Source organism: Adiantum capillus-veneris, chromosome 4 (genome assembly GCF_014529385.1).
Source record: "Adiantum capillus-veneris isolate H3 chromosome 4, ASM1452938v2, whole genome shotgun sequence".
NCBI classification, from domain to species: Eukaryota; Viridiplantae; Streptophyta; class Polypodiopsida; order Polypodiales; family Pteridaceae; genus Adiantum; species Adiantum capillus-veneris.
The window spans coordinates 27722937-27792849 of NC_140934.1; the positions used below are offsets into that span (position 1 = coordinate 27722937).

Here is a 69913-nt window from a genome sequence, read left to right on the forward strand (position 1 = left end):
AGAACGTATAAAGCTGTTCTAAATTGGAGCACTAAGGTCTTGAAACTCATACTTAGACAACTCAAAGTACCATTTGCCTACATCAAATAGTGGAATGGAAGGCTGACTTATGAGCTTCAAAGTCAACAAAACCATGTCCCAACACAACATCTGTGTCAAATGCTCTCCATAAGATCTATCCTTATCACACATGCATGCAAGGAACCAAGCAATGTTGGGTACCAAAGGTTTAAATTTAGTCATAAACTAAGCAAATATTGGGTGCCCAAGGAACAATCATAAAACAAGCAGAGTACCTACAAACCTCAAGAACCAACAACTAGAAAACCAAGGAGCAAGAAAAAATGCAACCACCTCGGACCAAACGGGTGTGGAAGCCAATCTCTCAAAAGATTGATCAACTAGACAAAGATGGTTGTTTGCGAATGACTATCAAGAAACTTAGTCAATTGCTTCAAGATCCTCTATTTAAGAGATATAATAATCATGAAGCCTCGACATTAGATATCCTAGAGCAATCCGCTCAAGACCCTCCTCTTGCACCGCACACTATTTTGCAATGCATTGACAACACAAGCATGGTAGAGCCAATCAAGGCTATGCATAGACACAACTTCTCAACCCATGCACATCACTACTTGGACTACAAATTATCATCCCGTAGGATTCCAACTTGGGGGGGGGGGGGGGGGGGGGGGGGGGGGGGGGGGGGGGGGGGGGGGGCACATTCTGAATGCAAACCCAAATATATGAAAACTATCATAAAAAGGGCAATGTTTGAAGTGTTTATATATTAGCGTATGATTTTTTTGCAAAGTACAATGAAAATGCCCTTCTAAGTACAAAAATTGGGGAACATGTAATATGATAACCCCTAGGTGTGTGTACATGGTGTATATATCATCAAAAAATTTTAAAAAAATTGTAATTTTCCACTCTTTTGGTATGTTTCTGGCCAAAAAAGTGATCAAAATGGAACAATCCATAAAAATGCAAATATAAGTGTTTTTTTGGTAAGTGGTTGAAATGTGGATTTGAGACCCAAACACTTGCGTTTAGACTTTGTCTACCCGACCTATAATTTTGGTGAGGTTGGACTTTGTTTGCTAGGTGAATCATCAAGATTTCCTTGCCAATGCGGCGATTGGTTTTGTTGTCTGACATGCAGTTGAGTGTTGCATTGAGTAGATAGGGATTGAGTGTGTTTTTTGAGAGATCTACAACCTCTTGTTGCCTCCATGCACTAATCGTGTTGACTGCGTCCCATGGTATGGCATTTATGTATGTGATTCTTGCTATCTCTACAAAAAGATTGAGCAACCCCCAACTTACAGTAACCATGTATGGTGACAATAGCTACATGTGTCTAAGGCAATACGCAAGCCAAAAAAATCAACGACTATGAAGGAAATTAAATTTTGAAACCAAAGCAATATACTTGAGGTTGTTCTACGAGATGCAAGGGATGTTTCTCGTGCACTTTTGTGAAATACGCCTTTGACATACATCTTTTTTGTTGGGAAAGACACAAATGTTGTTTGTTCGAAAAGAGATCATAGTGTTAAACCGTAATAGTTAAGTGCACTAATCCCTAGCCAAACACTAAGGTCTAGGAGAAAAAGGAAACCTTTGATTTGTATCAAGCATGAATCAATCAATGAGAAAGTTCTTATGTCTGTTCATCTCTCTCTCTCACACACACATCATCTCCCTTACGCTCTCTTGCTAACCTTCGTCACCTTTCTCTCTCTTATTCAAGGGCAATGGGGCTTCTACGCATGGCGACCTTGATGGTGTTTCCTTATGGAGATGGGAATGACACAGAGTCACCTTGGGTGAGATGGTGAGGTGGTTACGATGGCAGTTGAATGTCTATGCAGATGAACATGATTGTGTTCAAGTTCTACAATGCTTACCTTCTTTTGATAGCTTAAGCAAGCAACAAAAGCTATTACACCACTCATGCTTCATTGGGTATTGAGCCCACGTAGCGACGCTTGTAATATAAAGAAAACCACTTGGATAAAATTGTTGTGTGTTCATATGTATGAAATTAATTTGATAATAGTTTTATTGTTCTCTGTGCCAACCACAAGGAACTAGACAAGTATAGAAATTTTTAGCCAAGAAAAACAACGAATTGTAGAAGATTTGGAAGCTCAACATGTACCATTCCTAGATGACTATCATCGATAGTCATCATCACTGGTGCGCCTTGGTGGATACTCATGTCTTCACTACTTAGCTGAGCTACATCGACTTGGTCTACCTTACGGAGTGATGACACACTTCTCCATCCAGCTCATTTTTTAGCGGATCACACTAAATAAGCACTTTGGTACACTGAATCTTGTAGTAGGTTTGCCTAACTCTCTGTAGGAATGTGGAAAAGTTAAAGCACAAACATCCAGAACTAATCCAACCATTCTTCAGTAACTAAAAATGAGAATTTTACAATGCATAAAAGGGAAAATACTACATAACAAAAAACTAGTACACTGGTCTTGTGTGTGTAGAGGGGTTTAAAAGATATCTCTTGAATGCACATGCTATAGGTATTTTTGAAAGGTGGACCCCCCAGGAAGAAAACCTTTGCAAAGTCTGTGTCTACTAGCAACAATCCTACCAGCAAAACCTACAGTATCCTCAATAAAACCTGTATCCATAGAAAGGACCTACAAAGCTATTTTCTTTGGCCCATGAGCATCAAATAGATGGTAGAACTGGCGCATCAAGATTTTTGCAAGGATCAGATGACTAGACAAATCATCATTTTGGAATATAAAGAGCACCAATAAAGATGAGGTGACTAAAAAGAATTTGATTATGGAAATCAATTTTGTGTGGATACATGTTGGAGAATGTAGTGTCTAGTAGGAATGGTGATTGGCATGTCTACATGAAGTTAGTGTCTGCTCAAGAATTGTATTTCTTTTTACAAGTGTAGTGAGAGGCGGGGGCGGGGGTCGGGGGGAGGGTATATCACAACTTGGTGGCATGGCATGATGGGACCGGATTGGAAGAAAGAAAAGGATGAGTATGAGCACAACTCGAAGAACTGACAAGAATCTCAAGTTGTTGATGTGATATATGTACAAACAATGTTGACATGATAGTATGGGACGATTTAGCTTTTTGGCTTCAATTATGAAAGAAGTTGAATTCTTTTAGGTTTTGGGAGTGCTAGTTTTCAATAGCAATTGATTTTCCTACTTTTAAAAACTTCTAAAGCACAAATGCCAAGGGACTATAAAATAGAGCCTTGGGGGAGCTTTAGCCACGTAGTTTTATGGACAATAGCTTCTCATGGCAACTATGTCTCTAAAAATCAATAATAAAAAATTACCGCTAAGATGAGCCTAGTTAGGGATCCATGTATCTAGGAGTGGAGCTCCACCACTCTGTCTCTCATCTCAACTGAGAAGTTCTCTTTACGTTCAAGTACTTAGAGTTGTATATTTGATCTAGTTATGCAAACTTTTGTTCTAGTTTTTATTTTCATCGGCACGTGGTTCTTCCTCGTTAAGAAATTGTTTGTACTCCCTCCATGATCTGCCTAGATGTTGATCGTGTATGGTCCATGGGTAATGCTTAACGTATAAGATCACTTGTATGTGATTGGGGAATAGTTGCACTTTGGTTGATGTATGGTGATCGTGTATGGTCCATGGGTAATGCTAAACACATAAGATCACTTGTATGTGATTAGGGAATATTTGCACTTATACATTGGCACTTGGATTATGTCCTACATTAGTGGTTAACTAATTGAGTGTCCTAATTGCAGGTTGGATGGAGATTTGAAGAGAAAAACTTCACAATCAAGAATCTCCCATCGAATGTGAAATTTGTGAAGGTAAGTGCTCGCTTTCTAAAGTTAAATACTTTGCATGCTTTTTAGCTAATTATACCATGCAAGCTAACTTTAGCTAAAAAAGATGACAAGAAGCTATTAAAAGAAGCCAAAAGCTTTAAAAAGAGAGGGTCGACCATACTTTGAGCTCCGGTTATTAGAATCGCGTGACCTTAGGAATCAAATGAAAGATCTCTTTGAGCTCTACGTATCTATGTATCACTCTTATGTTTTAACAATATCTTTAGCCACATCTTTGCTCACCAATTACTCTCGCCATTCTTGAAGAAGACGATGGAGAAGTTATTTGTCATGCATGAATAGTGCATGGAATGCTATAAGTAAAACTCTTCTAAATAGAAGCATCCACATGTTGTTGAGAGCTTTTTATGTTTTTTGATGCTCCTACAGAATGAAGAAGATGATGCTTCTTGAATGAGATGACTTTGTGAGCATATGTTTCTGATCAAAGAAGGCCATTATGTTGACACGATGAGAGGGCCACTTTATTGGCAAGATGATGTACCCTCGTTATATTTAGCTTCATGAGATTTTGCAATACAAAAAGCCCTATTGGGGGCAAGGGGGAGGGGGGGGGGGGGGGGGGGGGGGGGGGACAAATGGGGCATTTTGGCCCTTAATAATGTGTGTGTGTGTGTGTGTGTGTTTTGGCCCTTAATAATCTGTGTGTGTATGCGTGCGTGTGTGTGTGTGTGTTTATACTTATGGTGGTTACGTGATTACCTCGGTGTTTGGGTCTGATTATATTTTAAACATGATGTTATGAATTTCTTATTCAACTATGTGAGTGATGGTAGTGCTATTTCTTCCAAATTTTGTTACACCCTTATAAAGAATAAAGACATATCGCGGACAATGTATGGTTAGGAGTTAGTTTGAAGTTCTCTTTATGTTGAAAATTTGATCTAATTGTGCTAAAATCTATTCCAATTGTTATTTTTTTGTCGGCATGTAGTGCTCATTCTCGTTAAACAACGGCTCTTGTTTGTGAATTGTCTCTACTTTTTCCATGTGCTTTTCTACCTTCATCGCAATCCAGATCCACTCATTCAACTTCTTTAAGTGCAAGTGGTTTTTTCTAACACTTTAGTTGTCCATTTTGCTTCTTATGATCTCTCTAAAGGTAATGACCTAGCTAATGATTGATACATCATCTTTCTTATAAGATGGAGAGCGATGATGATATTTTCTTGTGTCTTAGTAACCAGAAAAAACAACTATGATCATGCTTATGATTTTATATACGGAAAGCAATGATACAATGCTAGAAAAACCTTCTTTTAACACACATTCTAGCTTTTCATACTAACCTCTCATACACATTCATATGAGTAATATGGGGCATAAGGTAACCTAACGTGAAATTCTTTATTAATGCATGGAAAACATCTTTTGTCATCTTCGCATTGGTTCCTCCGATAAAACTGGAGGACTGGCCTTGTTCACACATCCTTGCTAAAAAATAGTACTTGAAAAGAATATGCTTCATATTCTTGTCTTGACCACCCTAAATAATGACCAGTACACTCATTAACAAAGCACATTATTGTGCCCATATTACAAACAAAGCTTTCCACCACGACGAGGTTTCCTGCTGAAATAGGGCTAATGTGGATTGGACAGAATTGGGAAGCATCATCATTTAACCATGCTTGGAAGGAGAAGATCTTGGTCTTTTTTTTTTCTCTGTATGTGTAATAATGAAAGTTTGTGAGGTGATAAAATTTCTAAAAAGGGGCATCACACCCTGCACCAAAGAAAGGGTTTTTTTTCTCCCACTCAACTTTTTGTAAAATTGTATTAAAAGAAATTGATAAATTCATAGAGTTCTTTATTTAGAAAAAACACAAATCAAAGGGAATGATTAGACTCTGGCTAGTATTGCATATCCAAATAAAACATATTTTCTCTCCTCATAAATTCTATGGATGTTAGTTTTGTGATAAATCTGTAAACAATATGTATGTCTTGAACCTGAGGTTCATGGTAGAAAAATGGTCCTCACTTGACATAATTTTTGGCATGGATTGAATCTGGTTTTATGGAGTTGATGCTCACCTAGGTTGTAGGACCTTTTGAATAGGAAATGTCTATGGAAAGTTTGTATCTGAACATACTCGGTTGTCTACTATTGAAAGTAATTGTAATGATAAAGCATCAGTGGATAACATAGATTTTAAAAAGGAGGGGTTGTAAAATATGGTATGCTTAGCTCTATCAAAATATCCTTTAGATCCTCACAAATTGGCTTTATTGGATTGCGAATCAAAAAACTTGGAAGCTACCTTCTCTCAACTTGTTGTTGATGAGTCATGTGACTTTTTTTTTGTATTTTCATTATTGCACGTTGTTTAAGTTTGGGCATGCCTTGCTGTATATATTCACTTAATGACTCTTTGGTTCATGTGGACAAATGTGGTGCATGTTAACAAGTTTGTCTCCATAAGAAAGAGTTGACACTCTCCCTTGTTCAAGATTATGGAGTTTAAGACTAGTGAATATGAAGTATTTCAAGGACTAGTGAGACAAAGAGCACTTTTAGGAGATCAATTTCTATTCATTGTAGGGAAATTTAGACAATGTTAAGGGGTTATGATATGAATCTTCTTAAGAGCTCTCATACTCTTTCACTGTGTCTCTCTGTTGAGATGACTGATTCATGGGAGGCATGGGCCCTCTTTCTCTCTCTGGGGCATAGTGCCTCTTATGGATATCCTCTCTCTCTCTCTCTCTCTCTCTCTCTCTCTTCCCATCACCTGCTTTGCAAGCCTACAATGCTTATGAAGCCCTTTTCAAAATTTCATTGCCATGTCAAGATATGTGATAAAAAGGTAGTTTTAAACAAACTTCATTTGAAGCATGGAGTCAAGAGTAACTTACTTTTATGTGCTTCTAACTTGACCACCAACTTACTTTTAAAAGTTCACATTGGTGTGTCAATACCCTTGGAGAATAGCTTATTGTTTATGGGATCTCTTCAAAAATAAATATTCGGTATTCACATTTCTCATCTTGAACATCAACAATATTGTGAAAGGGACCATGGGTTGGTTACTTTTTTGACTCTATGAAGGTAATTACCCTACATGGTTGAAGATGCAATTTGGATAGTGTTTTGTAAGAGCTGAAGCATAACAATCCAATCCATCAATATGCTACAATGTCTAGGGGAGACCTTGCACCCGGTGCATACACTGTGAGTAGCCTAGTATGCACCCAATGGGAGGTGAATTATTTCTTGAAGATGGCACAATTGTAGCAAGAAAACGAGTTTCAAACAAAAAGTTTAGAACCTTTGAAATCATGTTTTGATGCAAGGAGTGCTTAATGAGGAGAGAGCAATATGCTTTATGCTATTTTCATCAAATGCATGCTATGGGACTCTCTTTAAATGTGATCACCTACGCTTGCATCTTGAAGGCATATGGCAAATGCAAGCACTTGAAAGGGTTAGGGCCACGAGGCTCTAGCATATTTCTAGCAAATGTAGTGACAATGCTCGACTCAAAATGCAATCATCTATGATTGCAGTTTGAAGGCATGTGGCATCATGCAAGACATTGAGTTGGAAAAAAAATTCATGGTGATTTTTTAGTTAGGGTGTGTTGAAAATAGACTCGAGGACTACTTTGCTTCGGCCTTATATGTATGCCAAAGTGTAGCACATGGTAAAATTTGATTACAAGTTGGCTCCTCTCTCTCTCTCTCTCTCTCATGCATTCTTTCCCTAACTCTACAAGAGTGTGACTAGTCCTACGGATGGTGTGTGTGTGTGTGTGTGAGAGGGACACACACACAAACACATACACACCATCCGTAGGACTGGTCACTCTTGTAGAGTTAGGAAAAGAATGCATGAGAGAGAGAGAGAGAGAGAGAGAGAGAGAGAGAGAGAGAGAGAGAGAGAGAGAGAAGAAAGAGGATTTTAACGTCGTAGGAAACTGTCAAAGAGAGAGAGAGAGAGAGAGAGAGAGAGAGAGAGAGAGAGATGATAATCAATTAATACATAATTATACAATGGGGGACTTAGATGCCCTTATATAAATGCCTGAAGACAAATATTCAACTAGGAACACATTAGGACATTCACTTGAGATGCTTTAACAAAAATATTGGGAACAAATTGCCCTACCAAGAATCATGTCAAATAAGTAAAATAAATGCCTAAAGACAAATATTCAACTAGGAACACATTGGGACATTCACTTGAGATGCTTTAACAAAAATATTGGGAACATAATTTAGCAGAAGTATATCAAATATACAACACTTCAAATATTGAACTTAAAGATAACTTCACACTTGAAATGAGACACGAGTGGCAAAATTCCACTCCTAGATGCAGTGACCCCTAACTAGGAGCCCCTTGTAGTACTTCTTTATTATTGTTCTCCATAGACACAACTTCCAACATGAGCTCGTTCCTAAACCTACATTACCAAGGCTCTCTATTATAGGCATTTGGCCTTCTTGCTTTACAAGTGCCTAAAAGCATGAATATAAAATTCAATTGCTTTCATAATTGAAGCCAAAAAGCTAACTTTGCATCCCATACTACCACACCAACATTGCCCCTATAGATGCCACATCAGCATGAATTGTCGCATGCATCGTGTTGCGTGAATCTCTATGTGTGTGTGTGTGTGCGCGCGTGCACCTACCAGCATGCCCAATCTCACGTCAACTAGTGTGCCATGATAAATTTGGCAGGGAACGATTCAATTCAATTTTTTGAAATTAAATCGCACTTCTCTCATGAACAAACCATTGTTAAACTAATCCCTTAGCCTACCCAAGAATTTCATCCTTACTAGAGTTCACTTTCTCCTCAATCATAAGCAACATTTTCCCATTGGATGGTTCAACTGAATGTCCTTTTCCAAGTGTGCATGACTAATGATCTCGCCTTACGTCTCTTCCCCAAAGGGAAGTCGAGAGCCATGGGGTTGACTTTAGTGCTCGACCATTCCCTACACCGTCAAGGTCCAGGGTCAGGGGTAGGCAATCATGACCCTCCATTGACTGTCCATAATCTATTTAACATAATATGGCGGAGGGGAGTGCCCTTTACACGTGTCAAAGTCTATGAGATGAAGGCTTAATGCCAAAAGTGAGAGAAGCTCATGTGCACGCGATAAAGAGGAGGAGCGAAAGTGTGAGAGAGAGAGAGAGAGAGAGGCCGCCTTCGGCGGCCGGCCATACTCGTTGACAATAATCTAGTCAGTGAACCGTAAGATGACTGACAGGTCAACACTGGGAAAAAACCAGAATTCAAAAACCATTGCAGGCTGCCACATCAACAGATGGCAAAACTTGAAAAACTCAACAAATTGTGCACTGACACATCAGCAACCAGAATTTCTTGATCATATGACATCAACCAATGATTGCCACATTAGCACCCAGAACCATCATCATATCCAGAAACTATTACTAAAAACTTACTGAATCACAATGTGACACATCAACACATAGAAAAAACCAACAGAAAAAAGAAATTTAGCACATCACCAGTTGCAATTAACCTAAAAAAAACATAATTAAACAGCTCCAAGATTTACAATGTACAAAATAAAAACCATTATATCACATATCAAAAAAAGCAGGTCCACAATACTGTATAAGCCACCAAGATCCATACATAGATCTAGTTTCTCTAAAGGGATCTCACATTCCAATAGCGACAACTTCCTCCAGCTGTCGAATATCTTTCTAGCCTAATTATCCTTTTGCATTGTGGACTTCTCACCAAGGTTCAAAGCCACCTCCTCAAATGTAGCATCAATGTTCAGAAAGCCTTCAGCAAGACAATCTTCTGGAGCCACACAAACTTGCCCCTCACACCCTACAAGCTGCATAGTATCCACAGACGGCATGGGTTGCACATTACCAGGAAAATCCTCTTGTTCTACCAACACTCCATCTGCACGCAGCAAAGCGAATGAAGGCACCCCACCTAAATACGCCATAGTTTATGTAGGACATGCATGAAAACAGCATAGCATAAGACAGATCTCACATTCCACAACTTCAAACCCTTGAGCACAGAAAAACACAGCAAAAAATTTACCATTCACCAAAAATCTACCAGTAGAAGATGCCTTGCTCCAATGCATACGATTCCACCACATCCAAGCAACCTTGATGTCGAAAGGTTGCACAACATAACAACCTTGATGTCAAGCCAGAAGGCTGTGCATCCAAATGCTTATGACTCCAGCACAGCCAAGCAACCTTGATGTCAAAAGGTTGCTCAATCAAGCAACCTTGATGTCAAGCCAGAAGGCTTCGCAGGAAAGAAGCGCCACCATACGCGAACTTCACACGAGCTCGGCCCCCTTCCCATGGAGCTTGACAGGCGGGAAAGGTCATTGATTGAACTTTCCTGGAATTCTTGCTCCACGTGGCTCCCAGCTCCCGCCGATCACCCACGAGTCGCACGAATTCCGAGGAAAGGTCAATCAATGACCTTTCCCTACCCCATCAAGGTCGGGGGGCGGCGGATTCTGGCGTCCATCGCCTGTACCTTTTTTAGCGGAATCAGCCATGCAACCTATGGATGGATGCCACCTCAGCTCTTGTAATTCAGGGTGCAGTAATGACCAGCCAATGTATTGCATGCACATCAGCATGGGGAATGCAACCTGGTGCTGACAACTCAGCGGCCATAATCTGAGCCATTGACGGGCGAGAAAGGTCATTGATTGACCTTTCCTGGAATTCATGCTCCACGTGGCTCCCAGCTCTTGACGATCGCCCACGAGTCGCACGAATTGCGAGGAAAGGTCAATCAATGACCTTTCCCTACCCCCTCAAAGGTCCAAAGCGAGGGGGGCTAGATAGCGACAGCGACGTGCGAGAAGATTCCGGGCATCGAAAGCAACCTATTGGCAAATTCTGTGCAGTGAAAGCGACATTGCAAATTATGTGCGTTGACGTGCCTGCCAATGATTGACATTGCAGATTACGCATGTTGTTGTGTTATTTATCCAACAGCTTGGGCAAAAAATTCTGTGTTTTAACCGCCAATAGATGGATGGCCAAGATGTGCCCCCTCCCCCACGATGTAGGGGCATTCCCCATATATGTGCAACAAGGCCAGGAGCCAGCACATATTACATGGAAATGGTTCAAGGACCATTCCCAGCCGAAAAGAGTCCACGAGGGCGGGGCAAAAGCTTCATTCCTCACCTTGACTTGGCAAAGCAAAGGGAGAGGAGGGTACTTGTCTACTTCTGTATGCTGACTTGTCAAGCAAACAAGGCCTTTGTTGCTTGACGACTGCTGATGTATCACATGCGGACAAATTGTATGCCTAAGAGCCTGGTCGCATGCAGTGTTATAACCCCGCTATTCAGCCAGTTGTTCAGAGAGAGAATGCACCCATTAACTCTCCGTCAAATCGCATAAAAAGGTGAACTTTTTTGTTTGCATTCCCTTGATATTGGTGTGATCGTGGTTTCATTGCAGTTATCACCTTCGATGGGATGTAGCCGCCGGGCAGCAGCCCCCTGCCACAGTAGCGACTCGCGAGCCCTTCTCTCACAAAGCCGTTGACCAGGATTCCCAAGTGTAATGATGGCTCGTAATGGACCATATTGGCCACCGGGAAACAGGGCAGCAGGTTTGCTTCGTAGCTGCACGCTACGAGGTCCTAAACAATTTCCGGCTGCTGACTTGGCAAACATCCGTGCTACTGTGGTGGAATTACTGTCAAGATTTGACAAGAAATGTACGGCCTAGATTTCCTGCCCCCCGACTAAGGACGTTGGCAAAGACTGCTTTTCCAAGAGAAATTACCGATTTTTTGACGTGGAAAAATCTCCGACTAGCATTCTCTAAAATGATACGTAGTAATCATGGTGATAATGCATTCTTATGGATTTTTTGCAAATGCTTTATAAGTGGAGAGGCTTACCTTAGGATTTGACAGACAACTCAAAATGTCAAAAGACAGGCATGTAAAAAGTATGCCCTTCTCGATAGAAGGAAAAAATTTAACATTGCCCGTCCACTGACAGAAGAGTAAAAAATGTCCCCTTACATAGCACAGAAAACTTTTTTCATAGCAAAACTCACAATTGTGAGTGAATTATATTTATCAACCCAAATAATTACAAGGTCTTGTCATGCTCATGTTGAGCCATGGCGTCATCCAGGGACCATAATTACATCAGCTATCAGGGCAGCCATCCCACCCAACTCGCCCCCTTATCCTTGATACATAGGGTCCCTTGTCATGTTCTTCTGAGATCTTATAATTACCGATAGCCAAGATTTTCCCCCGTCCTAGGCATGCCCTCTGCTGTCAACAAGGCACAAGTAGTCCTAGACCAATCCTCCGAGTGTTGCTTGCGTCTGAGTGTCCATATTAGCACTTTGATTTCTTGTATAATTTCTGCGAAGCTTGCCATCTCCAGACCTCCTTCAAACACACGGCGGTTCCTTGTCTGCCATACATTATGTAAGAAGACGTACCTAACGATTTGAGTGCTGATGAGGATGGCAGGACCACCTGAATTCTTCCCTCCAAGGAAAAGATCAGTCTTGTAAATACCAATTTTCCATGTTCTTTGGACCCACTTACATATTTTCCCTGCGAGGCCTTTGATAGTTGGGCAATCCATGAAGAGGTGAGCTAGATCGTCACTAGCCAACCTGCACCCCAAGCATCAATCTGACCCAATCCCTCTTTCCTGAATCTTTACCCCCGTCGGTAGAGCACCCCAAATTACCTTCCACATAGCACAAAAAACTTAAAGAACAAGCATTTTCAACAATACCAAATACTTGTTCATGACAAAGGCCAACAAAGAGTCGTAGCAACATTCATTTGTACAAATACAAATTGAACGTCAAGACATCCATTTTCCATACAAGAAACAAGTAGACTCTATTGGAGAAACTAATCAATTCTTACACTATCCGAAGCTGAAGCTTAATAGGGGGCAGACTAAGAGCTTGAGAAGAGTCCGAAGGTTGCTCGCAAGTCTCTGCTCATGAGTCTTCGTGTTGTCACAAGACCTTCCAACTCTCTCATGCGTTGACGTAGCAAATCCCACATTTCTTTCCCCTCTTTTGTTGCAGCAGGAGGCACCCACATAGAGAGGCTGAGAGAAAGAGTTACACTCGCGGTGCTCGTGCCACGGCTTTGGAGTCTGGCTTGTTCAAAATTTTGAGTGAGCACTAAGTCACCCATTTCCCATTAGGTTAAGTTAGAACTTAGCAGTGGCCACTGGCCCATTTCCCATTGAAATTTAGGAAATTACCAAATTATGAATGGCTTAACCACACACCCTGATCCCCCTCAACTACTTTTAAGTCCTGTTAATATGTAAAATGCGAATGTGAATGCAAATGTCTCCACTCCTACCTTTGGTGGGCCTTGAACTCATTTCAAGTCCAGGAAGGGCTTTCCTAAGGTTGCCCTTCTGATGACAGGAAAGTGGGATTAGTATCCTTCCATGAGGATGGGCATATTTTGCCTTCTCCCTTCAAAACACCGGTGTTGCGTCAAAGTGGCCTTCATACGAAGGGCTCGAGAGTCAAAGAAGGGAAGAAGGGCGTCAAATCCTAACACTGCTTACCATGTGAAGAGTTTCAATTATGAAATTACCCTGGTTTAAACAACCCATGAGAGAGAGAGAGAGAGAGAGAGAGAGAGAGAGAATGAAATGAAATAATATATTAATGTCTACAAAAGGCCAAAATGACCTATGAGACCAAACTGATTACAATGGTGAGTCTAGTACCAAATCTGGGTACAAACAAAGAAACTACAATCTAGAAACTGAGATAGGAGTGCTACCGACTCCTATGGGTGGCTGGTAAGCTGAGCAATGGTATAATGCCACAAAGGTACAAAATGGGGATAAGTGTCACCATGATACAATATAGCAGTAGCATGAAGTCTATCTTGATCGACACTCTGGGTGTCGTGCTAGAATCCTGTGGATCCTCTACACAATCTCCGTCGGTGTTGCTTGGCTCCCCTCCTCAGTCGTGGTCGTCTCGATCTTCCCAACTCTATAGCTCGATCAATGAGAGTACCACTGGTGTGTGTATGGGTGGGAACCGAACTCTGTGGTGGTGGTGGCTCTGTGGTACTCGAACTGAAGAAATCTGAGATGCGTCTTTGGGACTGTCTCTGTCTATGCACTCTCAATAGAGAGTCTCTATGTCTCTATATCTCGAGTAGAAATAATCCGAGACATCTCTGATCCTGATATCTCAAGACTCTATCTTACGAGTCAAAACCATCTCTGAATAAGCAGTGAAAGCGTCCCTGTATCTCATAGTAGACTTTGCAGTGACATATGTAGTGAAGCTCTGTCTTTGCTCTGCATGGCATAACTGGCATATCCTATTGTCTGTTGGTATGCCTTTGAATCTACCCGTTTCAATCCCAAGCTGGTGTGAAGATGTGTGTATCTGGCCTATGGCACATCTTAACCCATGAGATAGGTGTGTGTCCATGTAGATGGGCCATGTGACAAATCCGTTTGTCTTGAGTTGGAGAAGATGCTCTCTATAGAAAGCCCTCTTCGTACCCAACTCCCGTGATGGCTCTATCCATGTCCTCCTGGTATCAAGCTGGATAAGATCCTACCGAATGAGTCTAGTAATCTCCATCCGTGTAAGAGCCAAAGATGGTGCATCAAGAGAATACTGGAAAGAGGGCAGCCTGTCCATGCTGAAACCATGCCTCTGAAACCATGAGCTCATCTGTGCATACCAACATGATGTATCTCCTTATAATGCCACCTGTCTGGACGAGTCAAGAGCAAGCCTAGCATATTTGTCCCTGGTGGTGTCCCATAAGCTGTGTACAAATGATACTGATCTGGTAGCTCCGCTCGTATGATGTCATGTGGAACTGAAGCCTTGGCTCTAATAACCTAGAAATCATAGATACCAAGGGCCTCTCCATATTACTCCATCCACCATTGTCAACAGATGGTCCCCAAACCTGAACCCCGTAGTGCATAACTGAAGCGACCAAAGTGTTGAAGAGCCAGAGCTTTGTTCGAGATTCCTGGAACTGAACCTGTGAACAAATCCTCTCTAAACCGCCTAGGGCTGCATAGGCACGAGTCAATCTAGTGTCTGCTGCCACTCTCAGTGTGAACCTCGGTCCACTAAAGACCACCCCAAGATATGTGTATGCATCAGTGTACTCCATACTGTCCTGACCATATGTGAATGTAGGTGACGATCTCCTGACCCACTGTGGCGTGGTATTAAATACCATGACCTTGGTTTTACCAAGGTTAACAGACAATCCATTATCCCCTGCAAAACTATGCAATGCGTCCAAATGTCTCTGCATACCCTCTGGTGAGTCTCATATCAACACGATATCGTCAACATACAATAAAAGAAGGATCCATGTCCCTGCAAGCTGAGCACCTCTATCTCCTCCTCTGTCAATATAATCAGAGACCTCATCAACATACATACCAAATAAAGTAGAGGACAATGGGCATCCCGAGAGAAATGAAATGAAATGATATATTAACGTCTTCAAAAGGCCAAAGTGACCTATGAGACCATTAGGTACAAAGTGGTGAATCAAATACAATGCCTGAAGTACAAGTACAAAAAAGTATTGAATATAAAATGTGAAAATGAAAATGAAGTGTGAAATGTGAAATGTGAAATGTAGAATAGGCCCTCAATGACACTATGGGTGTCGTGCTAGAATGCCTCTGATTCTCGGCTGGAGTCTCCGTTGATGGAGTGTGCTCCTGTGTCTCGGTCGTGGTCGTCTCAATCTCCCGAGCTCAATCGCCTTGTCAATGAGGGTGCCTCTGGTATGAATGTGGGTATAACTCTGTGTTGGTGGTTGGTCTCCTGACTCCCTCGATCCAAAGAAATTTGTGATCTGTCTTTGTGATTGTTGTTCTCCATGTCTCCTCAGTAGACTATCTCTATGTCGATGTAGCTCAAGTAGATATAAGCCAAGGTATGTCTGATCTTGATACCTCATGACTCTATCTAGGGGTCCAAAACCCTCCCTGAATAAGCAATGGAAGCGCCCTCGTATCTCATAATACACAGTGCAGTGGCATATGTAGTGTAGCTTTGTCTCTCTCTATCGCATAGTTGGCATATCCTATCCTCCGGTGGTATCCCTCTGAATCTACCTGTCTCAATCTCCAGCTGGTGTGAGGATGTGCGAATCTGACCAATAGCACATCGCAAACCATGAGACAAATGAGTGTCCATGTAGCTCGGATGAATCACAAACCCATCTCCCGAAAGTTGGAGAAGATGCTCTTTGTAGAAAGCCATCTTCGTGCCCAACTCCTGCATCGGCTCTACCCATGTCCTCCTGGTGTCCAACTGTATAAGATCGTGACGAATGAGTCTAGTGATCTCCGTCCGTGTGACTAGCAGTGAGGGTGCATCCAGGGAATACTAAAAAGAAGGCAGTCTATCCATGCTGAGACCGTGCCTCTGAAACCATGAGGTCATCTGCGCATACCAACATGATGCGTCTCCCTGCATCGCTAACTGTCTAGAGGACTCAAGAGCCAATCTAGTATATCTGCTTCTATGTGTATCCCATAGACTGTGCATAAAGGACACTCATCTGGTAAGAGCCTCAATCTCTATAGGAGGGGCGGCTACCTCCGCTTGAATAATCGCATGTTGTACGGAGGCCTTGGCTCTAATCATCCAGGATATCCAAGGGTCTCTCCATGCTCCTCCAACTGTCATGATTCACAGATGGTCCCCAAACCTGGACCCCATAAAGCATAGCTGAAGCAACCAAAATATCAAAGAGCCATAGCTTTGTTCGTGGTTCTTGAAACTCAACCTGCGAACACATCCTCTCTAGCCCTCCCAATGCCGCATAGGCTCTGGACAGTCTAGTCTCTGCTGCTCTCCTCAGAGTAAACCTCGGTCCCGTGAATACCACCCCCAGGTATGTATATGCATCTGTGTACTCCACAGTGTCCTGACCATATACGAGTGTAGGTGCCGATCTCTTGACCCGCTATGGTGTGGTGTTAAACACCATAACCTTGGTTTTACCAAGGTTTACAGACAATCCACTATCCTCTGCAAAGCTGTGTAGTGCATCCAACTGTCTCTGCATGCCCTCTGGTGACTCTGATATCAACACAATATCATTAGCATATAATAACAAAGGGATCCATGTCCCTGCTAGCTGAGCGCCTCTGTCGCCCTCTCTGTCAATGTAGTTAGAAACCTCATCTACATACATACCAAATAGTGTAGGGGACAAAGGACACCCCTGTTTCACTCCAATAGTGGAATGAACAATGTCAGAAATCCCCTCAAGAGTGCGTACATGGCCAGTCACTGAGCCGTATAAAGCCATGATCCCCCATATGATCTCTGTGGGTACTCCCAACTTCAGTAGCCTGCGCATCAATCTGGCCCTCGGCACTGTGTCAAATGCTTTGCGGAAGTCCACAAAGCAACAATACATCCGTCTCCCATGTGCCTGACCCTCCTCAATAATGGCTCTGAGTGTAAGAATATAGTCCAAAGTGGAAAAACCCCTCCTGAATCCAGCCTGTCCTGCTGCTCGTATGCCCTCATTTTCTACCCATTTACTCAGTTGATGTTCAAGAATGGATGCATACAACCGTGCCAATGTGTGCCCTATCATAATAGTACACTGGGGGGGGGGGGGCGAGAGAGAGAGAGAGAGAGAGAGAGAGAGAGAGAGAGAGAGAGAGAGAGAGAGAGAGAGAGAGAGAGAGAGAGAGAGAGAGAGAGAGAGAGAGAGAGAGAGAGAGAGAGAGAGAGAGAGAGAGAGAGAGAGAGAAATGAAATGAAATGAAATGTTATATTAACGTCTTCAAAAGGCCATAGTGACCTATGAGACCAGAAAGTTACAAGGTGGTGGATCTGATACAAAGTCAGAGTAACCAAATAACCTAACAACAGTACAAAACAAAGATATATATAATGGGATTCTAGATTGGTCTATGTGAGCTAAGCCGAAAACTAAGCAAAAAAAGGGGGGCGGCTAGTTGGGATAGTTGAATCACAAAAGATCTAGCATCGGTCGTTGGCGAATCTCATCAATTTCCTCCATGGTTAGTAGTCTGACCGAGCGTCGTGCATGCCTGGCCAGTGTGCTTTGAATCTTTTGACGTAGCCTCCGTCGATGTTGTGTAGTCCTGCGCAGTCGTGGGCGCCTGGATTTCCCCAGTTCAATCGCTCGGTCAATCAGTGTGCCTCTGGTGTGAGACGGGGGGAGCTCTGTTGTTGGAGTGGATCTTGCGGATGTCCCGTGTCTGCTCTGAAGAAGTCTGTAATCCGTCTTTGAGACTGGTTAGCCTCGCCATTCATCAGGCTCTCTCTGTGTTTGCGTAGCTCGAGCAAGAACAACTTTGATCTTCGTATCCCATTATCTTGAGAGTGGTCCAAAACCCTCTCTGAACAAGCAATGGAAGCGGCCTCATATCTCGTAGTAGACGGGGCAGTGGCATGTATAATGCAGCTCTGTCTCAAGTTCCATGTCACACAAGGGGCATGTCCTGGCCTCTGATAGTACTCCGCTGTATCTCCCAGTTTCAATCCGCAGCTGGTGAGACGATGTGCGCAACTGGCCAATAGCACATCGTATCCCATGAGACAGGTGGGTATCCATGTATCTGGATCTCATCACAAAACCATCTTCCGTAAGCTGGAGAAGGTGGTCTCTGTAGAAAGCCATCTTCGTGCCCAGTTCTTGTGCTGGTTGTATCCATGTCCTCCTGGTGGCTAGCTGGGTCAGGTCTTGGCGGATGAGCTTGGTGATCTCCGACTGTGTAAGAATGAGAGATGGTGCATCCAATGAGTACTGGAATGGTGGTAGCCTGTCTATGCTGAACCCATGCGCCTGAAACCATGATGTCATCTCCCCATACCAGCATGTTGTATCTCCTTGTATGGCTAACTGTCGAGAGGACTCAAGTGCTATGCGGGCATATCTGTCTCTGGGAAGTTCCCATGTGCGGTTTATGAAGGAGACTTATCTGGTGAGCGCCTCTACCACTAGTGGGGGGGCCGCTAGCTCTGCTCGGATAATGGCCCGTGGTACTGATGCCTTGGCTCTAATGAGCTGCGAGATCATAGAGATGAAAGGTTTCTCCATGTTCCCCCATCCGTCTGAGCGACCCGGCCTCCCGTGGTGATCCAGTGAAGGTCCCCATATCTCAGCCCCATAGAGCAATGCTGAAGCCACCAGGGTATCAAAGAGCCAGAGCTTCGTCCGGGGCTCTCCTGAAACTGAACCTGCGAACACATCCTCTCCAATCTACCTAATGCTGCGTGGGCTCTAGTAAGTCTAGTCTCTGCTGCTCTTCTGAGTGAGAATGCAGGTCCGCTAAAAACCACTCCAAGGTAAGTGTAAGCGTCTGTGTACTCCACAGTCTCCTGGCCGTATGTGAATGTAGGTGCTGACCTCCAGATCCACTGTGGAGTGGTATTAAACACCATAACCTTGGTTTTACCCAGGTTGACAGACAAACCACTTTCGTGGGCAAACGTATGCAAAGCATCCAATTGACGTTGCATTCCTTCTGGGGATTCGGAGATCAACACTATGTCATCAGCATATAAAAAAAGTGGAATCCATGTCCCTGCCAACTGAGCACCTTTATCCCCATCGCTGTCAATGTAGTCAGAAACCTCATCCACATACATACCGAAAAGAGTAGGAGAGAGCGGGCATCCCTACTTCACCCCAATAGTGGAGTGAACCGGTGTAGAAAGTCCCTCCAGGGTGCCTACTACTGATCTGTACAATGCCATGATCCCCCAAATGAGTTCTGTGGGTACTCCCATTTCCTGTAGTCTGCGCATCAGTCTAGCTCTGGGTACCGTGTCGAAAGCTTTGTGGAAGTCCACAAAGCTACAATAGATCCGTCTCCCATGAGATCTGCCTTCTTCGATGATGGCCCTGAGTGTTAGGATATGGTCAAGATTAGAGAATCCTCTCCTGAATCCTGCCTGCCCAGTTGCACGTATCCCTTCCCTCTCTGCCCATCTACTCAGCTGTTGCTCCAATATGGATGCATACAACCGTGCCAGTGTGTGCCCAATCATAATAGTGCGATAATTCCCAGGCTCCATGGGGTCTCCTGATTTGAAGATAGGTACGATCGTAGATAGGCTCCAAGAGTCTGGTAGGCCCTCACACATGGCCCGGTTAAACATAACTGCTAGAAGCTCTGCTAGTAGGTCTTTGGCATGCATGAAATGCTCAACGACTAGGCCATCATGATCATATGCTCTCCCAGTCTTCATCCTGTCAATAGCTTTCTTCACCATCTCAGCGGTGAAAAAGACACATGCGTGTGGGCATGGATCGGGGGGGTTGGGAAGGGCCGGCTGTCCAGGTACTGTGTAGAAAGATGATGCATATTGCCCCCAGGTCTCTATGGAGGAAATAGCAGGGGGGGGGGGGGGGGGGGGGGGGGGGGGGGACTGCTCATGAAAGAGCCGCCACGCCTCACGTGAGTCCTGACTCAAGAATAGCTGATATAGATCCTGCTCGAGTCGAGCCAAAAAAGCCCTCTTCTTCCGCCGCACCAGGCGTCGGAAGTCAATCTGTGACTGTCTGTGAGTGACGTCCCCCAACAACACCTCCCTCTGAAGTCTGGCTCTAGTCTGGCGGCACTCCTCATCGTACCAGCTGTTCTGAGGCATGCTCCCTGGTCGGCGGCTATGCTCAAGCTGGGTGTGTGGGTATGCTTCTGCTGCTGCCTCATGTAATGTCTGTGTTAGTATAGTAGTTAGCTCTTCCAGAGGTCGCCCTATGTCCTCAGTGCATAGGCGTCTGTAGATTCCGTCCATGTATACAGAATCCATCTCCCGTGTGGATGTGTAGAGAGTAGGGGCTGCTACTCGTGGCCTGTGTGCTACCCTGAACTGGAAGGAGATGGTCATCGACACCAGAGCATGATCCACTGCCACCCCGATCGGTCTGGGCTCAACTGTGAGATCCTGAATACTAGAGATGAGATTCGGTTGTGCCATGACATAGTCTACAGTGCTGGCTCCATGTCTGTGTGGAAAGCATGTAAAACCTCCCGAAGCAGGAAATCTTTGTAGGCCGTTCAAGATGGCCAATCCATGTGCAGTGCCCATGTCTATCAGGTGTCGCCCATACTCAGTACATTCCACATCGTGTGATAGTCTGGAAAGGCCCGTCTCTACCACATCTAGCTCTCTTAGCATCTCCTCTGAAGTATCATAAAACACTGCCTGGTGATGGGCAGTCCTGGCATTGAAGTCCCCTAGGATGATAATGTCACCGTCCCTAGAGAATTCCCATATGTCATCATCTAAAATAGAGAAAGGGGACTGTCCTCTGGGTGATGCATAAACTGATGTACTCGGGGGAAAGTAGCAAATAGCTAGATAGAGGTATCTGCCTGTCTCTGCTTTCAGTCTCACCCACATGTACCTAGCCTGCTTGTCCCTGCGGGCTATATGTATCAATGGCTGCAGATCCTCTAAATAACACTGCCACTCCCCCCGAGCCCCACCCTCTGTGCTCTGAGCGTGTCTCCTGTCTGTAGGCTGTCTCCCACCTATATCCACTGATGTGAGGCATGGATTGCCCTGGGGCCTGGTGTGTCTCAGAGTAAAAGATGATGTCTCTTCCAGTAAAGCTATCCTCAAAGGCACCCACATCAAGACGCATAGATCCATTGCAATTCCAAGCAGCTACTTTGAGTGTGGTCCCATAAGTCTCGCACCGTCATGTGGAGCGTCGTTCTAGTATTACCACTTTTTCGTCTCGATAAAAAGCGATCTTGCCTTTTTCCCTTGCCGCTCTAATCTTTGGCATTACTTCCTGCATATGAGCGATCTGCGAGAGGGTGAGATCATCCCCGAGAAAGATGCCAATCTCGTTAAGAGTTGGTCTTTTCTTCAAGAATGACTTCTTTGCTTCCATGGAGGGAAAACGGAGGATGAGTGCTGTTTCTCCACTGCTTCCATTTTTCTTTATGTTGTCCACTCTCCATGCCCTTGTGTGCGTCGGCTCATGAATCCCCATCAAGGCTGTGAGTTCTTTTACTTCTTCGTCCACATTGCTTTTGTCTTTAAGACCGCAGATTCTCACATGTAAAGCGCGCACCCTTCTCCTCTGCTCCTCCTCTAGTGTCTGATTAATGATGTTGTTGGGTGTGGGCGTGGGCGTTATCTCCTTGCCTTTCCCTTTCTTGGCCACCTTGATCCATTTCTCGGCTTCGTCCGCCTTCTGTTGAGTTTTGGTAAGAACATCCACCCAAGAGGTCGTCATTTCTTTATGCTGCTCTTCTCCTTCTTTGATGGCCCGTACTTGCTCCTTGATCGTGTTGATTTCTTTGATTACTGAGGGTTGCAGTTCGCCCTCTTCCAGTGTGTTTCTTGCTCGTGCTTCGGCGAGCTCTTTCTTGAGTGACGCGATCTCTTCCTCTTGGGTCGTCACTCGGCCTTCCAGCGTGCTTATCTTGCTCTCTTGGATCAGCACGCGTCCTTCGAGTATGTTTATTGTGCCCCAGAGGTTACCGTTCATCTTGGTCATGATTTCCGTCATCTCCTCTTTGCATTTTTGAATCGCATCCTCTAGAGGGTCGGCTTTATCGTTCATCTTCCTCATGCTTGATTGTCGTCCGCAAGGGAGTTAGGTGTACGTGTGCACCCACCCTAGCAACGGGTGCGGCGGCTGGGAGTCACTGGATGTACGTGTGCACCCACACTGACGGCGATCGCGACGAGTGGTGGAGCGTGAGGCGGCGTGGCCAGGTGCCCTCAATGGAAAAAACGTGATAAGAGTGCGGGTGCGAGAGAGAGAGAGAGAGAGAGAGAGAGAGAGAGAGAGAGAGGAGAGAGAGAGAGAGAGGGGGGGGGGGGGGGGGGGGGGCCGGCGGGCGGGAACAGCGCGTGGGGTAGGGGAGAGAGAGAGAGAGAGAGAGAGAGAGAGAGGGGGGGGGGGGGGGGGGCGGCGGGCGGGAAGAGCGCATGGGGTAGGGGGGAGAGAGAGAGAGAGAGAGAGAGAGAGAGAGAAGAGAGGGAGAGAGAGAGAGAGAGAGAGAGAGAGAGAGAGGGGCAGTACAGTAGATAGACTTAAAAAGACTTAAATTTAACAAGCGATAGACTTGAACGATAGACTTAACAAAAATGGGGGGTTAAAAGGTTAGTGCATTAAGAAAATTAACAGCGCGATAGATAGAGAGAGAGAGAGAGAGAGAGAGAGAGAGAGAGAGAGAGAGAGAGAGAGAGAGAGAGAGAGAGAGATCGCGATAGACATACGCGAGAGAGAGAGAGAGAGAGAGAGAGAGAGAGAGAGAGAGAGAGAGAGAGAGAGAGAGAGAGAGAGAGAGAGAGAGAGAGAGAGAGAGAGAGAGAGAGAGAGAGAGAGACATCGCGATAGTCATACGCGAGAGAGAGAGAGAGAGAGAGAGAGAGAGAGAGAGAGAGAGAGAGAGAGAGAGAGAGAAATGAAATGATATATTAACGTCTTCAAAAGGCCGAAATGACCTATGAGACCATCAGATACAAAGTGGTGAATCTATTACAATGTCTGAAGTACAAGTACAAAAAGTACTGAAAGTAAAAATGAAAAACTGAAATGAAATGTGAAATGTGAGATGTGAAAATGTAGAATAGGCCCTCAATGACAACCTGGGTGTCGAGCTAGAATGCCTCTGATCCTCTGCTGGAGTCTCCGTCGATGTAGTGTGCTCCTGTGTCTCGGTCGTGGTCGTCTCGATCTCCCGAGCTCAATCGCCCTGTCAATGAGGGTGCCTCTGGTATGAATGCGGGTACAACCCTGTGCTGGTGGTTGGTCTCTTGGCTCCCTCGATCCAAAGAAATCTGTGATCTGTCTCTGCGACTGTCGTACTCCATGTCTCCCCAACAGACTGTCTCTATGTCGGTGTAGCTAAAGTAGATATAAGCCAAGGCATCTCTGGTCCTGATACCTCATGACTCTATCTAGGGGTCCAAAACCCTCCCTGAATAAGCAATGGAAGCGCCCTCGTATCTCATAATACACAATGCAGTGGCATATGTAGTGTAGCTCTGTCTCTGGCTCTCTACCGCATAGTTGACATATCCTAGCCTCTGGTGGTATCCCTCTGAATCTACCCGTCTCAATCTCCAGCTGGTGTGAGGATGTGCGAATCTGACCAATAGCACATCGCAGACCATGAGATAAATGAGTGTCCATGTAGTTCGGACGAGTCACAAACCCATCCCCTGAAAGTTGGAGAAGGTGCTCTTTGTAGAAAGCCATCTTCGTGCCCAACTCCTGTATCGGCTCTACCCATGTCCTCCTGGTGTCCAACTGTATAAGATCCTGACGAATGAGTCTAGTGATCTCCGTCCGAGAGAGAGAGGGAGAGAGAGAGAGATACCGTGATAGACAAACGCGCAGGGGACGGACGCGGGGGTAGCATGCGAGCAGAGGGCGGGAGTGCAGGGGGCAACGCGGGTGAGTAGAGGACGGGAGCAGGGGGCGGGGGTGCAGGGACAGCTCGCGAGCAAGGGGAGGGGCGGATGCTGGGGAGCAGAGGGCGGTGGTGCAAGGTCAGCGCGCGGGCGGGGGGCAGGTGCAGGGGCAACGGCAGCGGGAGAGCAGGGAGCGGGGAGACATCGCGAGAGAGAGAGAGAGAGAGAGAGAGAGAGAGAGAGAGAGAGAGAGAGAGAGAGAGAGAGAGAGAGAGAGAGAGAGTTCTATTATCGTCCTGGGAGGTCAAATATGACCTATGGGACCAAATGAACATGTCACGTGGTGTGAGTGGAGTTCATAAGTGACTCTCGATGCTCAAAAATGGCTGAAATGAGCGTCGCAATAGAGAGTCCACATCGTGGTTGGGAGAGGAAGGTATGTAGGGAGAGATCATGGCTGAATATATGGGGAAAAGAGGACCTAATGTGGTCAAAAGCTGAGCACTCAAGTAGTGTGTGGTACTTACTCTCTCGCACTTGACAAGGGCATAAGGTGCAAAGTCGATGACGCTCCTCGCCAGTGCCCCAACGTCCTGTCTCGCAGCGTAGAGAATGGGAGCTAAGACGAATGGAGGCAATGGTGCGGATCGCACTCAACGGGATGGGCTCAAGGATGTAGGAATGGGTTCGGTTACCTCGTTCCGAGAAGAAGAGAGATTTGTAGTTTGGGGCAACGTGTGTGGTGTAATGGCTGAAGCGAGAACCTCCAGATTTCTCCCAAGCCGTGATACATTGGCGTTGTAAGAAGGCCTCATTAACTTGGGAGTCGATCGACGCATCCTTGACCAAGTGACATGCATCCCATCTTCCAAACCATTTCTTGATATCAAGCATCCACCCCGAACTTAGTATTTTGCTCTTGCATGTCTTTTGAACCATTTGACTTGCTTCATATGCGATTCTAGGAAGTCGATGCAAAGGGCTACGTTGTGTCTTACGCATGTACTCCACAACCCTCTGCATGCCCAAGACCTCAATGGGAAGCAATCCGGACTCAAGAAGTAAGAGCATGTAGGGTGTTTGTGTCTTGACTTGGAGAAAGTTGGTGAGAAAACGCTTTTGGACATTCTCAAACTCTTTCCAAGTAGACTTCCCGATGCTTCCACCCCACACCTCCACTCCATAAAGAAGCACCAGTGTCACCAATGTGTCAAAGAGGTACTTTTTGAGAGCCCAACACTTGATCTCTCCTGCATTGCACATGTTCTCAAATGCATAATAGGTCCTCTTTCCGGCTTCCAAGCGACGCATTGCACAATCCTTCCATTTATGATTGGATGGAACCTCAAGGCCAAGGTACTTGAAGTGATCTACCACTTCAAGTTTCTCATTGTTATATACAATGCATGGATTTTCATCATTGAGGGTCTTTACAAGCATAACCTTGGTTTTGGATCCATTCACGATCAGCCCGCTATGTAGGCAAAAGCGTTCCAAGACACTCATAAGCTTTTGTGCATCTTCTAAGGTATGTGCCAAGAGCACTACATCATCGGCATAAAGCAAAAGCATGATCACCGCATTTCCAATCTTAACCTCTTCTATGCCTTCTTGCTGCATAAAGTCAAGAACCATGCATTCCAATTCATCAATGAGTAGCCCAAAGAGGGTTGGGGAAAGTGGGCATCCTTGTTTGACACCAATAGTGCTTGCAAAAAATTCTGAAATTCCATCTCCCATACGTAATCGACATATCACTTTTTGGTAGATGCGAAAGACTGCATGCATAAATTCTCTCGGCACTTGAAGGCTTTGCATACGTCTCCAAAGATTTCCTCGTGGTACCATGTCAAAAGCTTTCTTGAAATCCACAAAGCAACAATACAACTTTTTTCCTTTCAATCGAGACGCTTCCATAAGAACTCGAAGAGTGACAAGGTGATCAATAGTGCTATGATGCTTTCGAAAACCTGCTTGGCCAAGTGCACGTTTGCCATTCTTTTCAATCCATTCACTTATCTTCATCTCCATGATACATCCAAATAACTTTGCCATTAAAGAACCAACCATTATAGTGCGATAGTTGTTCACATTGTTTACATCTCCTCCTTTGTGCAAAGGTTTGATCCAATTTGCACTCCAATCATGAGGCATGCTATACTGAAGTGCAAGGTTAAACATATCGCATATCCAATATCGTGTTTTCTTGCTTGTCCATTTAATCATTTCAGCCTTGACACCTTGAAGGTCACCTGCCTTACGAGTAGCAAGTTTCTCAAGCGCGCGGTATACATCTTCAATGGTAAAGAAGGGAGACATAAACGGAAGGGAGCTACAACACTCCATCTTATCAACATTGGGTTGCTCATAGAGATTCTTACAATGCATATACATATCCTCAAGAGTCAAGTCACCAAAGCTCTCAACGCGCTTGCCTTTTAGATTTTGCCAAAACTTGCCACATGCATGTGCTTTCTCTTGTGCTAAAAGAAGTTGTTTTTCGACTTCCCACCTTCTCCTCTTCTTTTGAACAAGTGCTTTGTATGTGTGTGAACATTCCAAGTAAACTTCTTTGTTTTTGATTGCATCCAAACTTAGCAAGTGTTTTCGGGCTTGACTACATTCCATGTCAAACCATTTCTTCTTGGTGCTACCCTTCTTAGACCTTTTGCAAGACATGTGTTTCACCGAAAAGCATTCCTTCGCACAAGAGAAAATTACTTCTTTGAAAACTTTCCACTTGCATTCTAATGTTGGGCTCTCTTGATGCTCTATCATGCTTAACATTTGGTCCACCATATCGGCATAAATAAGTGCTCGTTTGAAGTCTAGACGTAGGTACAAATGATTCACATCATGATTGAAGGCTACATGCTCTGGCCGTTTACCACACTTGAGGTCAATACATAACATCCTATGATCCGATTCCGGATTCCATTCACCAAGTGTAAAGCTTTGTATGCATTCTAGAGTGGCTTCCGAGAACAACATATAGTCAATCACGCTAGCACCGTTGTGCTTTCTACATGTAAAGTCATTGGTGCCTTGCCATAGAGATACACCATTTGCAATGAGCATTCCGGTACTATTGCACATATGTAGAAGTGACTTTCCATAGTGATCCACTTCTTTTGCATCATTAGAACTTCGATTATACATGTATGAGTCATCCATTCTTCTTGAGACATGTGGCATGTCTACTTGTTGTGTGTCGTGTTGTAGCATATTTGTGCGAGCATTCATGTCTTCAAAAACAATGACTTCACCTTGATCCTTGTAATGAGCAATGTCTTCCTCTAGTTCAACAAAGGGCTGATCTCTATCCATATTCAAGCAAGCATAAAAGTTGGAGTCATAGTGAGGAATGTAGCAACCGGCCACAAACATGACTTGACCATTTGGTGGGCTGATTTTCAGCCATAAGTAGCGTTTATACTTATCTTCTTTGACAATGGAAACATCTTTCAAACCCTTTTTGGTCATACATGCTACGCCTCCTTGGCCTCTTCGTTGCTTTGCATTTTTGGCCCACATCAAAGAATGCACATCGTATTTGTCAAATCCAAGAATCCGTTGCGCATCCTGCTCCCATGTTTCGACAAGAAGTATCACATCGGAGTCATTGGTAAGCTCATCAATGCCAATTTCCGCATTCCATGGATACCCGTTACAATTCCAAAAGCTTATTCGCAAGCGTGAGTTGGTCTCATAGATCATGTGTCCCTATTTGTTGGGTGGACTTGCATCCTCCTTAAGTGGCTTTTCTTCTTGAGGTGATACCTTAACCTTCTTGCTTCTTTCCTCATATGCTTTGCGACGTACATTTTGTTGCATAATAGTGCGATCCTCATATACATTACAACCTGTTCCTTTGAGGTAGATCCAACCATTGTCAAGGATGATCTTTCTCTTTACCTCATCAGCCATGGTACATACAATAGGTCTTTCTCCCGAGCAGCGGGAGAGAGAGAGAGAGAGAGAGAGAGAGAGAGAGAGAGAGAGAAGCAGCGGGGGGGGGGGGGGGGGGGGGTAGGCGATAGAGTGAGGTGGGGGGTGAAAGTGAAAATTTAAAAAAAGGGGGGGGGGAGATGGGGTGGGTGGGTGATAGACTAAAACTAAACAGACAATAAATAAAAAGCTCAAAGGCTAAAATAATCAGCGATAGACAAAAAGGGGGGGACGCGCGATAGACAGGAGGGGGGATTAACCCGGGATAGACAAAAAGGGGGGGGCAGGGGGAACAGCGCGATAGACTGGGGGGGGGGGGGGGGGGAGGGGGGGGGGGGCAGGGCGATGGAGAGAGATGGAGCGGGAGCGCAGGGGGGCAGCGCGATGGAGAGAAGGGCAGGTAGCGCGCAGCAGCAGCAGAGAGAGAGAGAGAGAGAGAGAGAGAGAGAGAGAGAGAGAGAGAGAGAGAGAGAGAGAGGAGAGAGAGAGAGAGAGAGAGAATTTAAAACAGTAGGAACAAGATACAACGCGAAGTATAGGTGTTCATCCCTGCTGAATGGGTGATTTCTTCTATCATGCTTCTCAGCTGTGTCTACGCTTTTGTTGTGCAATTGAGGGGCAGTTTTGCATCTTGTGGCTGCACATTTGCCTTGCGTTCTATTTTTTCTATTCTTCTCTCCTTCCCCCTTGGAATGGTAGCTCTTTACCAACTGTTCTCAAATAATGTTCTCTTGGTATATTTCCTTGTCTTGTCATTGTTGTCCTTTTTTTGGAGATTCTCCTCGGACAATTTCTCGGCAGCTCAGTTTCTTGACTATGTCGCATTCTTGCTAGCTCAGGCATCTTCTGCCTCGGTAATTTCTTCTGCAGTTCTTTATGTGTACTCCTTATCGTCTCTCTCTTTGCTGCCTTCAGCAGCCCGGATGGTACATGTCATTGGGATACCCCCTTGGTACAATGAGTCTCTACTTTTTAGCTGCAAAGGGAATCCACTTCATCTCTATCTTCTTTAGGACACCAAGGCACCTTCTACTCTGTTCAAAAAAAGTTTTACCCATGTCGTCTTTCAAGCTTTTCTATCCAATTACACCGGGACACACATCGTTTCAACACGGGTAAAAGCCCGTCTTGGGCATTCCCCAAAAAGAATAGAAATACAGCTACCAAGTCAGCCTATATTGGCGCTTGCAGTCTCAAATGTGAGAACAAATCTCATGCCCGGCAGTCTTGTAACCAAGTCAGAGCTGTAAAGCCTCCTTGTTGCCAAAAAAGAAGCCCTCCCAAAGGAGTCCATCAGTTGTACATAAGACAAATGAATGAATATAAGTGACTTTTAAAGGCAATACGATGCCAATGTCCGGTGTTTCCACAGCATGGGCATAAATTTTCATCAAGGTAAATCCCTTTTCCTATCTACAAGCCTGCTCAAATCAGTGTTATAAGTACAGAGCAAATAGTTGGAGTTTTAAATAATGAATAAAGAGATATTTTACACTTAATGGCAGTAGCTGCAGGAAATTGTGTACAAGTGACAACGTGGCCCTAGCAGTCAGAGGCTGACTCAGAGCTTTGATGCATGAACAGGAACTTTGTTCCTCAAAGCAATGGCTGCCTTCGACGAGTTTTGTCGACCCACGTGTTGACAGATGTACTCTCCAGCGGCAATCACTTTCATGATATCAACATTCGTCTGCACCCCAAGGCCATCCAACATGTATATAACGTCCTCTGTTGCTACATTTCCAGTTGCACCCTTTGCATAAGGACATCCGCCCAGGCCCGCTACTGATGAATCCACCACATTGACGCCCATCTGAAAAAACAAACATGAATATGAAGAAGAGAGGAGACACATTGTGCTGGCACCAAGAACACCGCTCTGTACCTGAAGGGCCAAAAAGATGTTGGCCAATGCTTGCCCGTAAGTATCGTGAAAATGGACGGCAATATTCTTTGTGGGTACAACCTCCATTACAGCTTCCAACATAGAAAGCACGCTTCCTGCACATGTTGCTTCTTTCAAAAAAATGCATATTTGAAAGCTGCTCTCTGAAGTTTAACTTTCAATACCTGGAGTACCAGCACCTATTGTGTCCCCAAGAGATACCTCATAGCAGCCCATGTCCAAAAGCTTTTTTGCAACAAAAGCCACCTGCGATGGAGAGATGGGCCCTTCATCGGGGCATGCCACTGTACAAGATACATACCTTTAAGCAGAGAAAACCACATCAGTGTTTGTATGCACATGCATGAAAAAAAATGATGGTGTGAGATCTATGTGACCAGCCTTAAATTAGCAAAATGTGATATGGAAAGCAAAGCGGGCCTTCATAATATGTCTGCAGCCCGTATCTTTGTTCACAGTGTGGTGATAATTCTAGTGCATCAGAGACATCTGTGTAGACATCAGCGTGGCCTTGGTTGTGACGACTAGATAGATCCAGCACCGTGAGATATCTCAGTCCAGAACGGACAAAGGTGTAAATGTGATTTATGATTCTTATTCCAAATCCGATGTGGAATAGGATATGTGCTAGTGCATGCTTTGTGAGTGCACTGTCTTCTGTGAATGGTCATTGGCATGTCTGCATGGAGCCAGTGTCAACTTATCATGCTTTAATAGTTTTACAGGGGGTAACGAATCGCAAGCAGATCATGGGCTGATGATGGCATGCAAGCAGTGCTGATGTGGCAGTCACACAAAACAGTTGTAACCACGCAATTCACCAAACACACAAAGAATGCCGCAAGGGGCACTTGTTGAGGGGCCAATCTCTCTGAGTGGGGATCTCTGCCCCCCTTGACCAAAGTTGTATTTTCAGTTCAGTTTGTTGCTTTTCATTCAAGTGGGGTGTTGTTTCATTATTTTACCACCCTATCAAGTAACTCGCCGTTCACAAATCTTGATTCAAAAGAGGCAGATCGCATAGGACAGGTGTGGCCTACGAGACCAAACACGAGGACACATCATCAGAGATGAAGACATTTGCAATTGTGATAGGTCATTTTGGACACATCCATGGAGAAGGTTATGAAGTGCCCTCCATACATGGATTTATTCCTCCGACAGCTTACAGGTAGTGATATGCTAGGCCCACCTATCACCACAACATGGAGCTAATAAGTAAGATGGAGCTTACCTGGATATATAGATATTTCAGTAAGAAAGGGGTGACGAAGGTACAGATTAGCAATTCCAGCAAGAACTTGTAGCGATCCTTAACAAAACTGCCCCTCTTAAATAGAATGTCTTGTATTGATATGTACATATTATTTTCAAGCTTCTGAAGCTTCTTATTTTGACATCAGCATATGAAATGGTGAAACATTGCAATTGCCACGCTCTATGATTCATTCACAAGTTTTTGTAAAATGTTATTACCCTCTCACTGGTATAGAGATCTTCTGAGCCGCAATCATAATGTCCTCGTATCGTCTTAGGCTATCTTCTATACTGCAGTTGATATTCTTTTTAGAGAAGGTCTCGGAAGCAGAAGCAAAGATAGCCATTTCCTTCGCACCACAAGTCATTGCAGCTTCAAAACCCTACATGCCATCAGAAAAAGGGAGCTCATTACAAAAGAGTTTGAACAATGTTATCTGAGAAACGTTATGATTATGTTTTAAAAACATCTACTACTCCGCACTTTCAAATTTGGAACAAGAACGGGAAATTGAGCCCCTTCAAAACACCGGACTGTGGCCATGACGTCCTTGGCATCAGCAAGCTGTGTCCAAACAAGCATAATCAAAATTTCAAAAGCAGTCAATATCATAACTTATAAGGGCCTGAGAAATTAATTTCTCAATCAGAATAATCACGAGTGAGGACAAGCCACCACACCTAGAATAAACATGACAATGGTAAATCTGACAAGATTAATGGAAATGCATGCGCGCACACACACAAATGGACAGCATTTCAATCAGAGGAGAAGACAATAAAGGGTTATCCAGCTAGTCAATGCAGCACACTCGAAGAGAAGAATGAGACAAGCAAGAAAGCTCAATGTTCATCCTTTTTGCATTGGCATAAACACTAAGGCATCGAGCCCAAGTTGATATATGAGGATGAAACTCTACCATTGAAGATGTTTGGCAGAGGTAACAGCCATTCTTTGCCTACCCCCTAGTAAATTTATACTTGTAGATCTAGAGCTCCATCCCTTCATCATCACACTCTCTCCCGCCCATGTTTACACCACCGTCACCTCGTAGCTTGTAAGTAGCACTTTTATTTCATTTTGTACCTTTGTCGTTATCTTAGAGACCCGGAGGATGTCACACCAGCTGCGGATCGAGACTGGGAGATACAGCGGAGTACCAGCAGAGGCCAGGACATGCCCCCTGTGTGACATCGAGCCTGAGACAGAGTTGCACTACACATGCCACTGCCTCGTCTACTACGAGATACGAGGCCGCTTCCATTGCTTGTTCAGAGAGGGCTTTGGACCATTCTCCAGAGTCATGCGGTACGAGGATCAGAGATGCTTGGGTTTGTTTTTGCTCGAGCTACGCAGACACAGAGAGAGCCTGATGAGAGGAGAGACTAGCCAGTCTCAAAGACAGATCACAGATTTCTTTAGAGCTGCCACTGGACACCCGGAGGAGTTACTACCACAGCAAAGCTCGTCGCCTCAAACCAGAGGCACATTGATCGACCGAGCGACTGAGCTGGGGAGATCCAGACGCCCACGACTGCGGAGGACTACACAGCATCGACGGAGGCTGCATCAGAGGATTCGGATCACTTTGGCTCGACATGCACGACGCCCGGTCAGACTACTGACCATGGAGGAGATTGATGAGATCCGCCAGTGACTGATGCTGGATCTCTTGTGATCTAGCTATCCCAGCTAGCTGCTTAGCTGCTTAGTTCACACCTAGCAGTTTAGGATTCCATAGTATTTTATTTAGTCATTTGTCATTTCATTTTTGTCATCTTGTTACTCTAACTTTGTATCAGATCCACCACATTGTAACTTTCTGGTCTCATAGGTCACTTTGGCCTTTTGAAGACGTTAATATAACATTTCATTTCATTCATTCCAACAGAGGATCAGAGGCATTCTAGCACGACACCCAGATTGTCATTGAGGGCCTATTCTACATTTTCACATTTCACACTTCATTTTCAGTTTTCATTTTTACTTTCAGTACTTTTTGTACTTGTACTTCAGACATTGTATTAGATTCACCACTTTGTATCTAATGGTCTCATAGGTCATTTTGGCCTTTTGAAGACGTTAATATATCATTTCATTTCTCTCTCTCTCTCTCTCTCTCTCTCTCTCTCTCTCTCTCTCTCTCTCTGTGTGTCTGTGTGTGTGTGTGTGTGTGTGTGTGTGTGATAGCAGCCCCTTCCCGACCCCCCCGATCCATGCCCACACACATGTGCTTTTTTCACCGCTGAGATGGTGAAGAAGGCCATTGACAGGATGAGGATTGGGAGAGCATATGATCATCATGACTTAGTGGCTGAGCATTTCATGCATGCCAGAGATCTACTAGCAGAGCTTATAGAAGTTATGTTTAACCATGCCATGTGTGAGGGCTTGCCTGATACTTGGAGCCTATCTATGATCGTACCTATCTTCAAGTCAGCAGACCCTATGGAGCCTGGAAATTATTGCACTCTCATGATTGGACACACATTGGCACGGTTGTACGCATCCATTTTTGAGCAGCAGCTGAGTAGATGGGCAGAGAGGGAGGGAATGCGTGTTGTTGGGCAGGCAGGGTTCAGGAGAGGTTTTTCTACTCTTGACCATATCTTGACACTTAGGGCCATCATCAAGGAGGGCAGATCTCTTGTAGCTTTGTGGACTTCCGCAAAGCATTTGGCACAGTACCCAAAGCTAGATTGATGCGCAGATTACATGAGATGGGAGTACCCACAGAGTTCATTTGGGGGATCATGGCACTGTACAGATCAGTAGTAGGGCATGTACGCACCTCAGAGGGTCTATCTACACCGGTTCACTCCACTATTGGGGTGAAGCAAGGATGCCCGCTCTCTCCTACTCTATTTGGTATGTATGTGGATGAGGTTTCTGACTACATTGAGCGATGGTGATAGAGGTGCACCGCTGGCAGGGACATGGATTCTGCTATTGTTATATGCTGATGATATTGTGTTGATCTCCGAATCTCCAAAGGGGATGCAACGTCACTTGGATGCTTTGCATAGGCCAAATTTAATAAACATTAAAAACTCAGACAATAGCGTGGAATTCTGGGAAAGCAGTTGCGTAGTAAATTTTTGTGAGCTCTCTCTCTCACATGGAGCGCTAAAAATGGGATTAGCTTTAGCCAAGTATGACAATTTTTTTGATTTTTTTCAGTGCACCTCAAATCAGATGCAGTCCTGACTGTTTTCTACCTACCCTACTATTGAACTTGAAAAAAGAGTGCAGAATTCCTTACCAAATCTCGAATGCCTACTTAGGTGATACCCTTCCCAACTACTATCTAGTCTCAAGGACCCTTCATCTAGTCCATTCTACTAAACTAATGCACCCAAGGTCCTTACCGAGTATCTTTACTCTCAAGCACCTCTCAGCAGTAGTGAAAAAGTCAAAAAGTGTTTTACTCTAGTTGAAACTAGAGAAAGCAATGGAAATTTAAGTGAATGCTGTGGGTTGCCTTGTCCCCAGCAACTAATGCTTTTCCCGGCAACACTTCATCTCAGAATTCTGGTGAAAAGGGCAAAAAGAAGATGCATTGCCATTATTTGTAAAGCTAATGATCACTTGATCAAGCAATGTCCTAAGTTGTAGGCAAAAGAGGCTTAGAAGAAAGAGGTTGGTTCCACTACAAGTGCAACTATTGTAGAGTCTTTTGTGAAAGGAGATTGTGATGTTGATGTAGATGCAAAATGGGCTTTGAGTGCACAGTGCACTTATGATCCTGCTGCCCATGATGCATGTCTGTCAGTTGCTGCAGATGCTCATGTGTGGTACTTTGACAGTGGTGCTACAAACCACATTACCTCTCATCGTGACTTGTTTACCTCTCTCGAGGATGTCCCTCCTGCGAATTCAGTCACTTTGTGCCAACAATGTCTCTTATCTGGTCAACGGAGTTGAAAAGATTGTGTTGACTGCTGCGAATGACAATTCTTTCGCAATTGTTGATACACTTTATGTACCTGGGATCAAGAAGAACCTTCTGCCCTTGCTAGACTTGGTCTTGTTGTGAAATTTGTGGATGACAGATGTACAGTTCATGATCTTAGTTTTGGCAACCACTAACCTTAGTTGTTGGTTTCTTTCCCTTGATTTTTGGGACCCTCTTTTTGAAGTCACAAATGGACGGACATTGTGTGGCCAATGTGAAACGGCCTACGGCCAAGAGTTTCACCCACAGTCGGAAAGGGCAGGTCGCCACAAGATGGTCAAGCCAGTCGACACTAGAATCCGAGCAGTAAAAGGGTGTCTAGGCTCACTTCAAAGTCATTTAGGCCCATCAATTCAACATAGGGGCAAAACTCACATCCTTGATATAAAGCTTAAAGGGGAATCTGTCCCTATTGTATCTGCTTCGGCTATCACTTCTGTAATTAAGATCATCTTTCTACGTTCTTGATTTTTGCACGTGATGTTTCAAATAATTGTCAGTCAAATTTATATGTGTTAGATAAAGAAAGGTCGGCACTTTTGCCGAGAGTTTAATGATTGTTTTTCTAACTCATTACTGTCTCGATTGCCGCTAGAACAAGATTATGGGCACGGCTAGAGAAAGGGCTGATTCACCTAGTTATTCACCCTTTTGCTCCCTAGTGCTTCTAGTGCAGAAGAAGGATGGCTCTTAGCGCATGTGTATTGACTATCGTGTCCTGAATAAGAATACCATCAATAATAGGTTTCCTATCCCAAGAATTGATGATATTCTTGACCGACTAGAGGGTGTTGCAATTTTCAGCGGGATAGACCTTAAGCGTGGGTACCATCAGATTTGTATCACGCCAAAGGATGTGCACAAGACTGCGTTTAGGATGACATTTGGTCTATATGAGTTCTTAGTGATGGCGTTCAGTCTTACAAATGCTTCTGCTACGTTAAATAGGATGATGACTTGGATTTTCCGGCCACATCAAAAGTTTGTTGGCACATTCTTTGACGACATGATAGTCTACTTAAAGAATGAAGAGGAACATAGGCGTCACTTGACCACTGTCTTCGAAGAGCTACGCAGTCACAGGTTGCTTGTTAATCCTAAGAAAAGTGAGTTCTTCTTGGAAGAGATTCACTTTCTTGGCCACATAGTATCAAAGGATGGTGTCCGAATGAATCTTGCAAAGATTGAAGCAATCAGGACATGGCCAGATTTAAAGACTGTGCATGATGTCCGTAACTTCTTGGGCTTATGCTCTTACTACAGAAGGTTTATCAAAAACTTTGCCGAGATTGCTTCACACCTACATGCTTTGCAAAAGAAGAGGTCACGGTCAAGTGGACACAAAAGAGATTTCAACTTTTAATCTCTTAAAGAAAAAGATGACTTCAGATCCAGTAATTGTGTTACCAGATCTCAAGCAGCCATTTGTGGTCCAGTCTGATGCGTGTGGAAATAGTATTAGGGCAGTGTTAATGCAAGATAGTCTAGTAGTAGCTTACGAGAGAAGCATCTTGCAAGGGCCAGAAAGACGATGCAAATCTGAAAAAGAGCTACTGGCCATGGTTCATGCGCTTTCTAGCTGGAAGCACTACCTGTCAGGTGCTAATTTTGTTGTCCAAACAGACCATCAGACCTTGCGATACTTCTTGACATCTGAAAAGCATATGCGATGAGCAAACATTCTTTCTATGTTCCACTTTGAAATTCTGCATGTTGTGGCTCATGTGTTACCCAAAAAGCCACAAAATTCAGCTGTGTCAATTGCTTATCATCATGAGATGAAGGAAAAGTATGCTACTGATGAAGATTTTGCAAGGATCTTTGAACAGTTGCAAGATGGGCAACGCCATGAACATTATGTTAGGTGCAGCGGAATGAATGTTGTATTTTCTCAAGATTAGTGATCTTTATTGCTCAAGGTTCCTTTTAGTTCTTAGGGAAAGAGAGAGCTTTCTGTCTTGTAGAGTGTTGTGGTCACGAACAAAGTGAGTGGATGTTGTGCGTGCAAATGAATGAGACCGAGAGAAGGAGAGAGAAGAGATACAACACCAAGAGGTTGTAAAACCCTCCTCCGAAGGCCCCACTCTCGTCGGCGAGAGTGGTCTACTTGATTGCACAAATGCGTACAATGCAGATGCAATGGACAGATGCAAGTTGGACTATGCAGATGACGACGACGGTGATGATGACGGCGACTTGGGCTGAAATCTGAGATCTTCTAGATGCTGAATTTCTGGGACTGTTTCAAGGCTGAAAATGGACTGTTTTGGCTGAGTTTTGTTGGGCTAAACTTGGGGATCATCTGCAACTGAATGGGGTGGTTCTGCTATCGATTCATAGGCTGGAAACTGCTTTTCTATCCCTGCTGAGACTGCTGATCAAAAACGCTGATTGCTGAAATGAAAACGCTGAGATCTGCTGCATTTCTTGGCTGCGTTTTTAGGGCTGAAAGCACCTGCTGAAAACGCTGCAAACTGCTGAGGTTTTGCTGCTTTCCTAGCGTTAGTGTTGCTGGAAAAACGCTGGCTACATGCTCCCAAAAACGCTGGCTTGTGGGGGCTGATCTGTTGATGCAATATCGCCAGAAGGGGGAGACTTCACGGCGGTGGATGATGCTGTGGAAAACGCCAAGGGGACGGTGGAATGGCGATAAATCTGATGCTGACGGGGTACTGCTGAGAAGTTGCCTGTTGAGCGGGAAGCTCCTACTGCCTCTTCTGCCAGAAAGTGTGAACTTTGGTTTGCTTATATATTAACTTAGCAAAATTGCCCTACCTACTTTTGTAGGAAAGTCACTTAAAAAGAATAAGTGAAAATCCCAATAAATAGGAAAATAGGCTAAATGCACTGGAAAATTCCCCTAACTAATGCTAATGAATTCTGATGGGAACTCCGATGATCATGCTGTGTGCAACCGGAGGATATGCATCTATGCTAAGTGACTGGGCATGCACGGTCTACGAATAGACTCACAAAAGTGCCAGATCACTGCTAATCTAAACTTGACTTGATTGACTGAACCCTGTTGTGGGGTAGCTTGTCCACGAACACATAGGGTTGGGATGTGTCACATGACACATTACCTCCTCAAGGATGGTTTTATGATGATGCATAGCAGATTATGTGTCACTAGGCCATTGCGACATAAGGTTATGGTAGAAGCCATGTCCCACCGTATGCAAGGTATCGTGGTATAGATGTGACACTAAAAGCGGTCGAGACATTCTTTTATTGGCCCACTTTGAAGAGAGATTTGGATACCTTTGTGCGAGCATGCGTGATTTGCCAAAAGGTCAAGTTTGACACGCAAAAGACACTGGGGTTATTACAACCACTGCATATTCCAGATAAGCCATTAGAAAGCATTGCTATGGATTTAATCTTTGATCTTCCAAGAACGCCGACAAGGAATGATGGTATATCGACCATTATTTGTAGGTTCAGCAAGCAGATCCATTTTATTCGTGTCAGGAAGAAGATAAAATCTGACCAGATGGCACGATTATTTATGTACAATGCTTTCAAGTACCATGGTATGCCACAGTCTATGGTCAATGATCGTGATACTCCTATGACAAGCCTGTTTTGGAGAGGCTTGTTTGAAAACATGGGCACCACGCTCAAGTTTTCCTCCTCATTTCATCCACAAACTGATGGACAGTCCGAAGAGGTTCATTCTATTGTCTTAGATCTGTTGAAATGTTATGTGTCAGATAATAAGGGCAAGTGGGAACAGTATCTACCCATGCTTGAGTATGCGTACAACAATACAGTGCATTCGTCAACAGGCAAGGCACCTTTTGAGATTGTTGAGGGTAGAAGAAAGGTTCCTCCTATTTTGCACACAAAAGACAATTTTTGAGACAGATCGATATGTAGAAAACATGGATGAAATGTATAAGAAGATCAAGCTTGCCTTGGACAAAACTCAGGCAAAGCAGAAAAGGGCTGTTGATCGTTACAGTCGTGAATTGTTGTTTTCACCTGGCGACTGGGTACTTTTACGGTTTGAAAAGGCAAGGTTAAAGAAAATGAAGGGCAAGGAAAGGTTGTTTCCAAAGCTCAGCATGCGTTATTATGCGCCTTTTCAAGTACTTGATAAGATGAGCGATGTCGCATAAAGGCTGAAATTGCCTAACACTCGCAAGATTCATAATGCGTTTCACGTGAGTCTTCTAAGACCCTTTGTGGGTGATGTGCCAAAAGATATGCCAGATGAATATCAGCCAGAAGTTAAGGAACTTGATGGGATCTTGGTACCTGAGCAGATTTTGGCACATAAGGAAGAAAAGTTAAGGGACAAGTTGCAAGACGCTATTTGGTGAAGTTCAAGAACTATCCATCTATGGATGCAAAGTGGATGGAAGAGTGTGAACTTTTGGAGTCATCAAATGTATTGCATCTTTACCTTGAGGCCTTTGGGTTACAGTCTATGTATGCCCCAACTCAACGTGCTCAAAGGAGGGGTAATGATGGAGCTAGCACATCAAATGTACATACGGATTCAGTGCAATAGAAATAGACACTGCTCTACAAATGCTAAAGGTATCATGCTCACTTCTATCGTAGATAAAATGACAAAAGTATGAAGGTCTCATCAAGTCAATTGTATCTATGTTTCATGACCTTTCTTGCGGATAAATGTGGTGATAAAAGGGTGCTAATCACACTAAATCATCTATGGCATGTATATTTGGCATGCAATCAAGGACATTTCCGATTTCAAGAGGGGGGTATGTCACGAGGATGTGGCAACCACTGACCTTAGTTGTTGGTTTCTTTCCCTTGATTTTTGGGACTCTCTTTTTGAAGTCACAAATGGCCGGACATTGTGTGGCCAGTGTGAAACGCCGACGACCGAGAGTTTCACCTGTAGTCGGGAAGGGCAGGTCGCCACGAGATGGTCAGGCCAGTCGGCACTTGAATCCGAGCAATAAAAGGGTGTCTAGGCTTAGTTCAAAACCATTTAGGCCCCTCGCTACTAGGAATTAACTCAAAAGAGGCAAAGTGGACACTTGGCGGCTACAGAGCATTTTTCCAAGTCTGCTTGAAGAGAGGGCACCCATTTTGAGAGTAGAGGCTGATTTTGGCTCACAAGTGAACTACTTTGTGTGTGAGTAGTGGGTGGAGGTGATCGCAGCTTTAATGGAAAGCTTGCCTTCTCCCTTGTCTTACATAGCGCGATGATTCCGCTCTCCCCCACCTCTCTTCCCCTTTGAATACAGAATCGTAATGCCCCGCTCAAGGGTTTTCCATTTATATGTACAATTGTGTGGGTTCATGCGCGCCGAGGCAAAAGCCTCTTGTCCAGGTACTAGATTAGCTAATTGCTAATCCCCCATAGGTACAAGTGAATTCGGAGAGATTTCACGCGAGAAATCTCATCCGATTCAAAGGGCAAGTAGCCCTCCATTTTCAGCCCGGTAAAAGCGGGACAGCTCATAGGGACTCGCAGGTTTTCTCCCAAGTTTTATAAGAATAAAGAAATACCGACAGGGGCGCCAAGCTTTGGGGCCTACAGGGTGTCGTTGTCTGCTTGGGAGCACTCTAGCAACCAAGCCCGGTTTGTGTGAAGTGATAATTCTAGTCACACGTTTATTCGTGAAGTTTTCCTCTATGTCGTAAAGTCAAGTAAAGTTTATCAAGTCAAGATTCGGGTGAAAGCTAAAGTCTACCGCCCCGTAGGGCCGGTTTCAATACATCCTTCAGCTGCAAGAACAAGAAGCTAAGGTGGAAATGCAGAATAATACGAGTAGTATCCAGGAACAACTCATGGATAGCGCGGAGGTGTTATCGGTCGTGGCCATCGAATCCATGTCGTTGCTCTCCAAAAGCCATAAGGTTGAACTGTCCTCCTAAGAAATAGTGCCCACCAATCCTACCAACGACATGATTGACTTGGGATTTCTTCAACACACGATCAGTCTGCTTGCTTACCATGCTTTCTGTCTACAACACTTTCAAAAAAGGCCCTTCTTTTATTTCCTATTCTTCTCATGTTGCCCCTATTGCCTTATCGGCTCAAAGTTCATGTCTGTGATAGTTTACAAGTTGCAGAAGCTATCTTGCAACCTACTGTGTATGAGGCTCCTCATAAAGTCTATGCTCTGCCCTAATATCCGAAACCTGGTCAAAAGGTGGGTCCCATGATTCATATTTGACATAATTCTTACGCTCAAATTCCATGGCAGCTCAAAGCACAGTGCAGAGGTCAAGGAAGTAGCAAGCTTTTATACTATTATAACCACTTGGAACAAGTTGCAAGAATTTTGCAGACCATTTCTAACTTTCTTCTAGAACAAAGAATATGCATATGATCTACCAGAATGTGTAGCACCTTCTTGGTTTAATACCAGTGAAGGTAGAGAGAGAGAAGAAGATAGTGGGGCAGTATGCTCCCGCACAATAGAGGTCAATGGCCCTAAACTGCCCTGTCATCGCCCTAGATTGGGTACTGGCTTCATTACTTTTGTGGAACTGTGAGGAGGGACACTCAGCTGTCAGGAAGAGTGCCCCTCCTCTCTGTCAATGTGTCAATCCTCTCTTCCCTTGATTAAGGAAAACTAGTCATAAAAGTCTTAAGAGTACAATGAGTGTGTCATGAGGTATAACCAGATTCATGCTTTAAGATCAACTTAAAATGTTAAGGATTATTATTAAATACTTCATAATCGAGGGAAAAAGGTGTCCAAAATAAAAGTCATGATGATCATCCACAAGCCAGCATGTCAATCGTCTCCATGATGTGCAGTAATGACTGCACATTGCAACATGATTATCATCAGTGCCTGATAATTGGTGTAGAACTAAGCATAAATATACACTAGCACATGGATACCACAACATAAGATGGAGACTGTCAATATTCACAAGATGCTGAGACTATGTTACACAAGACACAAGTTGATAGGGCTTATGCGCCACTAAGAAATTCATGACAACACCCGCCTCAAAAGGAGCCACCAACTAAGTGGCACTACCGTTTTCTAGCGCAAGCAATACCAACGAGTAAAGTAAGCAACGGACTGAATATGAGGCTTGCAGCATCAGCGATGTTCATCGCATGCCAAGATGAGTTCCTTTTTAGGGCTTTAAGAGCAAGGTTATTCCAGGTTTCAATAGAGAGAACGCATCTCCTACTTAAAACCAAAAAGAGGGTAATTTTTGCTATAAATTTTACTTGGTGTTGCCAACCTAATTGCTATGAGGCCAATAATGACGTAGACACGGTTCCATGAACCAGGGTGTATGGAGTATGCACAGCAGAAGGGAAATAAATGCACAGGGGGCGAAGGAAAAATGTTATAGGTAGTTGTACCATGAAAATCGTTAACAAACAATACGGCAAAATGTCTTACATATGATTGCCAGCAATATAAAATTTACTAAAGAAAAAGTTTCACCAGCAAGCAAGTGGCAATAACAGGAAAACAATTAATGATACCATTTTCCCAGACAATGTACTAAATTACAGCACAAAAAAACAACTTAAGCTACCTGAGGAACCCATTTGGGTGAGACAAAGCTCGTGGCTTCTACAACCTTCAAACCTGCATCTGCTAGTCTCCTAATAAGCTCAATTTTCACTGGCGTAGGAACAGCAGATTTCTCATTTTGTAACCCATCTCTTGGTCCAACTTCCACAATTTTCACAAACTTCGGAATACCCTTAGCTACCTGTTTATGAAAACAGAGATTCAGAAAAACCTGACAATGCAGTACCCCAAGGAGGAGGGAGATAGTCATCTATAGAGCTCAAAATAATCACATCACCTTTTGCACTAAGTTCTTTAACCCCTCCCCTGCAACATCTTCAAGGCTGCCTTCTGCATGTTGAAAATCAAGCTGCGAGAGTCTCCGATTTCCTCCATGAGCCATTCTTAAACATGGTGTACTGAGAAAAGAGAAGATGATTTATAATAATCCAAGAAGATCGCAACATCAAACAAAAATGTTACTGAGCTGAAACCAATAAACACGAACTTGAATTTATTATAATGGAGATAAGAACATGCTCTGCCTGGATATTATAGAAAAGAAGAAAAAACTGCTGATAATTTACATACATAATATCACGATGGGATGGCAGCTTGACGGCCTTTCAAAAAACCATCATAAAACTAGCTTTTCAGCAAAAGTCTCTGATGCAACCTTGTAGACTGAGTGGGACGTCAAAAGTCGAGATAGGCCAGGCTATTTACATTTCCTTTCTCACAAAGAATCAAGATACTCCTGTTAGTAAAAAGAACTGGCCAAGAAGCTACAGAGAGCACCGCTCAGGATTAGCATACAACAGGGAGACTAGTCTTGACCGCGACTAAAACGTATAATGCAAGGAGGGTGTTATGTCCCGTTTACAAGAGAGGGGATCTAGCCTAGACGCCGTCGGGATGGGCGTCCAATGTCTGGGAGGACGTAGTGTGAACCTGGTCAGTGTGGCCGGCCATTATATAAAAGGGAGGCCAAGGCCTCATTTGTAGTTATCAACCCCCACTAGCATAGTGCCAGCGATTAGCCCATGAGGCTAGAAGTGCGCAAGGTCACCTCGAGGAGGTGAGGCCAGGTGGTATGGGGCGCTCGGTCTTATAGGTGCACGCCTACGACCTCGGACGCTGGCCCCAGCACAGGGGTGCTATCAGATGGTGGCTATGGTCAAGTGGTTCGTCCGACGTGTGTCTCTAGGCGGTCTTGTACTCGGAAGATCCTCTCTGCGTGTTCATTTTATGGTATCAGAGCCGGCTTGCAGGAAGGACCACGTGCACACTTCTGGATCGGTCCGAGCCCAATAGCCTTAATTTCACGTAATCTTTAGTGATTAATTGCTAGAATTGTTTATTTTTTCTTCTCGTAAGCATGTTTGCAGGTGCAAATTTATGCTATGTTGCTCATTTAATAAAAAATCAGTAAATTAGCAAGTGGAGGTGCTGAAAATCAGAGAATTTTTATTAAATTTGCTGATTTTCGATGAAACTCGGTGAATTTCTTATAAATTTGCTGATTTTTTATTAAAATTCAGCATACAATATGTTCTTCAATCTTTCTCTGTAACCTCCGCTTCCGATGTGCGAAGGATTTACCTCTCTGATAGCGCACAACACCGGGGTCTGCAGAAGAACGAAGAGGAAGGGAGATCGAAGAAAAAAGTAGTAGCGTTGGCTTTCCGGCGTGGCTTTTTTTTCTCTAATGTGGAGGCTGATGAGGTATGTAACTGGCTTGGGCACTCCAAGCGAGAAATCAATAGCAACACACGAACAGAAACTTCAAAATCACTGAACTATTATAGGAAGAGAGCGAGAGAGTCGACACGGCTTGGCGAAGTTCCGTGCCCTCAGGTATTGGCCCCAAAGACTGGCACCCCTTTCCGAATTTCTTTTTATATTAATCGTTGAGCAAAGTACAACTCCCACGGGTGCTTGCTCTCAGACTCTGCGTCCAGATGCTCTGAGAAGTGAGCCCCCTTAGGTCACTTATTAACATTACAAGGGATGCTAAAAGTAGAGCCCCAAAAGCATGAAACTCAAAAGCAATTGAGTCCCAAAAGAAACTGTTCCCAAATCTGCCAATAAAAAAGCACCAACGTAATTTACGAAAATCCGTATAGGCTGCCACGTCAGCACTATCAACGCAAATCTCGGAAATCCGTACAGGCTGCCACGTCATCAATGTCAGTGCAAATCTCGGAAATCCGTACAATCAGCCATGTTAATGTCCGTGCTATTCTGCCATGTCATCATCGTGCATGGGCATGCCACGTCATCAGTTTGTGACATACCCCCCTCTTAAAAGAACTCTAACCGCCCTCGATTACGCCTGCAAAACAGACAGAGGCCATAAACCAGGTTCAGTAGACACTGAGTCTAAGTACCGACGCACTAGACACGACACCTCTAGTACTTGTACAAAGACGACAGTCACATCACTGCACAGGACATCACATGACAAATCACAGAAAAAATCATTCCAAATCTCAAACCATGAGTGCCAGCAACGTATTTAGTAATCGCATCTAGATCCATCCTCGACCTCACTGATGCCCGATTAACTAATCCTTATTGCGATCATGTTTATAGAGATTTATGAGACCGAAATACTACAGTCATTTCGTCTTTCAGTTCCTGCACTCAAACAAGTCAAATAAGAGAGTACAAATCAATCATGTTCAATTTCGGGAATTCCGTTTCATAAAGTCATTCAGTAGAATATTGTCCACCCATCAATATTCCTGAAACCCAAAGGGGGCATGAGTGATCTTATTCAATCAAGGTAATTTGTTGACAAAGGAGCGGAGTGACCACTGCACCAGATTCAACCTTGCTGAGTTCGGGGTTCTATCGGAGTAGACGATGCTAAACCGAATGCTTCAAGGTAAAGTTCCAAAATCTGAGGAGTAACTGCTAGGTCCTCCTCCTCCATCCACTTCCCATCTAATGCCGGATAGTTCTTGAATTTAACCAAGGACCACCGAATCACTTTACCTTTCATCTTTCTTTCCTTGTGTACCAAAATCTGTTCAGGAACAAGTAAGTATTGTATAATTGTATTGTCAAGATTCCTTGATTCTCCTCGCTCTCTTCCACTTCGGGTTGGTCAGGCTCCCCATCAACTGGCACCTCACCTTTAGAGGCTTCAAGAGACTCACATGCAATGCATTGTGAATCTTCCAAGTATCGAGCAGCTTGAGTCGAAAGGAGACATCATATATCTTTTCTTTAATCTGGAAAGGGCCATAATACCTCATGCTAAGCTTTGGAAAAAAGCCGCTCCTTTCCCTTTCGTTTCCTTAGGCATGCCTTCTCGAAACGTAAGAGCACCCAATCATCTTCCTTTAATTTCAAGTCTCGACGATGTCAATCTGCTTCCTTCTTATGTCATTCTTGAGATTTCTCTAAAGCCTCCCGGACCTTGGCAAAAGCAGTGTCCAAGTCCCTCATGTACTGGTCAGCTTCAAAAAATCTTATCTTGGGTCTAGGGGAATGTTCTGATCTACCAGCTGATTCCCTTTTTCCTTTCTTTGCTTGTGCCCTGGGACTTGCGAGTAGCGTCTTTCGCTTCCCCTGTCCATTGGCACGTCAGAGTCAATCATCGGAACCCTAAGACGCACTATCATCTGATTCCTCATTTTGGACTCCTTTGATGAACTTGCATTTGGTTCCCTTAGTTCGTTGGAACCCTTTGATTCTTCAAAATCCGGTGATGAGTTGTTATTTGGTTCCGTTGATTCATTCTCTTCACTAGTAGACTCTTGCCTTTTTGAGATGGATACTATCCTACCCGTCGCATAAGTCAATGAGTCGCATGCATTCCAAATAGTTGCTTAGTCATGTCCCATAAGTCTCTGAATGGAGTCAGACTTTTGGTTTAAAGCATAATCTTGAATCTCTTTAACAAATCATAGCAAAACCGCTTAATCTGGTCATTCAAAAGAATCTTTCACAAGTATCCCAAAACCTCTGGCAGTAGTCATCTAATGTATCTTTCTCAATCATTTTCAAGTGATGCCAAGACGTGAGGACATCTCTTGCATATTCATCTAATATCCAAGTTGACGTGAAAAAAAAAGAATTTTAACCACGTCGCATGTGTTTCTTTGCGTAACAACAGAGTAAGATGCCGCTTTTCGCTTCCTGAAATGTTCTGAGAACCGCTCTTTAGAGAAGGCGACGTCAAACTGTTGTACAAACTCAAGGGCTCGATGGGTATCGTGGGCTCGATGGGTATCGTGGACTGACTCCCTTCCTTGAACTCCTTGATTTTCTTGTTGATTTGGTCATTGTCAAAAGAGGACGAGCTCTCCTCTTCTGAACTACAAGATGGCCTTACATGCTTTCTAGACTTTTTTTTTTCAAAAATCTGCTTCAAACAAATATTGTCTTTGGTGCTTAGAAATTTAGGACCCTTCTTAGCACCTTCGAATACTTCAAATGGCGCCTTCCGCGTGTGTTATTGTAGGCAAACTCCACCAAGGGCAAATACTTTTCCCATTAAGTCTTCTAATCCGAAATATAAGACTTCAACCAATCCAAAACCACTTAATTGACTATCTAACATTGCCCATCTGTCTGCGGGTGGAACGAGGACGAGCACTGCAACCACGTGCCAATGTTCTCCTTGATTGCCCTCCAAAACAACCTAGTAAACTGGGAATCTTTGTCCAAAACAATGGACTCAGGCATGCCATACATTCGAATAGTGTTGCTAAATGATCGAGCTTAACTGTCTTCTTTACTAGAATCAAGTGAGCCTGCTTGCTAAATTTGTCAATGAAAGTCCAAATGCCATCGTGCCCACTCTGTGTCTTCGGGAGATCAAAGATGAAATCCATTGCAATACTTTCCCAGGGGTAGGTGAGAATGGGTAAAGGCTGTGGTAATCCTTGTGCCTGATGCATGTCAAACAACTGCAAGCAAAGTCGTCCACATCCTTCTTGGGTCTCGGCCAAAAGAAATAACGCTCCACCGCCTTCAAGGTGGTGTCGATGCCGCAGTGACCCGTAAAAGGTAGACAAAGGCACCCTGTCAAAACCTTTTCTTTCAACGGCTGTGTAACACTGTTTTCTTCATCAAGTAGCCATCCCATATGGAATATCCTGGCACTATCTCTCCATTCTATATCCGAGTAAAAACAAAAATCGAAAAAAAAAAAAAAGGATCAATGGCGTATTGGTCAACCATATCCTCGAAGCTTCTATGATGGATCGCGGAAATAGCCAAGACGAGGGGCTTCCAAGACCATGCATCTGCCACTAAGTTTTTTTGTCCCTGAACATGGACAATCTGGAAGTGAAATTGTGACAAGATGTTAGCCCACCGCATCTGCTTTTCCGGAAGCTACTTCTGTGACGAGAAGTAGCGTAGACTCTGATGATCAGTAAAGACTGTGAAATCGGCTCCGAGTAGATAATGTCGCCACTGTGTAAGAGCATGGATCACTGCCAATAGCTCTTTCTCATAAATCTGTGCTACCAATTCTGGCCTTGAAAACATTCTGCTTTCATAAGCAATCACATGGCCTTCTTGCATCAAGACCGCTCCCGGACTACGACCACAAGCATCACAATATACTTCGAATGGCTTTTGCAGATCTGCCAAAGCCAACACTGGTCCAATAGTCACATTTTTTCTTAAGTGCCTGAACGGCAGTCACCTTTGTCGGTCCCCACGAGAAAGGGACTCCTTTCTGAGTCAATAAGTGCAAAGGCGAAGCTACCTCTGCAAGTTTCCGAATGAACCGCCGTAGTAAGAACACAAGCCCAAAAAGCTTGTAACTTCATGAACATTCTTCAAGTCACGCCAATCGCGGATAGTGTCTCTTTTGGCCGGATCCATCTGTACCCTTTCTCCTGAGACGATGTGTCTAAAGAAATGTATCTCAGGCAAGAAAAAAAACTTGCCATTTTTTACATTTATAAGCAATGTATGCTTCCTCAATGTCTAGAAATCCCACAAATGAATCGGTACTCTCTGAAAATCCAGAAAGTCGTCCTGAAAGTTGTCTTGTAGACGTCAAAGTTTTGTACTTTTGTTCATCTGATTCGGGTCGGGCCCCACACAATGTGGTACCAGTTCTGCTTTCATCATTCCTTTTCTTCTGCACTCGGCTGCTGCTTGTAACTCTTGAGTTTATCTTTTGGTTCATCTTCTTTTCAAGAGTTCTTGTCCATCTCTTTTTGCGAGTACAGGTTCTGCTTTTTTGCACTCGTCTGTCCTTTCGGCTTTCCTCCCGACCTGAGAGGAGAAGCAATGGCCACATGCCATCTCGAGTAAATCTTATCGATCGGGTAATTCTTCACGTGTTTCGCAAGTCTCGGGTCTATGGAGTACTTGATCAATCTTTTCACAGATGTGTCAACCTACAGTTGACGCTTGTACTCCGTTCTAGCAAAATTTTCCACCAAGAATCTATGCGTCGGATTTCAACTTTTTTTTTCTTTGCCTTCCACTGAGAGATGTTATCACTGTCAGATTCTCCACGAGAACACATGTGTAATCTGGGATTCTTTATGGCTTTATGTCCTGTAAGACAAAGCGATGAAGATGGGAGCTTGTCCGATGCGCGATGTATGAAGGGTGGGAGTAGCTAGTAAGTCCGGGGTGGGACACAAAGATTCTTTCAATCAGCCCAAAGCAGCTAGCGCTTTGCAGATTCAGCCCAGATCAGCTAGCATTTTTGCATTTCAGTTTTGCATACATTGGCGGTTGCAGATCCTTGTCGCAGTACTGCTGCAGATTGTAGATCTCTAGCAAGAGTACCTAGCATTTTCAATTTTCAGCCTTGACGTCCTCGTCCTCGTCGTCGACATCATCCGTCGTTGTCGACATCGTCATCGTCGTCGTCATCGACATCGACTTCGTCATCATCGTCAACGTCATCAAGAACCACAACATCTGTACCCATTAGCATCAGCATCTCAGCATACAGTCGTTGTATGAGCATTTATGCAAGAATAAAGAAAGTACTTGCTCTAGCAACAGAGCAATGGGGCCCTTGAGGGTTGAGACCCGATATCCCTGTATCGTCCCTTTTCTCTCTCTTGTCTCTGTCTCTTAGTTTTCAATTCAGTCTTACGAGTGAAGTAAAGTGTCCCTTGTGTTTGTGCGGAGTACTAGATCCGAGTTAAATCCATTAACACTTCCGCTGCACCTGACATTGGTATCAGAGCTCTATGCGTGCTTCGGCTTCGCAAACTCAAGGGAAGAACCTAAAGAAGAACCATCAAGAACCCAAGCAGAACCAAGAACCCAAAGAACCTCTCCCGGTTTTTTCCTGAAAGAATCTTCGAATCCCGTTCATCGACTTATTAGCTCCCATTTTCATTGCCATGTCTTTGAAGGAAGATCGACATTGGATACACGACAACCCAAATTTTGAGTATCACGATCTACTTGCCTCTTATGCAGATATGGAAGGAGTTGGAGACAAGATCCCTACCCTCTTCTGCATTTGCATATAGCGTGCATCCACTTCCGTCGACAAGAAACCCTTGGAATTACCTCCAAGCACCCTTACCTTTCAGCTTCACCCGCAATGTTTTCACGATAAGACTATTCAAGTGGTTGTACTTGCTCGCAAGAGGGCAGAGGCAGCATGAAGGCTGGTATTCTGCGGCAGTAATAAGGCTACCTAACAACTTGTACGGTAGGTGTTGACATCGCACCAGATCTACATTCGCAATATCCATCCATTTGGAGGAATCTTCATTGGTTATGCATCCACATGCATCAGAAGCAGTCAGCATCACAAGACAGATAGAAGTTCGGCAGTTGTGACTCACCTTTAACAGGGGGATGTCACGTGCGCACTTCACTTGCACTACGTGGACATGTTCTGCCACAGTCTAGCATGATCTAGTAGCTTAGGACTGAGCCTGGCACCTTTGAGAGTCTCTGGCAGGACGTACATGTCCAAGCCAGTCATAGTTGCATTACCTCTCTTGCACAAGGCATCATTTCATCATGTAGGCATTTTACCATGTGAACCACCTCTTATAGGTCAATTATTAACAAGTGACTGTTAGGTAAAGGCGGTGTGCCTAACCGTGCTTTGCTCGTGTCCGCCTGCCAATGTCCGACCGTCCACAAATATCTCCTTATTCTTTATACGTACAAAGAATAAGGAGCTCTCACTCATTTTCACATTGTGCTCATACGGTGAGATTTGGGAGCTCCACCCCACATCCTTATGTCGTGCTCCCTCTCTCCCTCTCTTCTCTCTCCATCTTCGCTGCACACATGTACACCTACGATCCATTCCTTCACAATTAACTGGCCGGCGGACACAGACAAAGCACACCACCTTTACCTAACATTCTCCCTCTAAAGGCTGTGTGCAGATAAGTGGCAAGAAGACTAGCCTACAACTAGTATATACAAGAGGTGAGAGAAGACGGCTCTCAACCTATACCCACTAGCTGACTCCAAACACGTGAGCATTGAGAGCATCTGTAACCGCTCTAGTGGAAATGTAACATGCATACCACTAGGGCTAGAGCCACGATGACACTCCTGATGCAGGTATCGAGTGACGACCTGCATGGCTCCACAATGCACAATGCCAGTGTCAGTCATCGTACAACTGACAACTCTCACTGTAAATGCACCAACCGCATAAGCAAGATCAAGTCTCGAGACCAAAAGGTCAGACATGAGAGACTCGAAAGCCAACGAAAAATGCACTGTGTGCCAACCTATCCCTATAAGCAACCTCAGTGCCATATGCATCCTCATTAAGAACCACCTCACTATGCATCACCATGTCAGCATCGTTTGGCAAAGGCATATCTGCTGAGAATGTCCGTTACATGCATACTCTCTAGCATCTGTCCTCATAGTAGCACCATGAATCTGCCTCTTTCGTTGTCTTATACGGCCTGAAGCAACGGCGCCTAATATGCCCATCGTGGCCGCAGTGCCAACATGTCAATCGCGATCGTGAGCGAGAACAGCCTCTAACCTAAAGCGTCTCCATATCCATGCCAAAACTATGGCAAACAATGCTCGAGATCACAAGACTCTCCCACCCGAGAGCAAACCACTGTCTCAAGCAAAGAAGATGAGCAAACGGTCAAGCTCACTAGCCTCTGCAATAGGCCTACATATCTGGCAAAATTTCGGCAGAGTCTCCTCTGTAACTGGAGCAAAAAACTCAACTGTAAATCGCAATGGAGACAACAACAAATGTCCAAATAACCAATCCGGGAATGTACTCATCCGGAATCACCTCACAAAGTCATACACAGAGGGCCAAACCACTCTAGCCAGAGTATCACTCAACGGCGCCACAAATGACATACATATGTGAGTGAAAAACTGCTGCCAAAATGTATCAATGAATGAACAATGTGCCAGAAAACCGTAGCATACACAACGTGTGTAAAAGTGAGAGTCAAAACTCAACCACTATCAAGAGTAACAAGAATTATCTTTGTAGAGTAACACAAGCTCCTGTATGGATGAAAAATATGGCTGCAAATCAACTCCAAAATAGCCCCAAATTCAGCTCTCAAATACCTAAAGAAATAGGTCACAATTGTGCCGCAAATTAACTTACAATTGAGCCATACATAGGCACCTGTAAAGAGGGAACGATAGCTTAAAAATTCAACTCACAAATGACCCTCAAATCTACCTGTAAACCTGTCAATGTGAGAGCTAAGCTCGATCACAAACTATGGCGAGAATCTGGGAAAATCCGATAGAGTTTTCTCAAAAAACTGAGCAAAAACTCAAGTACAATCTTTATTATAAACCATAACACTACTCAATGCCAATGAGTAGAAATGCCAAAACGTATTGTCTGTTTGTACGATCCTGCCCTCGTGGTCATGCCACTTCATCTGTCTGTGACAGATAGTGATGTCAATGTGATTTGTACATTCAGTGATTACTGTTTTTGTGCAAGTGCTAAATATGTGTCATCTAGTGCATCGGTACTAATGATGACGTAGCATGACCAACTGGACGGACTCCGGTCAGAGGCCTAGAGAAAGATGCAGATAAAGTTTTACCAACTTACAGAGCATGTCTGAAAGGTCTAAATTAAAAGGCCATAAGGTTTATAAGTTGTACCACCTTATGGTATCCTAGCCAAGGTACCTTATTAAAAATAAAGCAAGAACTCTAAATTGTGTGAGGATGCTGACGTGGCAACGCTGTACTTCCGCGTTTTTCGCCGACTACTGACATGGCATTGTACGGATTTCCATGATTTACACTAGCTGCCGCTCGCACCAACTCTTGGACCCAAGATGCTTTTGGACTTGCAGCTTTTCATGTAACTGCTTTTAGCACGCCATGGGCCTATAAATTAACTGTCATAGCCTCACTCTGAGCATGTGAAGCTCTGCTTTGCAAATCATCAATAATAAAGAAATACCGAAAGGGGCGCCAGTCTTTGGGACCAATCTCTTTGGGAGCGATACTTCGTCATGCCGTGTCGTCTCTCTCAGTTTTGTTCAATTTGTTCAATTGTTTTTAGTTTCTCTCACGTGTGTTGCATCAGATTCTCGACTTGGGATGCCATGCCCAAGTCTATTACAAATGTCCTGTCTCCTTCTACCTCAATGATCTCTCACCTCCACAAGTGTCTTGTTCATGTATGCGGCGTTGCAGGTGTTCTAGATCAAAGTCAAGGTGTCCACCGGATCACAAGCCAGTTCTTTGTCTTCATTGCATCTTCTGCTGCCTATTCTAACACAGACAACACAAAGCTCCAAGACCAAAACCTGAAAATTTTATATTATAAAGCACCCCCTACTTGTTTGTGTCAAAAAGTCGCACATATACAAGTTACAGCACATAAAACTCTTTACTAGCTAGTCCTAAAACTAGCCCGCTAGCTAGTATAGTCTAAGGGACTTACCTTGCATGTACATGTGGTTGATATAGCAAAATCAACAATAATAAATCCCGCACACCCTTTTGACACACGGTGTCATGTCTATATGTACAAATTGATAAAAAAACAGGGTATCCAAAATGGGCGCAGCAATGTGGACCACCGCTGTTGCATATTCATTCCCCTTCAAAAAAGAGGTAGTTTTTTTAATTTGCATACCATTCCATACAGATAGTCGGCTTGGCATAATGTTTAGGCATCCCTATAACTAGCTCTCACCCAAACACATGAAAACAAATGCAGAAGCCCTATAGCAAAAAATGGAACCATTCTACTACACCAACACTTGAGAGAACCCTAAGATTTTAGGGTGTTCACAACACCTAAGGTGAAAACCCCCCGTCATACAAAATAGGATTGCAACCCCAAAACGTGCAGCTTAAAGAAAGGTACGGTCTGCACGAAGTCTTGTGACACAACCATGAAGTAAATAACTCTCTCTCTCTCTCTCTCTCTCTTCACACCCTACTAAATGTGATATCCAGTTTGATTATGCACCAGGAGAGAGAGGAACAATAGCATCTAATGCTAAGAAGGGAACATGTACAGATCATTGCCAACCATCCTTGGGCACCAATCTGAATACGTAATCGTGATACCTCATCCCCAAGCACCTAAACTCCCACCTAGACCACCCGACAAACAGCAGAAAAAAGGAGATAGGAAAAAAACAGCCAAGCAGACAATACGTACCACATACCTCTGAGCCATGTAAGCAACTAAAGACGTACTGACCTGCCGTTGAAGAAGAGAGCCGCAGAGCCACGAACAAGCCCTGGCTTCTTCCACGATCTCGCAATAAGCATTTGCTCCTGCCAAATCAGCCCTTCAACTCGCTCACAAAGTTTCTCTAGACCTTTCGTAACACAGGTACGCTTTTTAAGGCGCTGAAACAGGACCTCGTCAGTTGTTCTTCTTTTGCTGCCACGTGGGAAAAATGCATCTTTAGAATATTTTCGAATTTCACAAATTTTAGCGTAACTCGTCCTCGTGCCCTTCAAACGGCTGTCAACCTTGCGTAGGAAGGGTTGACGGTGCAGGGTAAAAAAACCCACTTGAAGGGATCGAATTGAAGTTGCCTTTCAACTCCGAAAGAAGGTAATTTGTTCGATCCGTCATTAGAAGGTCTAGCCATCCAATTGCCCTTCAAAAACCTGCGTCAAAACGAACTATAGAACATTAGGGATATTTTGAGAATTTTTGAAATTTGAGGGGTATTTTGCTTATGGATAACTATTGAAGTTTGAAGTCTAGGCGACGGCCCACGAGCATTGGGGTTTGTCCATGGAATTGGTCGTTGGAGGTTTGAAAGCATATACAAGTTACAACTTAAAACCCCTAATTTCTAAAGGCCAACATTTCATTTTTGCACATTTTTACAAGTCATAAGTTTGCTCGTGAGTCCGTCTATACCTGCTCCTCTTCACTGTTCAGTCATCTTCTTCCTGTTGGGTGCTCTCGAGTCTTAGCTATGGATTCTGAGCTATTGGCGCTCACGAGCTCCGTCCGCTGCCAAGCCCATCGTTGTTGAATCCGAGGCGCAACCTGGTTACTCAACAACGGCTTGCTACGGCAGCTCCAGCCTCCCACTACCCAGCTCAAGACCTGTCTCTGCCGCCTGCATCTTGGTCCTTGGAGCCTTCTGCCGCTGCGCATGTTGCAGCCAAAGCGTCAAGACTCGTCATTCGTCTGTCTGTCCGACCTCCTGTTTCTTCATTGCATTGTGACTCGTGAGTATATGTATTTTCATTTTTTTGTCTATTTTTAGCTTCTCTAATTTGCAATGTACATTGTAAGTCGTGATTACTCTTTATCATTGTGACTCATAAGTCAAGACCATCGACAAGTTGTGGCCCTGTGGGAAATTGGGTATACTTCATCTTTGACTCTCTATATGTTTTCAACCTAAAGAAAATCAAGGCAAGTTGGAAATTCTCCTATTTATTAGGTCAAAATTTGAAGGGTTTGCCCGGTATTTACACTAAAACTTATGAAAATTTCTTGGTTCTCTTAAAGGCAAGTTCAAAATCTAATCAAGATTTTACAATAATAGTTAGTTAAAATACACTAGGTCCCGAAATTTTTTTAACATTGTTAAGTTAGGAGTAAAACTATAGCTACTTCAAAGTTGAGCGACCTCAAGGGTTAGTGCACATTGTAGGGCTTGCAAGTTGCCATAAACATTTTTCCTATCCAAAGAAAATAGAGACAAATAATAAACATAAAACTATTCCAGTTTTTAGATCGCAGTTTGAAGCATCTATCGGTAATTACATCAAATCTTGTTAGATTTTGTCAAAGTTTTCAAGGCAAGCTCAAAACCTAGCCGAGATTTTGCAAGTTAGTTATAATCTATAGAAATTAGAATGCCTTATTTTGATTTTCAATGTCCATTAAAGAGTTCAACTCTTCACTAAACAATGCGGACTATGTATATATAATATATGTTGATTTTTTGTTAAATAACGATTTCATCTACCATAGTGAAAGACGCATGGCTCTTAGTGAAAGATTCAATATTTATCTAGCTAAGTATAGAGTATGTATTATGTAGGACTAGGTGTTCAGTGAAAAAAGGACTTGGAGTTTAATACGCCTCAACCTTTTTTGTTTTGGCCACACTCACAATTTTGAGCGGCAGTGTTGTATTAACTTAATAAAGAATGTACATTAAGTCTCAAGTTGGGTGTGTGACATCCTATGTTTTTTTCAAAGACTCAAAGACCTTTTTTGCAAGTTTTCTTGAAGTAGCAAAAGTGGTCATATGGATTTACTGATTGTGTTATCTTGAGCTATCCATTCTTACTAAATTTTAAGTCGTGTCTCTTCTTACAATAAAAAGTGTTATAGATTTTAAAATTGTTGGTTTTTTTTCTATGTAGTTAAAAAATTTATAGTCTTAATTTTTCACATGGTCATATGGCTTGATCGGGTGTGTTATCTTGAGCTACAGTTTCTTGCCAAGACACGTCTAGCATACCTTGGGTCTATGCGTCACACATACACATTGTCTTTATTTTGTATATAATTGCAAATATAGTCTCAATATGTCACATGGTCATACGGGTTGACCGGGTGCGTCATCTTGAGCTATCGATTTTTACCTTCAATTCTTCTAGCTATCCATAAAGCTTGACCGGGTCTCTTGAGCTATCCATTCTTACCAAATGTTAAGTTATGCCTCTTTTTACAATAAAAGTGTTATAGATTTTGAGATTGTTAATTTCTTTTCTATGTAGTTACAAATTCTATAGTTTCAATTTCCCACATAGTCATATGGCTTGACCAGGTGTGTTATCTTGAGTTATAGTTTCTTGCCAAGACACGTCTAGCATACCTTGAATCTGTGTGTCACACATACACAATGTCTTTATTTTGTATATAATTACAAATATAGTCTCAATTGTCACATGGTCATATGGCTTGACTGGGTGTGCCATCTTGAGCTATCGATTTTTACCTTCAATTCTTCTACCTGTTAAAGTGATATATGGGTCACATTAGGTTAATGTAGAAGCGTTAATGTGATAGTTTAAAATAGACGCAAAAGTATCTACACATATGTAGGTTGACTTCTTATTTCTTTTTGTTTATAGGATAATAGTCAGTATGGCAGAGGGTAAAAAGAAGGCATTTCTTCTGTCTCTAAGGTCAACTCTCTGTAAGATGATGATTAGTGAATTACTGGATAAGCATGTGCAAAGTATTGTGCAAAATGAGACTCTCGTAGAAAAAATGCTTGAAAAAGAAATTGGAAGTGCGGTCTCCAAGGAAACCTTTGTTATAAGTAAAGACAAAGCTCCCAAGTCTGCTTATAGTATCATTGGTAACATGGAAAAGTGCGCCATGATTTATATGAAGCTCTTCCCGAAGGTGTTCAGTTGATAAAGCTCAAGGCTTGGGATTTGGCTTGGCGTTAAAAAAGAGAGAAGAGTAAGCGTGCTAAAGATATAGATACACAATATGTGTTAATTAAAAAGCTACGAAGAGAGCAAGTCAACCATGTCCAAGAGAAGACAGTGTCAGAGATAGAATGCCATGGACATCCAATAGCAAACTCTTTGCAGAGTTCTGCGAGAAACTCAGAGTGTACTTTGACACTTGGCATATCACCTATATTACAGACGTGGGTGTCGACTCCTTTGGTACATGATTCCAAGTAAGAATTGATAGTATTTCGTATCTTCCAAGTGAAAATATGTATGCAGCGAAGAAGTATCGAGGAATGCCTGGACAGAAATTGAAGTCCTTCAAGGATGAGGTCAGTTTTGATCTTCGACACAAGGGGATTGTACACAGTATTGCACATACATGCAATGAGCCTTTGATAGCCATTTTTCCTTACTTCAATGGAGGAAGCATTGGGAATATGATGCACAGTTTACCTTTTGAGAAAGGTACCTTTAGTCGAATTGTGAAGAAGGAAGAGAAAGATGTCACAGATTCAAGTAAAGGTAAGGTAACTAAACTGATTCAAGGAGAATTAACTTGAGTCATGGCCTTTGTGAACAATCTACCAAATATCATAACTGCCTTAGTACACACAATGGCCTATACCCATCAATTGGGTGTTATTCATTGTGACCTGCATCCTTTCAACGCTCTTGGTTGGATTTGCATTCCATAGTCAAGAGTGTTGGTGTAGGCTCTCAACTTCTCAACAAGCTTGGAGAAGGAGATGGAGTTCTTGCACTTTCACCAGTGAGAATGTGTGAAAAATGAGTCTGTGAGAGGGCATATACCTCCAAGCACACCCCTTGCTTTCTTTGGTCGACCCCTCCTTGTAGCTCAAGCTTGAAGCTCATTGGACCCCTCTAAGCCTAGCCAATCGTATACACAATGCATTTCAAGCAACATGGGTAGTCTTTGGACAAGTGTCCTTCTTACCCCTTTGAGAGAGAGCTTGAAAATATCTAGATATTTGATGAATTGAACTAGAAGCTCATTGGACCCCTCTTTAGCCCAGCCAATAGGATTCAAGCACACCATGTGGCTAAGCATAGGGAGAGCTTGACATGTGTCCATGTGCCCCTTGAGAAAGGGAGTGCCCTTTAGGTGAGTGGGAGTTTAAGTCAAAGATTCCCCTAACTTTGGGGCTTTTTTCAAGCACCTTACCTCCCCATGCATGGGAAGCATATCGAGCACCTTACTCATCAAGCACGACAAGTGATTTTACTACTTTTTGTACTTTATTGTGTAGAAGAGGCCTATGCATCTAGTTGCATTAAAAAAAACATAGTAAAAATGGTTTCTCCCTCATTCACATCACTCGATCTTAGCCTGTTTGTTGCCATCTTTGAATTTGGTTTTTCAGGCCAACCCAAGATTAAAGAATATGAGCCTTGTATTGCTCAACTAAACAAATTCTATGCACCAATCACACTTGAAAACAGATAAGGTTTGGAAGTGAGATCAATGCAAGGACATGTGACACTTAAAGTACATTCACTTTTTTTTCCGGAGGGGTGGCGAGCGGAAGGTGGTCACGCGAGGCTTAGTTATCACTAAGCCTAGATAGGCTCTGACGATGGCATGTACAGCAGCTAGGAGCGTCACAGGCAGTAACCTGTAGTGAGAGGGAGCGTGAGGAGAGAGAGAAAGAGAATTGAACGGCATTCAACCGGTTTAGTTTTAAAACTATATCGTTTTAGGCATAGAAGCAACTACAAAGCAGGTCACTGTAGGTGGAAAGATGCTTGTTGTAGGTGGAAAGCTGACAAGAGTCGGAGTATTTGTCGGCCGTTCTGATGGGAAACTAAGCCTCGCGTGACCATGGCCTTATTGTTCTAATATGTCTCTACGATTCTGAACATTGTTTAATAAGAATCAAACAAGATGCTGATCGTGGAAGAAGGCAAAGGAAAAGGAGGGGCTTGGGACCAGGTGGGGTCATGTGAGAGGGACGTCGCACCTGGAGAGAGAGAGAGAGAGAGAGGTAGTTCTTTTTTCATGTCGACAACTCGATGTGTAGTCTGAGAGCTCATGAGAGGCTTACAGGGTAGGTAAAGGACCTTTAGTGTCCTTTCCTCGCAATTAGTGCGACCACGTGGTGATCGGTGGGAGCCATGTGGGAGCATCCATTACGAGGGAAAGGACACTAAAGGTCCTTTCCCGACCGTCAAGGGTCCAGGGGAGGGGGGCCAAGTAGTGTGAACAAAATTTAGACCTAAGTGAGCATGTTGCACATGGCGGGGGTAGGTTTCCGTGGCGTGAAGCTTCTGCGCAAGGCGCGGGAAGGGGCGTTTTTCTAAGGTTGCACATCAGGGAGTGGCTCTCCTCCACGCCAGGCAGAGGTGGTTTCCTTCCTGTTGGAGCTAGATGAGGTAAGCTTTCTAAACTATGCGAACGATCTAGAGAATACAGATGATTGGCACCTCTCTCTCTCTCTCTCTCTCTCTCTCTCTCTCTCTCTCTCTCTCACACACACACACACACACACACACACACACACACACACACACACACACACGGGAATGGTCAGTGCACGACCATTCCCGGCCGTCAATGGTCATGGGAGAGAGGGGCTAGCACACTGCTTGCAGACCAGTACAGTCACAAAGTGCACAAGGTTCTGCGTGCTGATGTGATAGCTGGAGCGCCATCGTCACTTGGAAGATTGCACCTCATGAGATTCCACCTGTTGAGTTGGAGCTCCACCATTGATTGGAGACTCGGCAAATTCCACCAGTTGATGTGGCGTTCATCGTATGGCTGCAGATATGCTTTCTGCAAAATAAAATGTTGCAGATTGACGGTGAAGATGCTTTTCCCCCCATCTTGACGATGTAGGGAATGGTTGTGCACTGACCATTCCCGTTAATCATGGGCAATCGGCGAAGGCCGGGAGCCTTAATCACGGGAATGGTCTGTGCACGGCCATTCCTGGTCATCAATGGTTGTGGGAGAAAGGGGCAAGCACACTGCCTGCAGACCAGTACAATCAAGAAGCGCACAGGGTTTTGCATGCTGATGTGGCAGTTGCAGCGCCATCATCACTTGGAAGATTGCACCTCATGAGATTCCACCTGTTGAGTTGGAGCTCCGCCATTGATTGCAGACTGGGCAAATTCCACCAGCTGATGTGGCATTCATCGTATGGCTGCAGATCTGCATTCTGCAAAATAAAATGTTGTAGATTGACGACAAAGATGCTATGCCCCCCATCTTGACGATGTAGGGAATGGTCGTGCACTGACCATTCCCGTTAATCATGGGCAATCGGCGGAGGCAGGGAACCCTGATTACGGGAATGGTTTGTGCACGACCATTCCTGACCGTCAATGGTCGTGGGAGAGAGGGGCCAGCACACTGCCTGCAGACCAGTACAGTCACAAAGCGCACAGGGTTCTACGTGCTGATGTGGCAGATGCAGCGCCATCGTCACTTGGAACATTGCACCTCATGAGATTCCACCTGGTGAGTTGGAGCTCCGCCATTGATTGCAGACTGGGCAAATTCCACCAAGTGATGTGGCATTCATCGTATGGCTGCAGATATGCATTCTGCAAAATAAAATGTTGTAGATTGACGACAAAGATGCTCTGCCCCCCATCTTGACGATGTAGGGAATGGTCGTGCACTGACCATTCCCGTTAATCATGGGCAATCGGCGGAGGCAGGGAACCCTGATTACGGGAATGGTTTGTGCACGACCATTCCCGATCGTCAATGGTCGTGGGAGAGAGGGGCCAGCACACTGCCTACAGACCAGTACAGTCACAAAGCGCACAGGGTTCTACGTGCTGATGTGGCAGATGCAGCGCCATCGTCACTTGGAAGATTGCACCTCATGAGATTCCACCTGGTGAGTTGGAGCTCCGCCATTGATTGCAGACTGGGCAAATTCCACCAACTGATGTGGCGTTCATCGTATGGCTGCAGATATGCATTCTGCAAAATAAAATGTTGCTAGGTTAGCGTGATCATTATCGGCTTGTTTCAACGGAGGTTTTGTCGTTGGGACATCTTGCTCTATTGGCAGCTTGAATTGGCTGTTCGAACAAGGGAGTGCTTGTGGTAGGAGTTCTTTCTTGGTGGCATCCAGATGCTCTGGACTGGCAAGTAATGGAGGTGATGCCTCCCTCCATTTTGCGGTCTTATCTTGATGTGTTCTAGAGGGTAGCTCCTTGTTTTACTTGATGTATGAGATGTGGATGGGTGGCTTTCTTACAACCAATTATTCATTTTGGTAGCCCCGCACCCGACTAGTGACGGTCATTTAGTTGCGGATGTCTTGAAAATTGCCTTGCATGTTGTAAAGATTCGCATGCCCACCTTTAGAGACATGGAAAAGAAACGATGAATTTTCATATTAATATTCACAAGGTACCACATGGAATCACCTAAAAAATTATTATCCTCAACAACCTATTCTAGGAAGGGTGTATCAAAGATTGTAGTGTTATGTACGGTAATTGACATGCATCAAGTATGGCATCAATGTCATTTTCTTTAATTGCATGAGCATGACACTCTCTTATAGAGGTGCATCTAACTCACATGGAGATGGAGTCTGGACCGGTCACCGACCTTGCCGGCACCTCTCCTGACGTTGATTTGTAGAGTTCTTAAGTCGAGAAAATCCATTAATGGTGATCATTCTACCAGCACTTAATCAAAAAAATGTCCTAGAAGGGGACCTACGCATCCTGGCCTCCCTGCCGTTTTGGGCCGTGGGATTCGAGGGCTTGTCAATAGTGCATGTGGGGCTCTTATTTTTGAAAACTTCCCAAAGGAGGACTCTGAGGGTTGACAAGTTCCAAAAGTTCAAGGTGCATTCCATCGAAGTGAAGAAGAATAGACCCTAAGGGCAAACCTTCTTGCTATAATAGATACAAGTGAGACTCCCTTTGTAAGATGCGGAGGGACTACCCAAAAGAAGAGAGAAATTTTTCTTTCACCCTTCTCCTCTTATCTCTCTCTCTCTCTCTCTTAAAATGTTTGTAACAATGTTTATATGAGATGTTATCATATGTTCACTGTATATATGAGATGTTACAATATACGTGGTAGTGATGCGTGTGAGACACACATCACTACCACATACCGTTGAGGCACTTTTTCGCTCACCAAGAGGTTTTCCCCCCCGTGCATTGTATATATGTCCACATACGACACATAAATCACTACCACATATCGTCGAGGCACTTTTTCGTGCACCAGGAGGTTTTTCCCCCCGTGCATTGTATATATGTCCATCACTCTAGGGCCAACTTATCTTTCTATTTGCATGCTAAGCAATGCACTCTTTGTTGTGTACCTTGAGCTTCCTCATCTTCCCGAAGCTATGTGTGCATCCCTAAAATCCTAAATACAATAGTCAGTATCAGAGTAGGCCAAGTCCTCTTGGTACTATTGCCAATACTCTTTCACTCTAGTTCTCAAATTTCTATTGGCTTTGGCATAGTAGGTCTACTAATACTTTTGGAAGGATCACAGTGCTTGGTGTGCTCAGATTTTTAATTTGAGCTCATTTCAGCCTCCATTTCCATTATAGGATACTACGCATGCAATTTTGTCCTTTTGTGCAATTTTTTTGTCATTGCATCTTTTTGCGAAATAGGTCCCTTACAACCCTCTCTGGGTTGTGCTACATAGCACATGTTGGTCCTACTTTGTTTTTTCTTTTTCGGGGCAGTTTTCACATCTGGCACTATAACGTGCCATGGCTTCCAATAACACAAATGTTTTCAAGATGTTTGTTGTTGAGGAAAAATTGGATGGGGATAGCTATTCAAAGTGGGATTACATGATGAGGCATGTTCTTGTGTCAAAGGGCATCTAGAATGTTGTGCACGGCATTGATGTACGTTCACCTTCTGTGGATACAAGCTCTGCTAGAGATGTTGCAAGTTCTAGAAGATCTGGTGTTGCTAGGGTTGTTTTGCCTATGGCTAAGCAATCTTGTTAGGATGTAAGAGATGTGTAGGCTCATGCATTGGTTGCATTATCAATGAAGTGCACTATTACTCCTCACATTCGCTCAACAAAACAGGCTTGGGATACTCGAGTTGGTCTTTATGCAAGTGACATAGGCAAAAATTGCATTGTTGCAAAAAGAGATGGAGACAAAGATTATACAAGAGTAAGATGACATGGACACTATTCTTGTTGGTATCAAGGATATCAATGATAATTTGTTCATGTAGGTGAATTTATTTCTAACAGTTCACTTATATAGAGTGTTTTCAATGTATTACAAGACTCTTACCAGACACATGACAATTTTGTAGATCTATTCACAAAGGCATTGCCTTGTGAGAAGTTCGAAGCTTCCGCAAATCTTTGGGCTTGCTTCTCTTTGTGGATTAATTGTGTCCTTAGGGCATGGCACTTTCCTACTATGCCAACTCTTGTTCACTGCATCACTCCCAAGGGGGATTTGTTACCATATATGTGGTAGTGATGTGTGTGGTAGTCCTATGTGTGAACACACCTAGGACTATCGGGGTATTTTTTCCCTTGCTAGGGGGTTTTTTCCCCTTTGAATATTATATACTCCCATCCGTCTAGGGCTAACTTATCTTTCTATTTGCGAACTAAGCAATACACTCTCTATTGTGTGTCTTGAGCTACTTAATCTTCTCTAAGTTGTGTGCGCTTACCTGCAACCCTGATTCCAACATGAGCATGAGTGCTTCCATTGTTATGATGCCAAAAAATATATTCTCTCTTCTTCCTCCCCCCCTCTCTCTAAATATTTGTAACAGTGTTTGTAAGAGCACGAGTGCTTACAAAAATTGTAATCTTAAAGTGTATTTAAACCAATTATAATTTGAGAATATAGATAAACGTATAAAAAGGAAAAGATGGGAAAGTAGCTAGAATTTCTAAGATATAGAAATTGCAAAACAGCTCACATTTCTAAAATAGTGTGAATTTGTTAAAAATATGGGCTTTCTAAAAGATAAGAGGGGAATTGTGTAAGGTTAGGAAAATAAATTTTGGAAACGTTGAGTTGCAACTGCAACCTCTTCACTTCATATTTACGTCGAACTATATTGACACCACATTGTCTCAAACTATTGCCCATGTTTACTACAATTTAGCACTAAAAGGGGCTCTTTAAACTTGTGTGCACATCCACCGTTGCCCAAGTGGTGCGAGCTCCCTGACTCCACTTGCACCTTCGCTACTTCTTTTTGTTACTTGTGTTTGTTGGGATTTTTGCACAATTCTTTCTTTGGATCTGTACCAATCTTCATTGTTGAGCTAAAATGGTTTGAGCGCCGATCTTCAATGCTTTGTGTACCTTTGAGTGCTTGTGTTTAAAGTAGTTGCATGTCTGTGTGTGCATCCATTTGGTGGAGAAATGATGCTTTAAACTCTCCACGTAAAAGAAATTTGTGAGGCATGTTGATTACCTTTTCTTTGAGCTCAACTAGTGTTTCTTTTCATTTCTTCAAGAGGTGTCGATGTAATACCTATAAGCAGAAGCTATGCATGGTACTAGTCATGTTTTTATCATTCTCATTTGCATGAATCTCACCGGTGGTAGGGTCTATGGTGTAAGGGAGTTCCACTTGTGTGCCTTGGCGGCATCGAGGGGTCATAATGGGAGTCTCGCTAGGGGTCTCGCCATGGATGAGGCGAGGAGTGGCAAGCGATGTGAGGCGAGGTGTGTCAAAAAACACCACACCACACAACAAAGATTAGAGATTTACCTTGGAGCTATAACCTCAGGAATATCATTTAGAATATAGAGATATAGATATAGATATAGATTTGCAAGAACATGTAGCCTTATCCCTATCTTTTTAAGATTGTATATAGATATAGATTGTAGCCACGTGGAGCTCCATCCCTGTCTTTTTTTAGTGCGTCACCCATCCTTTGGATTTGGGGGGGGAAGGGGGGGGGGGGGAGACAAGTGGTGATTGGTGAGACCTCACCCAAAAAATGAATGCCCACCATCGTTTCGTATATATAGAGGGAGATATAAATAGCGTCTGCATAAGGTTGTAGAGCCATTCTTGCATTGTGCACATCAAGAATGTTTGCCTTATCAACAACCATAGCCCTTCAATGTCAAGAGTATTAGAAAGTGTGTGGAAGAAAAGACATCATTACTTCTCAAGCCAAGATCAAACAAACTAGCGATAGAATGTGTGAGACCAGGGTGACGATGTCTGATTGTATGAGAACGATTGAGGTTTTTGAGTGCCTATGCCCCCCCCCCCCCCCCCCCCCCCCCCTCCGAAATGCACCTATGCCGCTCTCCTTTTATGGGCGAGATGTGGGCAGTGCAAGCTAGGTGCTTTAGGGTGCTACTGATTGGTTGAGTCTTAGGTCACCCTTTTGAAGGAGAACACTTGCTCCCACCCTTGTGAACAAGCATAGTGGATGTAGAACATCAGGCTCTTCATTACCGTCAGGCTCATCCAAACCCCGACCTTATTCTCCTCGTATCACTCTCTTGTTATCCATCACCCTGATTACAATATGATAAAGCAAAAATTTGACAAATTCTTAAAATTCCATTTATCACTATATATCTTTTGTTGTGTCTCTATTGTTGGACACATCCTTCAGAAATTTTGAGTATGTCCTTGCAGCCTCCAACATGGGAAGCTCAAGACTGGAGCCATTCCTAGAGACTTGCAGTGTAATAAATAATGTGAGGAATAGCTCAACACAAATCTTGTATCGGAATGTAGGCCCTGCTAAATTTGTTTCTCATGTGGGCATAACTCAATCTACTTCAATCCTACCATGACATACTTCAATAGCTACCAAATTCCAATGGTGTAACACTCTTGAAGAATTTCAATGAATGCCATGCAGTTCAACCCAATTCAAGTGTTTGCTTCTAGTTTTAGCAAGTGACCACCTACATGGCCTTTATTAAATTCAGCCAATTGAGATTCCTATGTAGAGTCCCCAATGTTGTCCAATCTCGAGTAAAGACATACATTTAATATCAGGAGCAATCTTCATGTAAAAGGATGGTACCATTGGAGGATAAAACTAAAATGAAAAGGGGTGCCAACCACTAAGTAATGCTCACTTATGTTTATTCCAATGAAGTGTGGCACGTTGAAGTGTGGTAAAACCAAATTGTGACTGTGATCCATTTAAAATTGGGACACTGGCACATAAACCCAACCTATGAATTGTGACAGTGTGTCAATCAAGCCCTAGTCAAGTGAAGCACAGTGTGGGCAACTAAGTGAGCAAGGGATGGCCAACTCCAAGAGAAAGAAGCACAGGCTAGAGAAGAAGGTTGAGTGGACCTCAAGGGACATAGATATGAGAAAATCCCAATTTAGGTGCTAAGGCCTCAATTTAGGTGCTAAGAGAGGGCTTAGAAATTCGAGGAATCTCTCTCTCTCTCTCTCTCTCTCAAACTCTAGGCATGAGAAGATCCTATGACATTGCAATGTGTCCTGTGTCTCAATATATTCAGATGCCTTATCAAACCAAAAGAAAAAGTGTTATTATGTACGAAAACAAACTATGATTTTTTATCAAATCTGATATCACAATATTTGGGGATGGATTTGGAGTGAGCTTGGTAAAGCGAGCTTTTTTTTCTTGCCACCCCCACCGTTCACTACTACCAGATGCTACACATTGCCACCTCCTCTACCACCGGTGGGCCCTTCCTTTGAGCCACCACAACCCCTCTTGCTCCTCCATGTTGCACCACCAACTTTTAACCCCCCTCCTCTCTCAAGATCCAACCGCCATTCCCCCCCCTCCCCCCTCCATCTCTCACACGATCTTTTTTGATTTCCTTCCCTCTCTCTCCTTTCTTTTTCCCTCATTTCTGTGTGTGTGTGTGTGTGTGTGTGTGTGTGTCTCCCATCTCTGTGTGTACCTAATTGAAGAAGCGTTGTCTCTATCTATCCATCTCCATCTCTCTTCCTAATTTTTAGGGCATAATCTCAATCTCTCTCTCTCTCTCTCTCTCTCTCTCTCTCTCTCTCTCTCTCTCTCTCCACACACACACACGCACAAATATATCTTGGGGAATCACTTAATAATGATGCGACTATCATATGAGTGTAGCAAAAGAGGTTATTAAATTTTATTTTTTCTCACATTTTCACATACAAAAGGGTGCCATAAAATGGAATTGAAAAGAAGTGTACACATTGAATATAAAAAGAATGTATTTTATTTGTCAAAAATTCATAGATAAATAATTTCAAAAATAATCCTTGAATGCACACAATATACACAATTTGTACATAGTGACCCTCGCCGCACAGAGTCTCTCAACCTCCGACCGTCCTCTCTCTCTCTCTCTCTCTCTCTCTCTCCTTGTCCCTCTTCATTTCTCACACTATCTCTCTATATTTCTCTTCGCTCCCTCTCCTTTCTTTTGTTCCCTTCCCCCCCTCCCCCCCCCCTCTCTCTCTCTCTCTCTCCTCAATACACACACACACTATCTCTCTCTATCCTTCCTCTCTCTCTCTCTCTCTCTCTCTCTCTCTCTCTCTCTCTCTCTATATTATATATATATATATATATATATATATATATATATATATATATATATATATATATATATATATATATATATATATATATATATATATATATATATATATATATATATATATATATATATATATATATATATATATTGATCTCTTGGTCCTTCCTTCGTCTTTCTCTATTCCTTCCACGATCCTTCTCCACCATCTTCTCTTCGAGGGGAGCACTATGTAATCATGTTAATGTACTATGTGAATTCAATAGGAGGGATCTTTTAATGCAAAAATTTAGCTAAATTAATAGAAACACATTAACAGAAGGGGTTTTAATATTCCATTCAAGAAAATTTTCCTTCAATAAGGGATCATTTTATTCATTTAAGCATATCAAAAAAGGAGGTTTCTCAAAACAGTGCACCCCCCGAGCTTTTCTCCTCCTCTGTTTTCCTCTCCTCTTCCACCACCTCTACCTACCCCTTATCCTCCTCCTATCTTTTGACTGCTACTTACCTCTCCTTCTGTCTCCCTCCCCATGCCTATGCATGTCTTCTTACATCATGCACTCTCTCTCTCTCTCTCTCTCTCTCTCTCTCGTACCCTATCTCTCTCTTTCATGTACCCTTCAAAAACATCATAACCACACTTAGAGCAAAAACTCTGTGTTGGTTTAGTGCATTTACACAATTAATCTCAATGGTTCTATAGATATGTCTTTATGTGAGATACCTTTACATCTAAAAGTTTAGTCAAATGCATAAAATATTTTAACAAAACACGATCTTTGACAAACATATTATTTTTAGTAAAATGCCAAAATCACGTTTTCAATGTTGTAGAGATTCTACAATAACTCAAGAAAAACATTACTTCAACCTTTTGCTTTGCACAAAAATGTTGAGTGTGATCGCCCAAACTAAATTTGTGGATGAACATTTTGTGATTTATGGTCATTCCAAATACTTGTATGTATATGTACACAAATGAGGTGAAGAAAGGGTTAGAGGGATGAGAGAGGTAAGATGAAGGATGAGAAAGGGTTCCTTAGACCTTCAACAACTTCATAAACCAACAATCTTCCATTTTTGTTGAGGTTGTATTGGGAAGTAAGCTCGTCTACTTTCCATTTTAGGCTTCTTGTGCTCCATAATTGAATTAGATGTTTGAATTCTTTATTGTTTTTTTTCTCTTGCTATGTCTTTCCAAAAGGGCCTAAGTGAGTCACCTCCAATCTTAGTGAGCAAGGGGGACTAGTGGCTGATGGATTTCTTGAAGCATTTGGTTGTCGCCCCCTATTCTTAGTGATTCTAATGCTTTGGCACACTTACGCACCAACTCGCCCATGATATTGCCTAGTTTCACATTTGCCCAAGGTGGTGCCAACAATTTTTGATGGACTCCCACCTCTTTCCATGGGCCCCCTAGGGAGAGGAGCTTTACCTTGTCTAACATATCCTAGTCATAATGGCTCAGATCTGATTGTAGTTTGCTATTACCACAATAAAATTGGCACATTGGGCCTCCATTGCCATAGTACTGTATCCTTGGAATTATTCTTCTGCAAGAAATGTTTCACAAGTTTTTAAGAACTCTTTCCAATCACCACAAAGCAACCACAATTCCATCTCTGTACTCTCACAATTCTCACAACCTATCTCTTTTAAGAACTCTTTCCAATCACATTTGGTCATCTTCAAGATTGGGTAAAAGAAGAACAAGTATGGAATCA

At 43.5% G+C, this 69913-nt stretch overlaps 1 protein-coding gene across 3 annotated transcripts; it reads right to left on the reverse strand.

The window, feature by feature from the left end:
- Nucleotides 1-29461: 29461 nt before the first annotated feature.
- LOC147458910 (uncharacterized) lies at nucleotides 29462-54896 on the reverse strand. Of its 3 annotated transcripts, XM_086510330.1 has the most exons (9): nucleotides 54760-54896; nucleotides 54482-54667; nucleotides 43127-43247; nucleotides 42851-43030; nucleotides 31882-31962; nucleotides 31617-31780; nucleotides 30305-30441; nucleotides 30120-30235; nucleotides 29462-30047 (listed from the first exon to the last, which is right to left on the reverse strand). In XM_086510330.1, the coding sequence occupies exons 1-9, from the start codon at nucleotides 54879-54881 to the stop codon at nucleotides 29796-29798; spliced, it is 1359 nt and encodes a 452-aa protein (XP_086366456.1). In that variant the 5' UTR covers nucleotides 54882-54896; the 3' UTR covers nucleotides 29462-29795. The 3 variants fall into 3 exon arrangements, with proteins under 3 accessions (XP_086366456.1, XP_086366457.1, XP_086366458.1); XM_086510331.1 differs by lacking the exon at nucleotides 31882-31962; XM_086510332.1 differs by lacking the exon at nucleotides 54760-54896 and having other exon boundaries at nucleotides 54482-54640.
- Between the last annotated feature and the right edge of the window lie 15017 nt (nucleotides 54897-69913).

Bases quoted from the DNA above. Each gene is read 5' to 3' on its own strand.
- LOC147458910 (XM_086510330.1), bottom strand. From the start codon at position 54,881: ATGGCTAGACCTTCTAATGACGGATCGAACAAATTACCTTCTTTCGGA. The intron at 31,781-31,881 runs GTGCGGAGTAGT...GATGGCATGTAG, and splicing joins TTCTTGTTCCAAATTTGAAA to GGTTTTGAAGCTGCAATGAC. The intron at 30,048-30,119 runs GTACAGAGCGGT...TTGTTTTTTCAG, and splicing joins ACATCTTTTTGGCCCTTCAG to ATGGGCGTCAATGTGGTGGA.